General features: G+C 47.1%; 1 protein-coding gene across 1 annotated transcript; it reads left to right on the top strand.

Moving 5' to 3' along the window:
* The first annotated feature begins 21,254 nt into the window (after window positions 1–21,254).
* Window positions 21,255–40,947, top strand: cradd (CASP2 and RIPK1 domain containing adaptor with death domain). The gene is made up of 2 exons (XM_068004661.1): window positions 21,255–21,780; window positions 40,376–40,947. Exons 1-2 carry the CDS (start codon window positions 21,480–21,482, stop codon window positions 40,684–40,686), a joined length of 612 nt encoding a protein of 203 aa, XP_067860762.1. The 5' UTR covers window positions 21,255–21,479; the 3' UTR covers window positions 40,687–40,947.
* The last annotated feature ends 24,466 nt before the right edge of the window (window positions 40,948–65,413 follow it).

The raw sequence follows: 65,413 nt of genomic DNA, 5'->3' as shown, positions 1-65,413 counted from the left end.
TGGTTCCTGGCGTGTTACACTAGTAGGCGTGCTAAGGGAGTGCCCAGCTGCAGGTGGTATGTCTGGAGTAGGCACGGATGAGACTTTTTTAACTCATTCTCAGGATTTGGGCATCGCTGGCAGGGCCGGCATTTATTGCCCATCCCTAGTTGCCCCGAGAAGGTGGTGGTGGGCCTTCTTCTTGAACCGTTGGTAGTAGTATGATACAACTGAGTACCTTGCTAGGCCTCTTCAGAGGGCCGCTAAAAGTCAGCCACATTGATGTGGGACTGGAGTCACGTAGAGGCCAGACCGGGTAAGGACGGCAGGTTTCCTTCCCTAAAGGACATTAGTGAACCAGTTGGGTTTTTTACGACAATCCGACAGCTTCATGGTCACTTTAACTGATACCAGCTTTTTATTCCCAGGTTAATTTAAACTTGAATTAAAATTCTCTGAATTACAAATCCAGTACCGTAACCACGACACCACCGGACCACTGTCCTGTCCACATGTACATAATAAAGTGGTTCAAAGCACCTTCAGCAACACTGTTCTTCACATTTCCCCAACGACTGTCAACGCCCGCCTTTTGCTGTGCTGATAACTTATTATACACAATCGCCGTGACATTCTCAGATATTCTGACCAGGTGCAATCAGCTGACCTCCTTACTGTGTGTGATGTGTGAATGATGTCAGTGGGTTTGACCATGGTATCTTGCTTATTGCTGGTTCATTGTGAATCACACCCAGTCTATTATAGTCCCCACCGCATAAAGCCGATGTGTTGGTGTTAACATGATTTACCTGTTATACACGGTGGCTGGTAAAACCAGTCTCCACTTGTTGTGATCCCTGTGGGCTCGACCGGCCACTGAGATACCGATTGGTGTGGGATGCAGCTTCCACTCAGTTCCCGCTCAGACCGAGAGAAGCACCAACAGAAAATGTGAGTCTGCCAGTGAAGAATGGCAGCACCAACACTTCCTGGAGTCCTCATCGGGGCTAAAAACTGAACATCGCCCATCGGTGAATACTGTACAGGGGATTAATGAGGTGTAAAGAACTGCCCGAAATATTCGACATGCTTAGTACGTTATAAGTGGTGGCCTCAGCTGTTTCACAGGGGCTGGTAGAACTTCACTGCACAGGCGATGTGTGATGGCTGGAATTAGGAAGGCTAGTCCTAGAAGCACCAATTACCTATGAATCATCCAGCACAACAAACCTGGCACACAGCTTAGGCAAGACAGTGCTTGGCATCCTCAAGGCTTGTACAGCGGGTTTGAGCCCGGTGAAGCACCTCCAACACTCCAGTGTCAATCAATTGGTACCAACAACAATTTCTAGGCTCACAAGTCTGGACTGATCGAGGGCAGCTTTTACAGTCCAATCCTCGCATCCCAGGGTTGCCAGAATAATTCTCATCTACTCCATAACTGAGAAGATGCCTCAGCACGTGTCTCAGTGACCAGAGTGGTCAAGCCATGGCTGAGTTGGCTTGGTCCTAACTCAAGTCTCACACAATAGGCTGTGGATGCTGGGGGTCAATTGAAATTTTCTAGACTGAGATCGATAGATTTTTGTTGGGTAAGGGTATCAAGGGAAATGGAGCAAAGGCGGGTAAATGGAGTTGAGATACAGATCGTAGGAACATAAGAACAAGAATAGGCCATTCAGCCCCTCGAGCCTGTTCTGCCATTCAATGAGATCTTGGTTGATCTGTACCCTAACTCCATATACCCGCCTTGGCTCCATATCCCTTAATACCCTTGGCTAGAAAAAATCTATCAGTCTCTAATTTAAGATTATTAATTGAGCTGGCATTTACTGCGTTTTGTGGGAGAGAGTTCCACACTTCTCCCACCCTTTGTGTGAAGAAGTGTTTCCCAACTTCTCTCCAGAATGGCCTGGCTTTGATTTTAAAGTTATGTTCCCTTGTCCTAGACTCACCCACCAGCAGAAAAAGTTTCTCTCTATCTACCCTATCAATTCCTTTCAAAATCCTAAAAACCTCAATCAAATCACCCCTTAACCTTCTATATTCCAGGGAATACAAATCTAGTTTATGAAATCTCTCCTCATAATTTAACCTTTGGAGCCCTGGTAACATTCGGGTGAATCTGCGCTGTACACCTTCCAAGGCCGATATATCCTAAGGTGCGGTGCCCAGAACTCTACACAGTACTCCAGATGTGGTCTAACCAGGGTTTTGTATAGCTGCAGCAAAACCTCCTCCGCTTTATATTCTAGCTTTCTAGTTATAAAGGCTAACATCCCATTAGTTTTTTGATTATTTTTTGCACCTGACGATGACATTTTAGTGATCATATACACAGACCCCTGAATCTCTTTGGACCTCCACCGTTCCTAGCTTTTCACCATTTAAAAAACGCTCAGATTTGTTCTTTTTTGGTCCAAAATGGATGACCTCACACTTACCTGTGTTGAAATCCATTTGCTACAGTTTTGCACACTCACTTAATCTATTAATGTCTGTTTGTAACTTTATGCTTACGCCTACACTACTTATCATGCCACCTATCTTTGTGTCATCTCTATTGTGTTATCTAAGTCATTAATAAATATAGTGAATAGTTGGGTCCCAGCACAGGTCCTTGTGGGACATCACTAGTCACTTCCTTCCAACTTTCTTCACTCAGAGGGTTGTGAATCTTTGGAATTCTCTACCCCAGAGGGCTGTGGATGCTCAGTCGTTGAGTATATTCAAGGCTGAGATAGATTTTTGGACTCTAAGGGAATCAAGGGATATGGGGATCGGGCAAGAAAGAGAAGTTGAGGTTGAAGATCAGAACAGGCTCGAGGGACTGAATGGCCTACTCCTACCCCTATGTTCCTAATGCCACAAATGTCAGCTCAGCCTACTTTTCCAGCAATCAATGTGTTTCTATTTGATAGTTTTCATGAAGAAAATACTCGTAAAGTTACAGAAAGAAAGAACATGTATTTATAAGCATCTTTCACAACCCCAGGACGTCCTAAAGCACTTTGCAACCAATTAAATACTTCTGAAGTGTAGTCACAGTTGTAATGGGGGGAAACGTTACAACATAATGGGAGCCAAATTGGGCCGTGTAGCGCCCGTTGTTTCGGCGCTACACGGCCTCTCTGACATTCAAGATGGTGTCTTGGATGCGCACGCGCGTTTCCAGCGTGACGTGCGCTGGACACCATCTTGGTATGAGAGTTAGCGCAGGCGCAGATAACGAACACTGGAATCATTTAAAGTAGCTATAACTAAATGGCTTCTATCAGTGAGCAGCGCTGATTTAAAGTGATCGACACCATTTTGGGACTTAACGCTCATATCAACGGACAGTCTTAACCCGACCATCTGAATGTGTCTTAGAGTGCCTGGAGGACCCCCCACCAGCGCTATTTAAAGAGACCACGCAGGATTTACAGGTTAGGGGCTGCATTATTGCTTCTGGCTGCCCAGACATTTGTAACTGTTTTTGGAGGTCTCCTAGACTTGAATACTAGGACACGGGGACATAGCCTAACATTTAGAGCCAGGACATGCAGGAGTGAAGTTAGGAAATGCTTCTACACACAAAGGGTGGGAGATGTTTGGAACGCTCTTCTGCAGACGGCAGTTGATGCTAGCTCACTTGCGAATGTTAAATCTGAGATTGATAGATTTCTGTCAACCAAGGGTATTAAGGAATATGGGGCTAAGACGGGTATATGGAGTTAGGTCACAGGTCCACCATGATCTCATTGAATGGTGGAACAGGCTCGAGGGGCTAAATGCCACTGCCACTTGCTGCCTCTTGATATGCATCACCTTTTCCTGCAAGAAAGCGGGACGTGTGTCTGGGTGATGTGCCTGTCATGGTTGAATAGCTGCCAGTGTGTGTGGCCTGTGAGTTGTGGGTGGACGGATTGCAACAGTGGTAATGTGTAAGGGTGAGAGGAAGCCTCTCATTGGAAGAGTTGAGTACTGATGGAAAGAGTTTGTTGGTATGTGGGTGATGGGGGTGTAGTGTGTGGTGCAGTTGGTAGGAGACGCCACTTGACAGTTGACCTCACTCACCTTGACCACTCATGTCAAAGCATTGAACTTCTTCCTGCACTGCATCCATGTTCATGATGCTGTGGGCCTGGCATTGACTTCAACCCCCACTGCCTCCCACTGCCTTTTGGACGGCCTCTTGCCCCCGCCCCCCACTGTGGATATAGGATGTCCCTCCTTCTGTCCACCTCTTGCACCGAAGTCTCTCAGCATCAGCAGAGAACCTTGGTGCATGTACTCTCGCAGGCCTGGTACCAACTCAGATCGGCAGATTGGTGAGGTCTGGCATGCAGATTTGAGGATGTGGGATTTAAGAAATGCACAACCTTTATTCAATGTTTTAACATAACTCATCAGTGTGTAAACATAGGGATGGAACCTGCATCTGTGTTTTACGTGTGTGATGTCTGATCTCTGTTCAGACTCCGTGCAGACAGTAGACTGTTATTTTCAGCAAATAACAGGTACCAGCTACCTTTAAGAGATTTTTAAGAAACATCCTCCCTTTAAGAGATTGAGCTCCCCCTGGTGGTGGAAATAGCAAATTGCATTGATTCCACGTGCAAGGCCCGGAATGGAACACTGGTTACAGGTGAGTCCTGGGGCGGGCCGCAACTGGTGTCCTGCCTGCGCAGGGTCACTGGGCGCGGGGTAATAGCACATCACGCTATCTACGCCCAAAAACGGCCCCTATCTAATTTTTCCCCCAATATATTTAAATTATAAACCTCTGCATTTGGATGGCTGCATTGTTTGCACAGGTACATATTAATTTGATCGCTGTCACCATATTTGGTATTAGTAATAACAGAACTCTGGGTGGGTGTTGAGGTGAGTTTTAAAGTCACCTGATGCTGCAGGAATCAGGTCCAGGCTATTTTAACTCTGGGCCTCAGTAACTTGCTGCTGGTTCAGTTCCAGCTTGGGCCGGAGGGGAAAGTGACCGGCCCCTGGAAAATCGGACGGCCCATGGCTGCCCGTCGGCACTAAGGTAAGTGTGGGGAAAGATCACCCAACTCCCGATCACCCCCCACCCAGACAACCCCCACCCAGACAACTCCCACCCAATCACCCTCCTCCCGATTACCCCCCTCCCCAATCACCCCCTCCCGATCTCTCTCCCATCCAATCACCCCCCTCCTGATCACCGACCACAACTAATCACCCCCTCCTGATCACCCCCTCACCCCCTCCCCAATCATCCCCACTCCCCATCGCCCCCTCCCTCCTGATCACCCCCCTCCCCAATCACCCCCTCTCGATTGTCCCCTCACCCGATCACCCCCTTCCCAATTACCCCCTCATCCCCTCCTGCAAGACCTACCAGAGGCCGTGTCCGGCGACGCAGCAACACAAAATTCCATTGGCCTTTGCCAGCGAGCAATCCGGGGACACCCAGCAGGTCTGATGTAAATGGGGCCTGAGGCCGAATATCGGGTGTGTTTGGGGCCTACCCGTTATGGCGCAGGGATTGATCCCAGTTTACGCCAGGCTGCCAATTTCTAGTCCGATATACCACCCTGATCCTGTGGGTATCATACAGTCTTTGGGGCCATTTTTAACATTTGCCATGAAATGGGCGTTGGGTAAACCCAGCACACCTGCCACCTTCCTGTTGCTGCTCCCCTGAGGCCCCGCCCTCATTTGCGTCGATCCGCGAGTTGCAACCCTCAAACCGGCGGAGTGCTGCGAGCTCGGCCGGCCGGAGGGGGCAACAGTCCGAGCCTGAGGGGGTGTGGGTGTTGGGGGTGGCATTCCTGCCCATACTAGCCCAAAAATAAAAGGTGAGAATGGTTTCCGGCCAGTTTTGGCGCGCTCTCTTGTGGTCCCTTTAAGGACCGCTGGTTAGGCCGCTCAATACCAGTACGAGTGGGCGGAGCGTGTGCATGCCCACTTGTACCTCTGTATGTGACGGAACCCCGATTAGCTTATTAACAGTGGCCTCCCACCTAAATCGGGCAGGTGTTCAGGAAGCTCACCTAAAGGCCCCTACCAAAATGGCGGCGGCCGCACCAACGGCCTGAACGGAGCAGTAAGTGACCCAACACCATTTTCAGGCCGCTACCACCTACACTGGGCAGCCATAGTTAAAATCGGCCCCTTTGCGCAGCTCCTCCCATGCTGTCCACACAACTCTCCCGTTGGACAGATACCCTGAAGTACCGAACAAGGAAAGTCCTGATTTCACCCACTTCCTGAAGTAGTGATTCCAGAACTGTGCCCGTTGGAGTGCCGAGTTCTTGCCTGCCTCTGCCCCATTGTTTGATGATATTTGAGGGCTCTGGACAATTTTTGTTTGCCATAAAACAACTTACGAATTAAATGGCTGCTGCAGCCCTTTAAAGAGCTGCAATGGCACTGAAAATTCTCCCCCCTCTCCCCCACACCACTGATTGAGTGAGCTCTCAGCCCGGGATATCACTGTGCAATGGAAAATCTACCCTAAAACATGCAAATGTTGCTGCTTTGACATCTTAATATTGTGTAGAAAACTCGTGCTGCACAGAGCTGCAAACATTATTGCTTTCTGTAAATAAATGGTTGATTAAGAATGTGTTTGAGCAGGAATTGTGTCCACATTTTAGCTTCACGTTTACCAAGTGCCTGAGCGTTCAGCATGTGAGGTGAAATATTGTGCCATGTTACTGAATGTGTACCAGGCCATTTGGTATAAAACGCACAAAATCCCCCCTTTTAAAATAGGACAAGGCCCATTTGACCTTCTTCTGTAGATCTGTGGAATCTGGCGAGTTTTACTGTCTCCCTCAGGCTGGCTGGATGTTGCTTTAATACCTGACTCTTCAGCTGTCCAGACTTCCTGCTGAGATACTTTGTATGTCTTTTCTGCTTTCATACGTGATTTTGGTAATCACCTTCCAAATCAACGACGTGTATCGAGCAAATTGGCTTCTTGATGTGTTTACTCATTTTCTCCTTCAAAGTAGCACACTGTGATCAGCCGAGCACCACGACCTACAGCAAACTTATTTTCCTGAGGAGACTACTTCACAAACGTTAATTCTTAGAATGACCAACGTTGGCTTCCACATACTGTCTTTCTGACTCCACATGTAAGCATTACGATCAGCACCTCAGGTTACAATGTGATCACTTTATAAATAGAGGCACAGAGTACAAAAGCAAGGAAGTTATGTTGAACCTTTATAAAACACTGGTTAGGCCTCAGCTGGAGTATTGTGTCCAATTCTGGGCATCGCACTTTAGGGAGGATGTGAAGGCCTTAGAGAGGGTGCAGAAGAGATTTACTAGAATGATTCTGGGGATGAGGGACTTTAGTTACGTGGATAGACTGGAGAAGCTGGGGTTGTTCGCCTTAGAGTAGAGAAGGTTAAGAGGAGATTTGATAGAAATGTTCAAAATCATGAAGGGTTTAGATAAAGTAAATAAAGAGAAACTGTTCCCATTGGTGGAAGGGTCAAGAACCAGAGGACATAGATTTAAGGTGACTGGCAAAAGAACCAAAGGCGACATGAGGAAAAACTTTTTTACGCAGTGAGTAGTTATGATCTGGAATGTGCTGCCTGAAAGGGCGGTGGAAGCAGATTCAATCGTGGCTTTCAAAAAGGAATTGGATAAATACTTGAAGGGAAAAAAAATTGCAGGGCTATGGGAAAGAGCAGGGAAATGGGGCTAACTGGATTGCTCTTTCAAAGAGCCGGCACAGGCTCGATGGGCTGAATGGCCTCCTTCTGTGCTGTAACCGTTCTATGATTCTATACAGCTCTCCTCAAATAAAAGGAAACGAGATCAATTTTAAACCTACTCGCCCAAAATAAAATGAGCGGGCAGGCAGTTAAAAAATGAGCAGGCTACTTACCTGCTCAGCAAACACGACTCTTTCCCGATGTCTCCGATTTTAACCCATAGGATGCTGCAGGTGAACGAGGCGGCCGCCTATGGCAGGCTGAATTTATGCTAATCGAGGTCCTATTAGGTCAGCGGGACTCTGATGGCATTTTAACCCGGGGGTGGAGTGGGGCAATGGTCAGGCTGGAGTGGGGCAATGGTCAGGCTGGAGTGGGGCAATGGTCAGGCTGGAGTGGGGCAATGGTCAGGCTGGAGTGGGGCAATGGTCAGGCTGGAGTGGGGCAATGGTCAGGCAGGAGTGAGGAAATGGTCAGGCTGGAGTGGGGCAATGGTCAGGCTGGAGTGGGGCGATGGTCAGGCTGGAGTGGGGCAATGGTCAGGCTGGAGTGGGGCAATGGTCTGGCTGGAGTGGGGAGATGGTCAGGCTGGTGTGTGGCAATGGTCAGGCTGGAGTGGGGCAATGGTCAGACTGGACAGGGGAGATGGTCAGGCTGGAGTGGGGCAATGGTCAGGCTGGAGTGGGGAGATGGTCAGGCTGGAGTGGGGAGATGGTCAGGCTGGAGTGGGGCAATGGTCAGGCTGGTGTGGGGCAATGGTCAGGCTGGAGTGGGGCAATGGTCAGGCTGGAGTGGGGCAATGGTCAGGCTGGAGTGGGGAGATGGTCAGGCTGGTGTGTGGCAATGGTCAGGCTGGTGTGTGGCAATGGTCAGGCTGGTGTGGGGCAATAGTCAGGCTGGAGTGGGGCAATGGTCAGGCTGGAGTGGGGCAATGGTCAGACTGGACAGGGGAGATGGTCAGGCTGGAGTGGGGAGATGGTCAGGCTGGAGTGGGGAGATGGTCAGGCTGGAGTGGGGAGATGGTCAGACTGGACAGGGGAGATGGTCAGGCTGGAGTGGGGCAATGGTCAGGCTGGAGTGGGGAGATGGTCAGGCTGGAGTGGGGCAATGGTCAGGCTGGAGTGGGGAGATGGTCAGGCTGGAGTGGGGAGATGGTCAGGCTGGAGTGGGGAGATGGTCAGGCTGGAGTGGGGAGATGGTCAGGCTGGAGTGGGGAGATGGTCAGACTGGACAGGGGAGATGGTCAGGCTGGAGTGGGGCAATGGTCAGGCTGGAGTGGGGAGATGGTCAGGCTGGAGTGGGGAGATGGTCAGGCTGGAGTGGGGCAATGGTCAGGCTGGAGTGGGGAGATGGTCAGGCTGGAGTGGGGCAATGGTCAGGCTGGAGTGGGGAGATGGTCAGGCTGGAGTGGGGAGATGGTCAGGCTGGAGTGGGGAGATGGTCAGGCTGGAGTGGGGAGATGGTCAGGCTGGAGTGGGGCAATGGTCAGGCTGGAGTGGGGCAATGGTCAGGCTGGAGTGGGGAGATGGTCAGGCTGGTGTGTGGCAATGGTCAGGCTGGTGTGTGGCAATGGTCAGGCTGGTGTGGGGCAATAGTCAGGCTGGAGTGGGGCAATGGTCAGGCTGGAGTGGGGCAATGGTCAGACTGGACAGGGGAGATGGTCAGGCTGGAGTGGGGCAATGGTCAGGCTGGAGTAGGGAGATGGTCAGGCTGGAGTGGGGAGATGGTCAGACTGGACAGGGGAGATGGTCAGGCTGGAGTGGGGCAATGGTCAGGCTGGAGTGGGGAGATGGTCAGGCTGGAGTGGGGAGATGGTCAGGCTGGAGTGGGGCAATGGTCAGGCTGGAGTGGGGAGATGGTCAGGCTGGAGTGGGGAGATGGTCAGGCTGGAGTGGGGAGATGGTCAGGCTGGAGTGGGGCAATGGTCAGGCTGGAGTGGGGAGATGGTCAGGCTGGAGTGGGGAGATGGTCAGGCTGGAGTGGGGCGATGGTCAGGCTGGAGTGGGGCAGCAGCTGGTGGGAAGGGCCATGTGGGACCTCCGATGAAGTCAACAACTTTCCTTTGTGGGACCAGGAGGAGCAGGAGTGCCTCTCCGGGCCCCACAAAGGAATCACGGCCTCCCTAACTACCTCCCCCACCCCAACTCCTGCCACACCCTTGCGAAACCCCCTCCCCGCCACTTACCCGGAAACCGGTGGGTTGCCTGACCTTTGCCCGCCTGCAGCAGCCGCTCTGCGCCCTCTTCACGCACGTTCTGGGAGGGAAGTGGACCGGGCCCGTTTAAACGAGGCCTGGGAGTTAAAATAGCCCACGCCTGAAATTTAGGCCAGCAAGTGCATTCTGGGTTAAAATTGACCCCCATGACTTGGATAGCTTTAGGTTAAGGGGTGATCTAATTGAAGTGTTTAAGATGATTAAAGGATTTGATAGGGTGGATAGAGAGAAACTATTTCCTCTGGTGGGGAAGTCCAGAACAAGGGGGCATAACCTTAAAATTAGAGCCGGGCCGTTCAGGGATGATGTCAGGAAGCACTTCTTCACACAAAGGGGAGTGGGAATCTGGAACTCTCTCCCCAGAAAGCTGTGAATGCTGGGGGTCAATTGAAAATTTCAAAACTGAGATTGATAGATTTTTTATTGGGTAAGGGTATTAAGGGATATGGAGCAATGGCGGGTAGATGGAGTTGAGGTACAGATCAGCCATGATCTAATTGAATGGCGGAACAGGCTTGAGGGGCTGAATGGCCTCCTCCTGTTCCTATGTTCGTAGAAGGGGTAGAGCATGAACTAAAAGAAATTTAGAGAGAAAGAACGAAGACATAGTCAAAAAAGAGGGGGTTTTTAGGAAGCTTTTTGAAGACGGGCTGAAAGGAACCCAGGTGAATTGGTTTTGGAAGACAATCAGACAATCATTGGTGAACCACATACTGAAGAACAATGGGGTGCCCCCCACATTCTCCCTTTACTTCAGGAGGAGGGCAAGTAACATGCCACTAGACCATGGCCCACAGGTGAAGTTAAAATCCAGTTAATATGCTTCTTCATCTTTTATTTTTCAGTGTCTGTTCTCTCCACAAAGGCTGTCTGTCCTGCTGGGTGTTTCCAGGTGGGTTCGTTTTGTTTCAGATTTCCAGTGTTTGCTATACTTTGCTTTTTTATTAGACTCACTTTTTGCCTGATTCCACACTCTCTCTCCGGTGGGACACAGCTGTTCGTAGAATGATGCAGCACTGAAAGAGGCCATTTGGCCCATCGTGCCTGAGCTGGCTCTTTGAAAGATCTATCCAATTAGTTTCACTCCGCTCCCTTTCCCCATAGCCCTGAAAATGTTTCCATTTCAAGTATTTATCCAATTCCCTTTAGAAGTTAATATTGAATCTGCTTCCACCACCCCTTCAGGCAGTGCATTGCCGATCATAACAACTTGCTGTGTAAAAAAAAATTCTCCTCATCTCCCCTCTGGTTCTTTTGCCAATTACCGTAAATCTGTGTCCTCTGGTTACCCCTAAGGTTAGGCCCTGAGTCTTCAGGCTCAAGTTGGCAAAGCCAAGTCTTGAGGACCCCCGGCTATATGCAATGGGACTACTAGAGTTTAGGCAGGTAGAGTGGGCACAGGTAAGCTTCCCGCTGCTTCTTCAACTTTTTCTTATTTCTTCTCGGGATACGGACAATCCTGGCAAGAACGATTTAGTGCCCATCCCTAGTTGCTCTGAGAAGGTGATGGTGAACCTTCCAGGAGCTATTCTTTGTACAACTGAGTGGCTTGCTAGGCCACTTCAGAGGCCATTAGTGTGGACAACAGTCACATGTAGGCTAGACCAGATACTGGTGGCAGGTTTCCTTCCCTGAGGGACATTAGTGAGCCTGTTGGGTATTTATGATCATTTTTCTGGTGCTAGCCCATATACTTAACCAGATTTAATGAATTCCGTTTCACAGCTTGCCATGTGAAATATGAACTCACGTGGATTGTTAAGAAAGAAAGAACTTGCATTTATATAGAGCCTTTCACAAACTCAGGATGTCACAAAACGCTTTACAGCCAATGAAGTACTTTTGAAATGTAGTCACTGTGGGAAATGTGGCATTCAATTTGCCACAAGGTGGGATAATGATCAGATATGATCAGTTTTTACTGGTGTTGGCTGAAGGATAAATATTGGCCAGGATACCGAGGAGAACGTCCCTGCTCTTCTTCTAAACAGTGCCGTGGCACTATTTTTACATCCCCCTGAGAGGGCAGAATGGCCTCGTTTAACGCCTCATTCGAAAGACGGTGTCTCCGACAGTGCTGCACTCCCTCAGTACTGCACTGAGTGGGACTTGAACTCAGAACGCTCTGACTCAGAGGTGAGCGGGCTAGGAACACCCCAGCCATTAATGCTTTGGTTTACAGCATTATCTGGAGCTGGTGACAGATCTACCTTCCAGGTTCCATCAGTGAATCAGACTGATTAGTAAATCATCAGTAGTGGAGTACTGCACATCTGCCTGGTAAATCTACCACATTACTGAGTCAGCCATAGAGGGTTAACCTCTTTCCAATCTTCCACTGCTAGGTGTATCATCTTGGAGCTACCTCAAAGAGACCTTGGTTAACGACCCCTCACCCCTCCCAGCTACCCCACAAGGAGGATAGCCACTAGTTAGACATGACACAAATATCAAGGCAAGGGTTCGAGTCCTCATTGGGAGGACCGCAGGCACCGCGGGCAATATGTGAACAGCACGATGCACTATAACATGTGTGGCTTCATTGTCACCATCCTCTTGACCACGGTATGGTCACACACCGTACCCCACTGAACCGTGGCTTCACCAGCAGATGTTCCCTTCCTGCAACTCAACCATGGTGGGCGCTGGGCCATTATACATGTGAACATGTTCTCATACTTGGCCTCTGGGATATTGCATTCCAACAGCTCCTGTCCCAAATCTCAGAGTTCCCTCATCAGCTCTACAACAGATAGTTGCCTTCAGGAAGGTGGAAGGACCTACACTGGGCAGTCATTCCAATCCATCAGAAAATGGCATTCCCTCTATGGAATGTCCTGTACCTGGCTGTGATGGAGGATGGAGAGGTGGAACGTCAGAGGGAAAGGAGGGGGGTACAGCTGTACCAAAGGCAACTGTTCCCCATCCAGCTGTGCCCAGACATTAAAAGGTGCAAATCCCATTGGTGCCTGACCTAGAAATGGTACATCAGTATACATGGAATCTACAGCACAGAAACAGGCCATTCGGCCCAAATGGTCTATGCCGGTGTTTCTACTTGGATATATACATGAAAGGAAAAATAATTGCAGGGCTATGGGGAAAGAGCAGGGGAATGGGACTAATTGGATAGCTCTTTCAAAGAGCCGGCACAGGTACGATGGGCCGAATGGCCTCCTCCTGTGCTGAACCTACTATACTGATACTATGATACATGAGCCTCCTCCCACTCTAATTACCTCTTTCCACCCTGCTCCTGCATCCCTCTATTCCCTTCTCCCTCATGTATGCATCACATTTCCCCTTAAATGTGTCAATATTATCTGCTTCAAACACTTCATGTGGCAGCAAGTTCCACATTCTCATCACTCCCTGTGTAAAGAAATTCCTCCTAAATTCTTTATTTGATCTGTTAGTGGCTATCTCATATTTATGTCCCCTTGTTCTGGACTCACCCACAAGTGGAGACAGTTTCTCTACCTCCACCCTATCGAACCCTTTCATAATTTTAAAGACCTCTATCGGGTCCTTAGTCTTCTCTTTTCCAGAGAACAGAGCTCCAGCCTGCTCAATCTTTCTTGATAGTTTCATCTTCTCAATTCCGGTAACACCTTGTAAATCTTTTCTGCACCTTCTTCAGTGCTTCAATATCCTTCCTATAATACGGAGGCCAGAACTGCACACAGTACTGCAAGTGTGGTCTGACCAAGGCTCTGTACAAGTTTAACATAACTTCCCTGCTCTTGTATCCCATTCCTCTAGAAATGAACCCCAGTACTTTGGAAGTAATCCAAGAGGTCAGTGACAAGCAGCAAGCAAACCTCAAACCAACCTCCAGAACTCTGACCGCACTCCCTACAGCAGTCAAAGTAACCATGGTCATCAATTTCTTTACACAGAGAGCGGTGACAATGTGGAACTCGAGTGGTTGAAGCAGAATCATTTAAGGGGAGGCTTGATGCACACATGAGGGAGAAGGGAATAGATGGAAATGGCAGCAGGGTGGGAAAAGGCAATTAGAGTAGGAGGAGGCTCATGCGGAGTATAAACACTGTTATAGACCAGTTGGACTGAATGGCCTGTTTCTTTGCTGTAGGCTCCATGTAAGGCACACCGTCCACCTTGATGAAACAGGCATTCAAATCCTGTGCTGCGTACTAAATAAGAACATAAGAAATAGGAGCAGGAGTAGGCCATACGGCCCCTCGAGCCTGCTCCACCATTCAATAAAATCATGGCTGATCTTCGACCTCAACTCCACTTTCCCGCCCGCTCCCCATATCCTTTGACTCCCCTAGAGTTCAAAAATCTATCTATCTCAGCCTTGAATATACTCAGTGACTGAGCATCTACAGCCCTCTGGGGCAGAGAATTCCAAAGATTCACAACCCTCTGAGTGAAGAAATTCCTCCTCATCTCAGTCTTAAATGGCAGACCACTTATCCTGAGACTATGACCCCTAGTTCTGGACTCTCCAGCCATGGGAAACAACCTCTCAGCATCTACCCTGTCAAGCCCCCTCAGAATCTTATATGTTCCAATGAGATCACCTCTCATTCTTCTAAACTCTAGAGTATAGGCCCATTCTACTCAACCTCTCTTCATAGAACAACCCTCTCATCCCAGGAATCAATCTAGCGAACCTTTGTTGCACCGCCTCTAAGGGAAGTGTATCCTTCCTTAGATAAGGAGACCAAAACTGTACACAGTACTCAATGTCAGGTCTCACTAAAGCCCTGTACAATTGTAGTAAGACTTCCTTACTCTTGTACTCCAACCCCCTTGCAATAAAGGCCAACATACCATTTGTCTTCCTAAATGCTTGCTGTACCTGCACGCTAACTTTTTGTGTTTCTTGTACGAGGACATCCAAGTCTCTCTGAACACCAACATTTAATAGTTTCTCATCACTTAAAAAATATTCCATTTTTCTATTCTTCCTACCAAAGTGAATAACCTCATATTTCCCCACATTATACTCCATCATACTCCATCTGCCACCTTCTTGCCCACTCACTTAACCTGTCTATATCCCTTTGCAGACTCTTTGTGTCCTCCTCACTGCTTACTTTCCCACCTAGCTTTGTATCATCAGCAAACTTGGATACATTACACTCGGTCCCTTCATCTAAGTCATTAATATAGATTGTAAATAGCTGAGGCCCAAGCACTGATCCTTGTGGCACCCCACTAGGTACAGCCTGCCAACCTGAAAATGACCCGTTTATCCCTACTCTCTGTTTTCTGTCTGTTGACCAATCCACTATCTATATTAATATATTACCCTCAACCCCATGAGCCCTTATCTTGTGTAACAACCTTTTATGTGGCACCTTATCGAATGCCTTTTGAGAATCCAAAAATGCTACATGCACAGGTTCCACTTTGTCTACTCTGCTAGTTACATCCTCAAAAAACTCTAATAAATTTGTCAAACATGATTTCTCTTTCATAAATCCATGCTGACTCTGCCTAATCATATTATGATTTTCTAGGTGCCCTTTTATCACTTCCTTAATAATGGATTCCAGCATTTTCCAGATGACTGATGTCAGGCTAACTGGCCTGTAGTTCCCTGTTTTTTCTCTCCCTCCTTTCTTGAATAACGGGGTTACATTTGCTACCTTCCAATCTGCTCGGACCATTCTAGAATCTAAGGAATTTTGGAAGATCACAACCAATGCATCCACTATCTCTGCAGCCACCTCTTTTAGAACCCTAGGATGTAGGCCACAGGTCCAGGGGATTTATTGGCTTTTAGTCCCATTAGTTTCTCGAGTTCTTTTTCTCTACTGATAATAATTACTTTTAAGTTTCTCACTCTCATTTACCTCTTGGTGCCCCATTATTTCTGGTATGCATTTTGTGTCTTCTACTGTGAAGACAAATACAAAATATTTGTTTAACATCACTGCAATTTCCTGATTCCCCATTCTAATTTCTCCCGTCTCAGCCTCTAAGGGACCAACATTTACTTTTGCTACTCTCTTCCTTTTTACATATTTGTAGAAGTTCTTACAATCAATTTTTATATTTCTTGCTAGTTTACTTTCATATTCTATTTTCTCCCTTTTTATCAATTTTTTGGTCGTCCTTTGCTGGTTTCTAAAACTCCCAATCCTCAGGCTTACTACTCTTGGCAACATTATAGGCCTCTTCTTTTAATCTAATACTATCCTTAACTTCTTTAGTTAGCCACGGGGGATCACTTTTCCTGTGGAGTTTTTATTTCTCAATGGAATGTATATTTCTTTAAATGTTTACCATTGCTTATCTACCGTCATATCCTTTAATTTAATTTCCCAATCAACCTTTGCCAACTCACCCCTCATACCTATGTAATTGGCTTTGTTTAAGTTTAAGACTCTAGTTTCTGACTTAAGTACGTCACTCTCAAGCTCAATGTGAAATTCTATCATATTATGATCACTCTTCCCCAGGGGATCCTTTACTGTGCGATTACTAATTAACCCTGTCTCACGGTACAAGATCCAAAATAGCCTGTTCCCTGGTTGGTTCCATGACGTATTGTTCTAGGAAACTGTCTCGAATATATTCCATGAACTTGTCCTCCGGATTAGCTTTGCCAATTTGATTTGCCCAGTCTATATGAAGATTAAAGTCCCCCACAATTATTGCATTACCTTTGTTACAAGCTCCTATTATTTCTTGATTAATACTCTGTCCAATGGTATTGCTACTATTAGGGGGCCTATAAACTACTCCCACTGGTGTTTTCTGCCCCTTGTTATTTCTTATTTCCACCCATACTGATTCTACTTCCTGATCTTCCGAGCCAAGATCCTTTCTCACCACTGTCCTTATGTCATCCTTTATTATCAGGGCTATTCGTCTATCTTATTATGAATGCTCCGTGCATTCAGATAAAAAGCCTTTAATTTTAACTTTTTACCATTTCTCCCTGCTTTGACCTTTTTCACTGATGCACTATTACTGTTAAACTCTCTGTCCCTTCCTGCCACACTCTGCTTATCTTTACCCAAATCACTACACTGCCCTCTTGCCTTGACTTTTCTCATTTGATTTCTAAATTTGCCCTCACCTGACCCCTCCCCCCAACCTTTTTAGTTTAAAGCCCTGTCCATAGCCCTAGTTATTCGATTCACCGGGACACTGGTCCCAGCCCGGTTTAAGTAGAGCCTGTCCCAGTGGAACAGCTCCCTCTTTCCCCAGTACTGGTGCCAGTGCCCCATGAATCGAAACCCCTGTCTCCCACACCACTCTTTGAGCCATGCATTTAACTCTCTGATCTGTTTGACCCTATGCCAATTTGCGTGTGGCTCAGGTAGTAACCCAGAGATTATTACCTTTGAAGTTCTGCTTATTAATTTAGACTCTAACTCCTCGAACTGTCTCAGCAGAACCTCCTTCTCAGAACCTATGTTGTTGGTTCCACGACAACTGGATCCTCTCCCTCATGCTCCAAGTTCTTTTTCCAGCCGTGAAGACATGTCCTTAACCCTGGCAGCGGGCAGGCAACAGTCTTCAGGACTCTCGGTTGCGGCTGCAGAGAATAGTATCTATCCCCCTGACTATACTATCCCCCACCACTACCACATTCCTTTTTGCTCCCCCCACTTGAATGGCCTCCTGTACCACAGTGCCGTGGTCAGTTTGCCCATCCTCCCTGCAGTCTACTAACTTACTCATCGCAAGGACAGTTAGACATCTCAACATGCCACAGGTTCTGTAAATGTGTCTGACCCTGGCTCCTTTCAGCTGGCGTTACTGATTTTAAGAATCATCAACGAGGCTTCAGGAGATAACCATTATCACCCAGAACTATCCAGACTTGGATCTATTCCAAATTAAGCTCCTCCTTGAAACCTATGTCCTCGACCAAGCTTTTAGTCACGCCTCGTAATATCGCCGTCTTTGGTGTCAATTTTTGTCTGATCTCCTGTGAAGCGCCTTGGAACTTTTTCCTACATTAAAGGCGTTATTATATCTTTGGTAGCACTCTCGCCTCTGAATCAAAAGATTGTGTGTTCAAGCCCCACTCCAGAGACTTGAGCACATAATCTAGGCTGATACTTCAGTGCTGTACTGAGGGAGTGCTGCCCTGTCGGAGGTGCTGTCTTTCGGATGAGACATTAAACCGAGGTCCCGTCTGCCCTCTCAGGTGGACGTATAAAATCCCATGCCACAATTTAAAGAAGAGCAGGGCAGTTCTCCCTGATGTCCTGGCCAACAATCATCCCTCAACCAACATCACTAAAACAGATGATCTGGTCATTTATTTAATTGCTGTTTGTGGGATCTTGCTGTGCGCAAATCGTCCGCGCGTTTCCCTACATTACAACAGTGACTACGCTTCAAAAGTACTTCATTGGCTGTAAAGCGAGTTGGGACGTCCTGAGGTTGTGAAAGGCCCTGTATATAAACGCGAGTTCTTTCTTTATTTGAACCTAAGTTGTGTTATATTTACTTCACGGTTTGATAATATTTTCGTCAGCGCGCTACCCAATTGATGTCCTCGCCCATCGCAGAAAACAACTTACATCTACTGAAGAAGTGAAAACCCTGCCTGCCTTGCAATCTATTGGTGTAAGGAGTCTTACAACACCAGGTTATAGTCCACATCATGGCAATCTATTGGGGCAAGGAATATGTGGAAACTAGCAGGACTGTAAAGTACACAGCAGCTTGTTAACACTCATTGCTCACTCACAAACACGTGCAGCGATACGATCATCTGAATTGTACAGGAGTACATGATAGATTGGCTAATACCAGTTACATTACCATCAGTCACTGCTCTCTCCTTCTCTATACCCTGCCTTGTGGGCCCTGCTCCACTTCCTTCCTAGCTTGTGCAGCCTTCAAACAAATCCTGAGAAGAAAATGTTCCAAATCAAATGGTTCCTTGTGACATTGGACAGATTGATGGAAACACAGCCCCTTTGGGTAGAGATAATTAAAACTATCGGTAATTGTGTCATTTTTTTCAAGTCCCTAAAATAATACAAGTCTCTCCTCCCTCTACCCAGTTCCTGCTTAGTGTTAAACTCCCTCGGGCAGATTCCTCGCTGCGTTACAAATAATTTTTAAAATTGCGCAGTTGTGCGTTTCATACCCTTAAAAAATGTCCTGTGGCTGTCAGTGAGATAACCCTCTCCGTGTGGGAGAGGACTATTTTCAGCCCAGTCTTGAGGTGTGCGGTGTTTAGTTTAAAGTGGGGATTTTAGTACTGACCAGATGTGCATATAAGGGAGAGATAGCGTAAGTGAACTCGCAGCCAATTTGCGCACAGCAAGATCCAACAAACAGCAATGTGATAATGACCAGACAATCTGTTTTTAGTGATGTTGGTTGGGGGATAAATAATGGCCCGAGGACACCCGGGAGAACTCCCTTGTTTTTCTTCGAATAGTGATGTGGGATCTTTTACATCCACCTGAGAGGACAGGTGGATGTAAAAGTTTAATTCTCCAGTAAAGTAAATTGGAGTGATAAATTCACCCCTTATTTCTCCGGGGTCAAAACATTCGCGGGCATGATGACTCCTGTGCCTGTATTTCGAGACTCCCTTTTACGCACTGTGGGATAATTTACAGCAAAAGTTGAATCCTGCAGTCATTTATGTGCAAGTGAATCGGTTTAAGGATAACAAATGATTCGAAAGCAGCAGACGGGACAATGCTTTGTGTTGGAGCTGCTCATTAACCACTCCTGCCGACCTCCATCCGCTCCATTTGGAGTAGCGTCGCCTCCACCAGCGTTCCCCTGCTCCTGGATTCCCGCTCTGTAGATTTGCGGCTCGTGCGGTGTCAGGGGCGAGCCAGGAACGCACTAGCCCAGGAGCTCGCAAAACGAAGTGAGCGGACGGGGTTTCGGAAAAGTGAGGAGCCCGCTCCCGATACGGACGGTCGGCAGTTACCAGCTCTGCTGCAACAGCGCAGGAGGCCAGAGTGGGATTGGGAGCGGGCGAGATGTCGGAAGCTCAGGGTCACAGAGGAGCAGGAGGAGGCCATTCAGCCCCTCGAGCCTGCTCTGCCATTCAATTAGATCGTGGCTGATCTGTACCTCAAATCCATTTACCCGCCTTTGCTCCGTATCCCGTGATACCCTCACCCAACAAAAATCTATCGATCTCAGTCTTGCAAATTTTCAACTGACCCCCAGCATCCACAGCCTTTTGGGGGAGAGAGTTCCAGATTTCCACTCCCCCTTTGTGTGAAGAAGTGATTTCTGATTTCACTCCTGAATGGCCCGGCTCTAATTTTAAGATTGTGCCCCCACCCCTTGTTCTTGACTCCCCCACCAGAGGAAATATTTACCCTATCGAATCCTTTTATCATTTTAAACACCTCAATTAGATAATTCCAGGCCAATTAACTTTTCTGCTGTCTGCACCCATGATGAGCATCGCCTGCACTTTATGTGGTGTTTTAAAGAAACATATTATTCACATAGTATATTGGGGGGGGGGGTGAGGAGAAAAAGATTTCTCAGTCCCTTCCTTCTTGTGTTGGGGGTTTTGCTGCATCTCAGACCAGGGGAGGGGGCTGACAACCATTTAAAAGAAATGCAAAGAGATGGGAAGGGAGAGCCCCATTGAGTTTGGTTGGAAGGTGTTAGGATGTGGGAGAGTAATAACTCTGTGTGTTGGGAGAGTAATAACTCTGTGTGTTGGGAGAGTAATAACTCTGTGTGTTGGGAGAGTAATAACTCTGTGTGTTGGGAGAGTAATAACTGTGTGTTGGGAGAGTAATAACTCTGTGTGATGGGAGAGTAATAACTCTGTGTGATGGGAGAGTAATAACTCTGTGTGTTGGGAGAGTAATAACTCTGTGTTGGGAGAGTAATAACTCTGTGTGATGGGAGAGTAATAACTCTGTGTGATGGGAGAGTAATAACTCTGTGTGTTGGGAGAGTAATAACTCTGTGTGTTGGGAGAGTAATAACTCTGTGTGTTGGGAGAGTAATAACTCTGTGTGTTGGGAGAGTAATAACTCTGTGTGTTGGGAGAGTAATAACTCTGTGTGTTGGGAGAGTAATAACTCTGTGTGATGGGAGAGTAATAACTCTGTGTGTTGGGAGAGTAATAACTCTGTGTGTTGGGAGAGTAATAACTCTGTGTGTTGGGAGAGTAATAACTCTGTGTGATGGGAGAGTAATAACTCTGTGTGTTGGGAGAGTAATAACTGTGTGTTGGGAGAGTAATAACTGTGTGTGTTGGGAGAGTAATAACTGTGTGTTGGGAGAGTAATAACTGTGTGTTGGGAGAGTAATAACTGTGTGTGTTGGGAGAGTAATAACTGTGTGTTGGGAGAGTAATAACTCTGTGTGTTGGGAGAGTAATAACTGTGTGTGTTGGGAGGGCTGGGACTGATTTCACTGTTGCTCAGATCAGACTGACTTTCCGCTGGAGACAAGGTCCAAGGTCTAGAGTCTGGGTCTGGGTCTGGTCCAGGGTCTGGGTCTGGTCCAGGGTCTGGGTCCTGATGCACTGACCGCCCTCCTCCAGGTGGGACATCCATTGGACCCAATGGCCAGTGCATGACCCACCCTGGGCAGGGCTGCACCGAGGGGCGCAGGAGGCAGCTCAGGGCGGCGCAATGGAGGAGCGGCACCGGCGGGTGTTGCGGAGGCTGCGGATGGAGCTGGCCGCCCGGCTGCGGGTGGACCTGGTGGTCCAGTACCTGTACCAGGAAGGGGTGGTGAGCCCGAGTCTCCTGGAGGAGATCCAGGCGGAGCCGGTCAGTGCCCGCAGGACCCTGAAGCTGCTCGACCACCTGCCCAGCCGCGGACCCCGGGCTTTCGCCGCCTTCGCCGAGTCTCTGCGGGAGGAGTTCCCGTGGCTCCGCCGGCGGCTGGAGGAGGAGGAGGAAAGAGCGGAGGAGACCGCACCGCCGGCAGGTCAGAGCCTAAACCCCCCCCCCTGAACCCCAACACCGGGACCCCCCCCACCGAACCCCAACTTCACCGGGACCCCCCCCCACCGAACCCCAACTTCACCGGGACCCCCCCCCACCGAACCCCAACTTCACCGGGACCCCCCCCCCCACCGAACCCCAACTTCACCGGGACCCCCCCCACCGAACCCCAACTTCACCGGGACCCCCCCACGAACCCCAACTTCACCGGGACCCCCCACCGAACCCCAACTTCACCAGGACCCCCCCCACCGAACCCCAACTTCACCGGGACCCCCCCCACCGAACCCCAACTTCACCGGGACCCCCCCCCACCGAACCCCAACTTCACTGGGACCCCCCCCACCGAACCCCAACTTCACCAGGACCCCCCCCACCGAACCCCAACTTCACCGGGATCCCCCACCAAACCCCAACTTCACCGGGACCCCCCCCCACCGAACCCCAACTTCACCGGGACCCCCCCCACCGAACCCCAACTTCACCAGGACCCCCCCCACCGAACCCCAACTTCACCGGGATCCCCCACCAAACCCCAACTTCACCGGGATCCCCCACCAAACCCCAACTTCACCGGGACACCCCCACCGAACCCCAACTTCACCGGGGCCCCCCCACTGAACCCCAATTTCCCCGTGAGCCCCTGAACCCCAAATTCACCTGAACTCAGGCCTCACCCGAACAGCCCCAATTGCTCCTCACATCAGCCTCAATCTCCCTGAACATCTTACCCGACAGCCCCCTCACCACCGCTTCATCCCCCCTCCCCCCCGAACCTCAGTCTCACCCCTGACCTACCGGCCCCAAACCCAAGCCACAATACCCCTGAACCCCAGCCTCGATCCCCCAGAACCCGAACATCAATGCCCCCGAACGCCAGCCTCACCCCCCCACACGCAGTCACCTCACCCTTCAGAATCCTCCCCCAGCCCCTTTCCTGATTCTCCTATCCTGGATCAGCACCAATTCCGTTCCAGATTGTTAGAAAATTCAACCCTTGTGTCTCCTGGTCAGTCTCCGTAAATGTCAGCTCATCCAAAACTCCACTGCCCGTCTCATATCCCCCTCCGAGTCCCATTCACCCATCACCCCTCTGTTCACTGACCTGCCTTGGTTCCCAAACCTCAACTCCTCCAATTTAAAATTCTCATCATCATGTTTAAATCCTTTCCCATTCTCACCCCTCCCGATCTCTGTAACCTGCTGCAACCCTACAACCCTCCCCTCCACACAAACTCTGCACTCCTCCGACTCCAGCATCTTGTGCATCTCCCCTCGCCCTCGTCCTCGCCCCACCATTGGCGGCCTTGCCTTTAACCGCCCCATGTTCTGGAAATCCCTTGCTAAACCCTTCAACCTCTCCACCTCCCTTTCCTCCTTAAAACCCACCTCTTTGACCAAGCTTTTGGTCACCCCTCCTAATCCCGCCTTCTTTGGCTCCGCTGGTTGGGGATTCTAGGAGTAGGGGGCGCAGTCTAAAAATTAGAGCCAGTCCTTTCAGGAGCGAGATTGGAAAACATTTCTACACACAAAGGGTTGTAGAAGTTTGGAACTCTCTTCCGCAAACGGCAATTGATACTAGCTCAATTGCTAAATTTAAATCTGAGATAGATAGCTTTTTGGCAACCAAAGGTATTAAGGGATATGGGCCAAAGGCAGGTATATGGAGTTAGATCACAGATCAGCCATGATCTTATCAAATGGCGGAGCAGGCACGAGGGGCTGAATGGCCTACTCCTGTTCCTATCAGTTGTTTTGATTACATCTCTGTGAAGGGCATTGGGACCTTTTTATACTTTAAAGGTGCTGTATAAATGTAAGGTGTGTGTGATAACTTTTGTTCTCGAGGCTTTTAGTTGATCACGAGGAAGTCCATTCTGCAAGTAGTTTGCCTTGGAGGGAGCAGTTTGATGAGGTGTGGGAGACGATAACCCTGTCAGGTGTTGCTGTGTGCTTATTAGTGGTTTTCTGGACATGCTGGACCACCTACTAAAACATGTACTATATAATCAAGTGATAAAACTCAGCATTACTTCAGGTTTCCCAAGCTTTTGCTAAAAAAGAAAGACTTGCATTTATATGGCGCCTTTCACGACCTCAGGACGTCCCAAAGTGCTTACAGCCAATGAAGTACTTTTTTTGAAGTGTAGTCACTATTGTAATATAGAAAACGTGGCAGTCAATTTGCGCACAGCAAGATCCCACAAACAGCAAAGAGATAGACATAATAGACTTGTTAGCAAAATTAAAGCCTGTGGGTTTAAAGGGACAGTGGCAGCGTGAATACAAAATTGGCCAAGGGACAGAAAGCAGAGAGTAGTGAACGGCTGGTTTTCAGACTAGAGGGACAGTGATGTTCCTCAGGGGTCAGTATTAGGACCACTGTTCTTTTTGATATATACTAATGACCTGGACTTGGGTATGGAGGGTATAATTTCAAAGTTTGCAGATGACAAAAAACTCAAATGTAGTAAACAATGTGGAGGATAGTAACAGACCTCAGGAGAACATAGACCGACTGGTGAAATGGGCAGACACATACATGGCAGATTAAATTTAATGCAGAGAAGTGTGAAGTATTTTGGTAGGAAGAATGAGGAGAGGCAATATAAATTAAATGGTACAAATTTAAAAGGGGGTACAGGAACAGAGAGACCTGGGGGTGTATGTTCACAAATCTTTGAAGGTGGCAGGACAAGTTGAGAAGGCTGTTAAAGAAGTATATGGGATTCTTAGCTTTATTACTAGAGGCATAGAGTACAAAAGCAAGGAAGTTATGCTAAACCTTTATAAAACAAAGGTTAAGCCTCAGCTGGAGTATTGTGTTCAATTCTGGGCACCACACTTTAGGAAGGATGTCAAGGCCTTAGAGAGGGTGCAGAAGAGATTTACTAGAATGGTGCCAGGGATGAGGGACTTCAGTTATGTGGAGAGACTGGAGAAGCTGGGGTTGTTCTCCTTAGAACGGAGAAGGTTAAGGGGAGATTTGATAGAGGTGTTCAAAATCATGAAGGGTTTTGAAAGAGTAAATAAGGAGAAACTGTTTCCAGTGGCAGAAGGGTTGGTAACTAGAGGATACAGATTTAAGGTGATCGGCAAAAGAACCAGAGGCGACATGAGGAAACATTTTTTTAATGCAGTGAGTTGTTATTGATCTGGAATGCACTGCCTGAAATGGTGGTGGAATCAGATTCAATAGTAACTTTCAAAAGGGAATTGGATAAATATTTGAAGGGAAAAAAATTACAGGGGATAAAGCAGGGGAGTGGGACTAATTGGATAGCACTTTCAAAGAGCCGGCACAGGCACGATGGGCCGAATGGCTGTGTCAAAGAGCCGGCACTGGCACAATGGGCCGAATGGCCTCCTCCCATGCTGTACCTACTATGATACTATGGTAATGACCAGATAATCTGTTTTAGTGATGTTGGTTGAGGGATGAACCAGGACACCAGGGAGAACTCCCCTGCTTTTCTTCCAATAGTGTCGTGGGATCTTTTACATCCACCGGAGGGGGCAGATGGGGCCTCAGTTTAACATCTCTTCTGAAAGACGGCACCTCAGGCAGTGCAGCACTCCCTCAGTACTGCGCTGGAGTGTCAGCCTAGGTTTTGTGCTCAAGTATCATTACAGTGTTGAGTTAAGTCAAAGAGCTGGTTGTAATTGAGTTGTAACTGGTTAGACTCGGACACCCTCCCCATTCCCTCATTTGAGACAAGAAAAGGATGGAAAATTTTTCTGTATTGTTTCACTCAACATCAGCCAGAAATGAACCGTCTCCATCTGTTTGTATTTTTAGTAATAATTTTCCGCTGTTGCCTTTGTTAGGTCTTCGTGGCTTTATTGGAATTAGCCCCAATTTGCCAGACTATTCTGAATTTCTGGAAACACTCAGCAGGTCAGGCAGCTTCTGTGGAGAGAGAAATGTAGGGCTAATGTTTCAGCTCGATAACCTTTCATTAGGTCATCAACCTGAAATGTTAAGCCTACCTTCCTCTCTCTACAGATGTTTCTTGACCTGCTGAGTGTTTCTGGCATTTTCTGCTTTTTATTTCAGATTTCCAATGTCTGCGGAATTTTGTTTTTTGCCATTCTGAATTTATGTTGTGCCTTCAACCTCTCAGCTCAGGAAATGATGGGGTCACCGGTATACTTTATCCTAATGAGCAGTCATCCCAATGAACATTTGTTTTCTTGACGGTCGCTAGTGTTTTATGCCCTGTTCAATCCCAGCTGAGTTTCTAACCCTGGTGACCTCTCCATCACAAAGACTGCCTACTTCCATCTACATGGCATTGCTGGTCTCCTCCCCTACCTCAGCCCATCTGACGCTGTTACCATGCCTTTGTTACCTCCAGACTCAATGACTCCAATGCTGTTCTGGCCGGCCTCCCGTCCTCCACCCTCCATTCATCGACTCCTCCAAAACACTGCTGCCGGCATCTATGCCCACACCAACTCCCATTACCCCTGTCCTGACCTCCATTGGTGGCCAGTTCCCCAAACCTCAAATTAAAAATTCTCATCCCTGCGTTTAAATCCTTTCACGGCCTTGCCTATCCATATCTTTATAACCTCCTCCAGCCCCACAAACCCCCTCCCATTGAACTCTCCACCTTAGCCGCCTTGGGTCCACTCTCTGGAATTCCCTCCCTAAACCTCTCCACCTCCCTACCACCTTTAAGACCCTCCTTAAAACACACCTCTTTGACCAAGGTTTTGGCACCCTTCCTAATCTCTTTTTTGACTCATCCTGTTGTTTTCCTTATGCTCCTGTGAACATCGGAACAGGAGTAGGCCATTTGGCCCCTCGAGCCTGTTCCGCCATTTAATGAGATCATGGCTGATCTGTGACCTAACTCCATATACCTGCCTTAGCCCCATATCCCTTACTACCTTTGGTTAAAAAAAAAATCTATCAATCTCAGGTTTAAAATTAACAATTGAGCTAGTATCAACTACCGTTTGTGGAAGAGAGTTTCAAACTTCTACCACCCTTTGTGTGTAGAAATGTTTTCTAACTTCCTGGCTCTAATTTCTAGGCTATGTCCCCTAGTCCTAGACTCCCCAACCAGCGGAAATAGTTTCTCTCTATCTACCCTATCAGTTCCCCTTAATATCTTGAAAACTTCGATCAAATCACTCCTTAATCTTTTAAATTCCAGGGAATACAACTCTAGTTTGTGTAATCTCTTGTAATTTAATCCTTGAAGTCCAGATATCATTCTAGTAAATCTACGCTGCACTCCCTCCAAAGCCAATATATCCTTCCTAAGGTGCGGTGCCCAGAACTGAACACAGTACTTCAGGGTCTAACCAGGGCTTTGTATAGCTGTAGCATAACTTCTACCCCCTTGTATTCTAGTCCCCTCGATATAAAGGCCAGCATTCCACTAGCCTTTTTGATTATTTTCTGTACCTGTCCATGACATTTTAATGATCTATGTACGTGGACCCCTAAGTCTCTTTCGACCTCCACTGTTTCGAGCTTTTCACCATTTAGAAAGTACTCTGATCTATCCTTTTTGGGTCCAAAGTGGATGACCTCACACTTGCCTACATTGAAATCCATTTGCTATGATTTTGCCCGTTCACTTAATCTATTAATATCTCTCTGTAATTTTATGCTTCCATCTACACTGCTTACAATGCTGCCTAGTGAAGCACCTTGGGATGATTTCTTTTCTACGTTAAAGGCACTATATATATAGAACGTACAGCACAGAAACAGGCCATTCGGCCTAACGGGTCTATGCCAGTGTTTATGCTCCACACGAGCTTCCTCCCTCCTTTAACTAATCCTATCAGTATATCCTTCTATTCCTTTCTCCCTCATGTATTTATCTAGCTTCCCCTTAAATGCATCTATGCTATTTGCCCCAACTACTATATAAATGCAAGTTGTTGTCACTGTTGTTGAATATGAATTTTGACTTTGGGACTTGCAAACTCCAGCTAATGTCTGGCACCAATACATTTTCTCAGTGTAAGAAACAGAGTGTTTTATCATCTTATCATAGTGCTGTTGTGAGAAGTTGCACTGTAGTCGGAATTTGTAAAGAAAGAAAGGACTTGCATTTCTATAGCGCCTTTCACAACCTCAGGACGTCCCAAAGTGCTTTACAGCCAATGAAGTATTTTTGAAGTGACGTCACTGTTGTAATGTAGGAAACGCTCATCTTGCCGTTTGGCCGGACATTTTAGTAACAACATAAAGTCAGGCCTGAAGTGTAAGTGGTTTTAGGAGTTTGGCTATCGCACTTTCTGTCTACTGTGACACCAGGTTCATTCTAAGTAAGATTCCTTGGGGGGTCTAATGGAGGAATAGAACCACATGCCTTCTAGTGATACCTCACATTGTTCTGATATTCCCAGTTGAAATAACATTTGCTTTTATCCAACATACGGGGTATGAGGAAGGCCCAAGGCCTTTCAGAAGTCGGCACAGGCGCATTGAGCTAAATGGCGACCTACTGTGCCCTGAAATTGTATGGTTCTATTTTACTTTCCCACACTATATTTTATTAATCTTATCACAATTGTTGATAAAGAACTCTTTGTTCAAGGTCTGCTTTTAAACTTTTATTTTGTTTTCTTTTCTTGCCCGTGGAAAGCCCGAAGGAAGTTCACTCCCAATGTATGTTTTGAGGTGTAGAAGCTTCTGTTGGAAGCTCTGTCCAATGAGGAATCTTCAAATACACCACTGTTGGAACATCCTAGAGGGATTGGCTTGTTGGTTCCTGTGACCCTGCTGACAGATGGAGTACCAGAATACATCACTCAGTCCTTTCCTCACCATATCCAGCAGCAATTTTAATTTCTGCTGTTTCCTCAAAGGTTTCTGCTTGTAATGTTTAGGGTCACCAACCCTCTAGGATTGCTCTGGAGTCTCCAGGAATTAAAGATTAATCTCCAGGACACTGCCGCGAGCAACGCCCAGGAGAAGAATCATAGGGGCTTCAAAACAAATTGTGCATTTTCTTCATTTTCTTTGAACAGTTTAGTTTCTTAGTTATAAAAATATTGGAGATGGGGTGGGGGAAAGGCTGTTTGTCCATTGGAGGTGGGAGGTCATGTGATGAAACCTCCAGGATTACGTCCAATCAGATTGGCAACCCTAGTACTGTTGCTGGGATCATTATTTTAAGGCCTTCTGTATGTAAACAGTTTAGTGTTTTTCTATGTTCATATTGATTCTTTTGATCATGTTCTCTGGAGAGGTAACGGGAGATAGCAGTAACAGGGTTAGGTTTGCCCAACTGAGCACTCGTAGTATCGGAAAAGCAATATTCATTCTGAAAATAGTAGGAGTTAGTCATCAAGGAGCCCGCACCTGGGGGGGGTGTTAGCGGGATTAATCGGCAGCTCTACTGACCAACCCTTGGTAAAGGAATGAGTCAGGATAAAAGATGACAATACCGTCTGCACAAGATGCCTCAAACAAGACCAAAGGGACACGTGTTCAAGAGTAGCTCGAACAAAGGCCTCGAGAGGCGGTTTAGGCCAAGGCCAGAAATTAAGATATGGCCAGTCAGATTAGAGTGGAGAGTGACCAGATGGCGAACAAAACAAGAGATTATTTTGTCGGCTATCTTGTTTTGTGCATTACAGATTGTGTTATAGAAGAAGTTTAAGAAAAAAAACAACTCTGGAATTACTACCCTCTTCCCTCGTGTGTTCTGCAAAATAAACCAGCTTCTTGATTTGACATTGACCTCGTTCACCAGTGTTGAACAGTTCCACCTACTGGAGGTTTGGGGAAGTGTACGAGTGGACCTGCGTGCAGAACATGCCATCCAGTCTGTATGACAAGGGTGGACTTATTGTTACACCCCCCACCCCGGGTTACCCTATTGTACAACTAGACATTGGGCAGTGAGAGCAAACACTGGAGCGTAAGGGACGCAGAGCCCGCTTACGGGAGGGAACCAGCGCCACTGAACCCGAGAGAGCTCCCACAGCAGACACGGAATTTGTAACAGTCCCTATTTATCTTGTGCTTGTGACTGTCAAACAACTGCGTATGTCAAAGTCTTTGAGCTGTTGGCCACACTGTACTGCACACCCTGTAAAGTCACTAGGGTTTCAGAGCCAAGAGAAATATTTAGAATGAAATAGGAACTCAAGATAAAAGTTATTTACGCTGTCTGCCTTTTCCTCAAAAGCTAGTTTCTCTAGGTTCAGTAAGTCCTCCTACTCCACAATTTTAGGGGGTTGCAGCTTCTTAAAGGCTGTGGGGAGACAGATGAGAACACTTGGTTTTGCTTGTAAAAGTAATAGTGCTCTCTGTTTTGAATTTTTTGTACGTACCCTCCTGTTAAATTGCCCTTAGAGGCTGCTTCGGGAGCAGAATATCTGATTTAGGCCATTGTACCCTTGCTGCTAACCCTTAGCTGTTGGTCTCCCCGAACCATTTTAAGATGGCGTGTTCCATGTGGTATGTGGAAGGTCATTGATGAAAGGTTGCTTTTGGTTGAATAGCCCTTTGATACTGTGAGTCACACAGATTATATCCTTGATCCGTCTTTCAGGTGAGACGTTAAACCGAGGCCCTGTCTGCCCTCTCAGGTGGATGTAAAAGATCCCATGACACTATTTCAAAGAAGAGCAGGGAAGTTCTCCCCGGTGTCCTGGCCAATATTTATCCCTCAACCAACATCACAGATTATCTGGTCATTTATCTGATTGCTGTTTGCGGGATCTTGCTGTGCGCAATTCGGCTGCCACGTTTCCCTACATCACAACAGTGACTACACTTCAGAAGTACTTCATTGGCTGTAAAGTGCTTTGGGACATCCTGAGATCGTGAAAGGCGCTATATAAATGCAAGTTCTTTCTTTTGGTAAACATATTGCAAATCGGCAAAAATAAAGTTGACAATTAGGCCCCGATTGTCTGAGGCTCCGCTGGCACTGGGCGCCGGTTGGAAAATTCGACCTATAACCTCCTGCGTTTGGTCCGTGTTACTTGCAATTTTCTGACGGCCCAGGATCCACTGCTAGCACTCCGCCTGCCAATGAGCACACGGCAGGGAAACCGGCCTAGCCCGCTTTAGAGTCTTCTTAAAGCTCATTTGCTGCTGCTGTTTAACTATTGAAGCCTATTTTGATTCTTGGTTTGGCGGTGAACATCTTGCAAACTTTGTTTCTTCCCGCCCGCCTCCACATTTCTGTCTGTTGGTTGAAGGCTCCATTAGCCAGACCGTTGCAACTAACCAGATTGGGAGGATGGCCATCCCTTTGGCCATCCCCCTGGTGCTGGCATGAATTGGACGAGGAGGACCAATTCATGAGGGCACAAAGTCTTCCGGTCCAAAGACTCTCGGGAGGAGATTGTTCACTGCCGTCAATAACCAAGGACTAGTATTTACCGGCTGTACCACTCCTACCTCAGTATGTCAGATAAAACCTGCCTAATCTGGAGACAAGTGTAGATTTGCTTCTCCTTACTTATGACTTGTATTTCATCCAATCACCCTTCCCCGAACTCGCTCACTACATTCTCCGGGTGCTAATATCTGCACTGGTGCGAGGGGCAGGCGAGGCTCTTGGTGCAACACACTGTGAAGTCGTCTTGGGGGGGGGGTCACGATACCATTTCCTCTGGCCTCCTCATTTAGGGGGAACAGCCTAAAGAAAGTACTTGCATATATATCTATATATATATAGCCTTTCATGACCTGAGGACGTCCCAAAGTGCTTTACAGCCAATGAACTTTTCAAGTGTAGTCACTGTTGCAGTGTAGGAAATGCAGCAGCCAAATTGCACACAGTAAGCTCCCACAAATATTTTACATCCACGGGCAGACAGGCCTTGGTTTAACATCTCATCCCAGTGACAGCACTCCCTCAGTACTGCACTGGGAGTATCAGCCTGGATTATGTGCACAAGTCTCTGGAGTGGGACTCGAACCCACGACCTTCTGGTTCAGAGGACAGAGCGCTACCAACTGAGCCAGGGCTGACCTCACGTACCCCAGTACGGCTAAAGGCTGTGAATGCTGCATCACCTGCCCCTTCATACAAACATGAGTTTCCCGTATCTGATTCATTACCAGATCAAACAAACTGGCCTGCGTCTCCACAGACAGACTGACTCCATTCTCAGCTGATGGTCTTGAGAGAAGAAACCGTGGCCAATTTAAGCTTGGTTAGTTTAAAATCGTTCAACTTCCCTACATGTAATTAAAGTTATGGAAGAAAAATATAATTCCACAATGTTATTATATTCAACAGAATGAGCTGAGTTTCCATCACAGATTCCAGGCCACCACTCAAGTGTTGGGAGTTTCTCTCCATGACTTGGCCAACATTCCTCCCTCAACCAATGCTGCCAAAATTACCAGGCCGAATAGGCTCTGGTTCCAATTAAATAAATACCCGCCATGTTATCAACTGCACACCACAGAGCCACCACCTGGTCAAACTTAGAGAGACCAGAACAACAGGGCTGTAAAACTATAGGTCAGTAGAGGTTACTTACGTTTTACTTCTGCACGTAATATAGAATAGTCTGGTATAATTGGCACTTTAATCTTGAGAAATTGGACCTCGTTTTGCCCGTTTTATGGGCGTAAAACGGGAGCAGCGAGGGGCAAATTCGGGGCCCAATGTCTAAGTGCACCTGAAAGACATCCGACCTGATATTGGGTCGGCCCATTTTTCAGACCCTTAGGCCCCGTACATATGTAAATGAGGGGACGGACGCCTGTTTTAGGCCCCATGCGAAATTGGTCATCGCAGAGGAATCTTTTTTTAATTAAAATTGTTGCTGTGGCGACAGGAGGAGCAGGACTGCTCTTCCGACTCCACAGTATCCCGTTCGCTACCCCTCCCGGGACTTAGCTTCGAGGCACGAAGCAAGCGATTAGATACTCGTTTTCTAAAAGATGGGCGAGCTGCCTGTGGAGACGTGACTGGTGTTGGAATAATATTAATGAGGCCCGAGGCCCAATTTTGGGTGAGCATCGGGCCTTCCGGTTGGGACGCCCATTTCAGATCTCAAAAAGGGCCTGGAGGGATTCCCGCCCTTAGATGTCCCAGTTTCACTTGGCCCCAGTTTACACTCCAGACCTGGTCCCATTGCCACCTTGATTCTGCAGTGGGACATGCTGTAACACTTCGAATTCTAACTAAAGCCTTTGACATAACCTGCCCCAAGCAAGGTGAAGCCCTCCGATCAATTCAGTCTGCATCACCTCGCCAAAGCTGTGTCATCAAATAAAGCTGCCGAGGAATAAAAATCTCTACTGGAAGTGCAAGTTGCAACAAGCAACGGCTGGAGAAACTGAAAACAAGAGCGATTTTGTTTAGCGTGACCTAAATATTTGTACCGCAATAGCTAAGGAGCAGAGGCCCAATGCCTGGGGAATGTACTGTCTTGTCCACAGATGGAAACGATTGGTGTGAGCATTGTAGCAGTCAGTGTGCAAACATTTCATTATAAGTGGCTCGTTATCATTGTTTGTAGATTTTAAAAACTAAGATGAAGATCTTTTAACTTCGAGATTTGACTGCTTTATGCTTTCAAGGAACGGTTGCTGTGGGAGATTTCCTGCTCGGCATGTAACAACCAGTTTAAAAGACTGGTCTTTTTTGGGTGTGGGCCTCAGAAGTGTGGGACGTAGAGGATGGAAAATGTTGCACAACACGGCATTAAAATGGTCTCCTTAACGGGCAGTTGTTTTCGTGATGTGACTCAGCTGATGCCACGAGCCCAGCGCACCGTCTATGATCAAAAACACTGTCGCCTTTTGTTTTTAAAACAACATTTCAAGTGAAATATCCCTGCCAGGGGAGAAAACACACTTCCAATTTTAAACATTTTATTTGTTTGCCAGCTCAGCTTGAGTACAGTGGTGGCAAGCAGCTCGAGCCAAAGTAAACCAACCCTTCTGGATTGTAAACAACTGTAAACAGCCGTCCTAGAAAGTTTTGTTTCTTGGAGTACGATTGGCGATACATAATCAGCCGAGCAAGATGTTTATTGTAAACCGCATGATGCAGTCCTTTCTGTACTTCAGGTATTTTAATGTACTCAAGCCTAACAGCTACTGTTAGCAATGTCGGCAATCAAATGTTTAACTCTTTCGTACAAAATTCCTCTCTCTGCTATCTTAGCGGCGATGTTAACCCATTTAAAATAAACAGCAGGCAGATTAATGCGTTATGCATGCATTCAGCACTGATATTGTCAATAGTAATTTTTAGTCTTAAATATTAGGTAACAAAACATTTGTGACTCTCTTAATTATGCCATGCACATAAGTACTAACATTGGGGAAAGAAAGACTTTCACAACTTCAGGATGTCCCAAAGTGCTTTACAGCCAATGAAATACTTTTGAAGTGTTGTCACTGTTGTAATGAAAGAAACGTGGCAGCCAATTTGCGCACAGCAAGATCCCATAAACAACACTGGGATAATGACCAGTTTTTTTTTATATAGATGTTGCTTGGGGGATAAATATTGGCCAGGACACTGGGGAGAACTCCCCAACTCTTCTTGAGATAGTGCCATGGGATCCTTTACACCCACCTGAGTGGGCAGACAGGGCCTCGGTTTTACGTCTCATCTGAAAGGTGATACCTCCGACAGCGCAGCACTCCCTCGGTATTGCACTGGAGTATCAGCTTAGATTATGTGCTCAAGTCTCTGGAGTGGGGCTTGAACCCACAACTTGTTGACTCAGGCGAGAGTGCGACCCACTGAGCCATGGCTGACACCTTTGGGGAGAAATTGTTTTCCCAGTACTGTTGAATGTACAATGCACCCCCATTCCACACTACTTGGGCTGGTTGGGTTTTCCCAATAAATACTCTACGGATGTTTAGCACAAAAGTAGTCTGTGGTTTTTAACTTTTTATATCACTGAGGTAAAGCAATGAATTGTTTCCAGGGAAGGTGGACTAGATATCTTCCCCCCGCCCATCCCCTCCCGGCTCGCAGTTAAAATTTACCCCATGGTCTCTAAATATTGGTTTGGCATCTAGAGGGGGACTCACATACCACTGGCTAAGGGGTGGAATTCCCACCTTTGAGCCAGAAGGGCTGGGTTCGGGCCCCACTCCAGACAGTCCCGGTGATTGGAGTGTCGACTCTGATTGATGTCCAGCGGGAGGGTACTCGTTTTCGATGGGTGTGGGTGGCCCCCCCTCATCGTAAAGGGTAGGTGAGGCTCTCTAGCTTTGGTCGCAGCCCAATGAGGAGAAGATACTCCAAAGATAGAAACCGTTAGGAAGGCAACAGGGAAGCACCTCAGCCACTCTTCCCTAGAGAGTGGCTCAAGAATCTCATGTGTGAGACTTGAGTTGGGATTTGCCCGAGGGCAGAACATGACGGGTGAATGGACTCTCTTTACTCAGCACAGATTAGCCAGTCAGAAAGGCCTAGTGCATTTATCAAACCTTGACTCCAGACTATTGTGAGATGTATCAGAGTTTTTTTTTGCACCAGCTCTCCAAGGAAGAACCCTACCGCACAATGCTTCCTGTATGAGCTAATTCCTTGGAGAACAAGGAGCAGGAGGGGAAGGGAGATGGGAAAATCCACTGTGGAAAATCGTATTCCTAAGGGGTTATGATGGGCGTGGTGCATGAGTGATTTCAGTGTTCAGTAAGTGAGGTCTCTCAGTAGCTTGGCTGAGCTCAACTGCATTGTGACCTTGAACCCTTTGGGTTGAGGATCCGTTCCGCAGTCTAGCTATTTTCAAAAATGGTAATGTCTGGAAGAAAATACTGTTCTGTCTAGCATTGCAAACACAAGCCGAGTTGAAGAGACTTGTAATTGTGATCGAAACACAATCAGCTGCTTCAAGTAAAAAAAAAAAGTCCCTAACATAATAAAATTCATCTGGATGTTTTAGTAACACTGGCAGGGAATCATCGTGGTGTGGTCTCGAGAAACCCTTTTCCTTGGCAAGTTCAACAGTAAACATAAAACACATTGTTAATTCTGATTCTGCACAGTCCGAGACTTTTATATTTGCGGGGGGGGGGGGGTGGGTGGTGGGGAGGTGGGGAGGAGGGCTGGTGAATTGGGAACAATCCTGGGATAAGCCTTGTCACTCCAGTGAGAACATTTTGGGCCGTACTTCCCTCTCTTCAATAACAGGAGAGAAAGAAATGAGTAAAAAGTGTATGCAGAGAGAAAACACTACCGGTTATTAAACTCTGGTCAGACCCCATCTGGAGATATTGCCTTCAGTTCTGGACCCCCACCTCAGGAAGGATATATTGGCCTTGGAGGGGGTGCATCGCAGATTCACTAGATTGATACCTGGGCTAAAAGGGTTAAATTATGAGTGAGGACAGGTTGCACAGACTAGGTTTGTATCCCCTTCAGTATAGAAGATTAAGGGGTGATCTAATTTTTTTAAAATTATTCGTTCATGGGTTGTGGGCGTCGCTGGCGACGTCAGCATTTATTGCCCATCTCTAATTGCCCTTGAGAAGGTGGTGGTGAGCCGCCTTCTTGAACCGCTGCAGTCCGTGTGGTGACGGTTCTCCCACAGTGCTGTGAGGAAGGGAGTTCCAGGATTTCGACCCAGCGACGATGAAGGAACGGCGATATATTTCCAAGTCAGGGTGGTGTGTGACTTGGAGGGGAACGTGCAGGTGGTGTTGTTCCCATGTGCCTGCTGCTCTTGTCCTTCTAGGTGGTAGAGGTCGTGGGTTTGGGAGGTGCTGTCGAAGAAGCCTTGGCGAGTTGCTGCAGTGCATCCTGTGGATGGTACACACTGCAGCCACAGTGCGCCGGTGGTGAAGGGAGTGAATGTTTAGGGTGGTGGATGGGGTGCCAATCAAGTGGGCTGCTTTGTCCTGGATGGTGTCGAGCTTCTTGAGTCTTGTTGGAGCTGCACTCATCCAGGCAAGTGGAGATTATTCCATCACACTCCTGACTTGTGCCTTGTAGATGGTGGAAAGGCTTTGGGAAGTCAGGAGGTGAGTCACTCGCCGCAGAATACCCAGCCTCTGACCTGCTCTTGTAGCCACAGTATTTATATGGCTGGTCCAGTTAAGTTTCTGGTCAGTGGTGACCCCCAGGATGTTGATGGTGGGGGATTTGGTGATGGTAATGCCATTGAATGTCAAGGGGAAGTGGTTAGACTCTCTCTTGTTGGAGATGGTCATTGCCTGGCACTTGGATGTTACTTGCCACTTATGAGCCCAAGCCTGTAGGGTGTCCAGGTTTTGCTGCATGCGGGCACGGACTACTTCATTATTTGAGGGGTTGCGAATGGAACTGAACGCTGTGCAATCATCAGCGAACGTCTCCATTTCTGACCTTATGATGGAGGTAAGGTCATTGATGAAGCAGCTGAAGATGGTTGGGCCTAGGACACTGCCCTGAGGAACTCCTGCAGCAATGTCCTGGGGCTGAGATGATTGGCCTCCAACAACCACTACCATCTTCCTTTGTGCTAGGTACGACTCCAGCCACTGGAGAGTTTTCCCCCTGATTCCCATTGACTTCAATTGAAGTGTTTAAGATGATTAGAGGATTTGATAGGGCAGATAGAGAGAAACTATTTCCTCTGGTGGGGGAGTACAGAAGGGGGCATAACCTTAAAATTAGAGCTAGGCCGTTCAGGGGTGATGTCAGGAAGCACTTCTTCACACAAAAGGGAGTGGAAATCTGGAACTCTCTCCCCCCAAATAGCTGTTGAGGCTGTGGTCAATTGAAATGTCAAAATTGAGATTGATAGATTTTTGTTAGGTGAGGGTATTAAAGGTTACGGAACCAAAGCGGGTAAATGGAGTTGAGATACAGATCAGCAATGATCTCAAAAGCAAAATACTGCAGATGCTGGAAATTTGAAATAAAAACAGAAAATGCTGGAAATACTTAGCAAGTCAGGCAGCATCTGTGGAGAAAGAAACAGAGTTAACGTTTCAGGTCGATGGTCATGGATAAACAGATTATCTGGTCATTCATTTCCTGATCTAATTGAATGGTGGAACAGGCTTGAGGGGCTGAATGGCCGACTCCTGCTGCTATGCGAGAGCGAAGCCTTTGGTTACCTCCATCGACAATCTCAGTGCTCTTCTTTAGATCCACCTGCCAGGATGTCCACTTTGAGCTGTGTCACAGAAATCCAGCCCTGCCATGTTTTCCTCTCATACTGAGAATCGCTCTTCTACGTACGATGGTTTACTGGTTATAGGATTGCATTAGTAACCAAGAGATCATGAGTTCAAATCACCGCCATGGCAAATTGTGAAATTGAATTTGATAAATCTGGTGAATCGTGGGATGGCACCAGAAAAAAAGACCATGAAAAGCTGCCGGATTGTCACAAAAGCCCAACTGGTTCACTAATGTCCTACAGTGAAAGGAATCTGCCTCCCCTACCCAGTCTGGCTCACACATGGCTCCAGTGCACACTATGGGTTGACCACGGTGTCAGCCTTGGCTCAGTGGTAGCACTCTCCCCTCTCAGAAGGCAGTGGGTTCAAGTCCCACTCCAGAGACTTGAGCCCAAAATCTAGGCTGACACTGTTGGAGGTGCCGTTGTTCGGATGAAACATTAAACCAAAGCCCCGATTGCCCTCTCAGGTGGACGTAGAAGATCCCATGGCACTACGGAGTTCTCCCCGATGTCAATAATTATCCTTCAACCAACATCTCTAAAATAGATTATCTGGCCATTCGTTTCAATGCTGTTTGTGGGACCTTGCTGTGCACAAATTGGCTGCTGCATTTCCTACATTACAAAAGTGATTACACTTCAAAAGTACTTCTTTGGCTGTAAAGCACTTTGGGACGTCCTGAGCTCATGAAAGGCGCGATAGAAATGCAAGTTCCTTTTATCTCTTGATGCCCTCTGAACAGGCTTACCAATAAATGTGGCCCACCCAGTATCACCCGCTTTTTGGATACAAATAAGAAAGGAATGGGGTTGGCCTCGAGTTTTAAATGAAATGCAATACTGCCAAATTACCTTAGTGGTACTGGGATCATGCTAGTTAATTGGATTAAAACGTATGTGAAGAAATTAGATTTTTTTTGGGGTGCATCCTAGGTTGCTGAGGGAGGTAAGGGTGGAAATTGCGGAGGTACTGGTCATAATCTTCCAAACATCCGTAGATATGGGGGTGGTGCCAGAGGACTGGAGAATTGCAAATGTTACACCCTTTTTCAAAAAAGGGTGTAAGGATAAACCCAGCAATTACAGGCCAGTCAGTTTAATCTCGGTGGTGGGAAAACTTTTAGAAACAATAATCCGGAACAGAATTAGCAATCAAGTGGATTGATTAGGGAAAGCCAGCACGGATTTGTTAAAGGAAAATCGTGTTTAACTAACCTGATAGAGTTTTTTGATGAGGTAACAGAGAGGGTCGATGAGGGAAATGCGGCTGATGTGGTGTATATGGACTTTCAAAAGGCGTTTGATAAAGTGCCACATAATAGGCTTGTCATCAAGATTGAAGCCCATGGAATTAAAGGGGGCAGTAGCAGCATGGATACAGAATTAGCTAAGTGACAGGAAACAGAGAGTAGAGGTGAACAGCTGTTTTTCGGACTGGAGGGAGGTGTACAGTGATGTTCCCCAGGGGTTGGTGCTGGGACCACTGCTTTTCTTGATATATATTAATGACTTGGACTTAGATGTACAGGGCACAATTTCCAAATTTGCAGCTGACACAAAACTTGGAAGTATAGTAAACAGTGAGGAGGATAGTGATAGACTTCAAGAGGATATAGACAGGCTGGTGGCATGGGCAGACACATGGCAGATGAAATTTAACGCAGAAAAATGCGAAGTGATACATTTCGGTAGGAAGAATGAGGAGAGGCAATATAAACTAGAGGGCACAACTCTACATGGGATATAGGAAAGAGAGATCTGGGGGTATATGTGCACAAATTGTTGAAGGTGGCAGGGCAGGTTGAGAATGCGGTTAAAAAAGCATACAGGATCCTGGGCTTTATAAATAGAGGCATAGAGTACAAAAGCAAGGAAGTCATGATCAATCTTTATAAAACACTGGTTTGGCCACAACTGGAATATTGTGTCCAGTTCTAGGCACCGCACTTTAGGAAAGATGTGAAGGCCTTAGAGGGGGTGCGGAAGAGATTTACTAGAATGATTCCAGGAATGAGGGACGTTAGTTATGTGGATAGACTGGAGAAGCTGGGGTTGTTCTCCTTGGAACAGAGAGGGTTAAGAGGATTTGATAGAGGTATTCAAAATCATGAAGGGTCTAGACAGAGTACATAGAGAGAAACTGTTCCCATTGGCGGAAGGGTCAAGAACCAGAGGACATAGATTTAAGGTGATTGGCAAAAGAACCAAAGGTGACATGAGGAAAAACCTTTTCACACAGCGAGTGGTTAGGATCTGGAATGCACTGCCCGAGTGGGTGATGGAGGCAGATTCAATCATGGCTTTCAAAAGGGAACTGGATAAATACTTGAAAGGAAAAAATTTGCAGGGCTACGGAGATAGGGCGGGGGAATGGGATTAGCTGGATTGCTCTTGTGTAGAGCTGGCATGGACTCGAAGGGCCGAATGGCCTCCTTCTGTGCTGTAACCTTTCTATGATTCTAATCAACATTTGTTTTTGTCTCTTCCAGATGAGTTGCATTTGGCCATTTCAGACCACATCTTGAATAGTGTACCTGCCGACAAGCAATTAAACCAGCTTTCCAGCCAACTGGGACCAGAATGGGAGAGCGCTGTGGTGGATCTCGGGCTGAAGGAGTCGGATATCTACAGGTGTAAAATGAACCACCAATACAATGTACAGGCACAGATCTTGGCAGCCTTTGTCCTGTGGAAACAGCGACTAGGAAAACGAGCAACTGTGCGGAGCCTACGCGACAGTCTTATTTCAGTAGAGGCCGACTCCTCAGTAATAGGTAAAATATTTCAGCAAAAAGATTGACCATCTGAACCTTCAAAGTCACCAAAACCCGGCCACCATGCAACCTGGTATCCAGTTTGAAATGCATAAAGACTAAGATGAGGACTTCACCTCCTCCTGCCTATCAAACAGAATGAGGAGAGACATTCTTCTGAGAAAGAGAAACAGTTCAGAATTTTTTTAGTGTATTTTAATGCTTTTTTTTGTGTACTCTATCTATTTTAACAGTGATTTGAAACTGTATGAAGTAGCAATAAACAAAGGTATCTTTTAATTTTAAAAGTACTGCATAAATTTCTCCCATGCTCCATTTCAGAAAATATTTCCACTGTGCGCCGGTGGTGAAGGGAGTGAATGTTTAGGGTGGTGGATGGGGTGCCAATCAAGCGGGCTGCTTTGTCCTGGATGGTGTCGAGCTTCTTGAGTGTTGTTGGAGCTGCACTCATCCAGGCAAGTGGAGAGTATTCCATCACACTCCTGACTTGTGCCTTGTAAATGTTTGTGGTTACAAAATGGACAATAGGAATGCAGTGAAGACACAAAATATTTAAGTTAAAATCAAAGACATGAAAGACAAACAGGGAAGATTGGAGTTTTTTTTAAAAGAGTAAAAAGGGATGACAGGAAGAGCAGACATAGTTAATCTTTAACTCATTAAATTGTTTTAGTTTAGTTTTACAGAACGTAAGTATTTAAGTAGCTTTATTATTATTATATTACTGGAATATTGGATGAGATAAACATAGTGAGAGAGGAAGTATTAAGGGGATTAGCATCTTTGAAAATAGATAAATCGCCAGGCCCGGATGAAACGTATCCCAAGCTGCTAAGAGAAGCAAGGGAGGAAATAGCGGAGGCTCTGACCATCATTAACATTGTACCATTGTTTAAAAAGGGAGAAAGAGATAGACAGAGTAATTATAGGCCAGTCAGTCTAACCTCAGTGGTGGGCAAATTATTGGAATCGATTCTGAGGGACAGCATAAATCATCATTTAGAAATTTCCACACCATTCACCTGAGGAAGGAGGAAGCCTCCGAAAGCTTGTGGAATTTAAAATAAATTTGTTGGACTATAACTTGGTGTTGTAAAATTGTTTACAATTGTCAACCCCAGTCCATCACCGGCATCTCCACATCATCATTTAGAAAGGCATGGGTTAATCAAGGACAGTCAGCATGGATGTGTTAAGGGAAGGTCTGACTAACTTGACTGAATTTTTTGAGCAGGTAACAAGGAGGGTCGATGAGGGTAACGCGTTTGATATAGTGTACGTGGATTTTAGCAAGGCTTTTGACAAGGTTCCAGAAAGCAGACTGGTCAAAAAAGTAAAAGCCCATGGGATCCAAGGGAAAGTGGTTAGTTGGATTCAAAATTGGCTCAGTGGCAGGAAGCAAAAGGTAATGGTTGACAGGTGTTTTTGCAACTGGAAGGCTGTTTCCAGTGGGGTTCCGCAAGGCTCAGTACTAGGTCCCTTGCTTTTTGTTGTATATATTAATGATTTGGACTTGAACGTGGGAGACATTTTTTATTATTCGTTCATGGGATGTGGGCGTCGCTGGCAAGGCCAGCATTTATTGCCCATCCCTAATTGCCCGGTTACCTGCTCTCCCTGGCATTGAACACGATGCCGAGAAAGGAGCCCAATGTGAGAGAACTTTAAAATAATTGTGGGGAAGAAATTGGCGCCAGTTGTGTACCTATTTTGGACAAAAAATTAGCATCAGGTAGGGGTTTGGGCCAATTTCCAGCCACAATCACTCGGGCCCGATCTCCTCCTCCGGACGAGCGCCCACTCCCAAATTGGAATCTGGCAACTTCCAAGTGTCCAGAGCGCCCACCTGAAACAGGCATTTAGGCTCCTTTTAATATGAAAATTGGAGTCCTAAAGCCTGTTTTAGGCTCCCACCCCTAACTCCTTTTTCTGGGAATACAGCGGCCTCACTACCGATCCTTGAAGGGGAACGCTGGAGGCTGCCAACACCTCATTCCTTTCCTTTCCATTTTATAACCGGCATTTATCTCGAAAACAGGAGACCGGTGGTAAAGTTCCAACCTGTTCCAATGACCGCCTGTTCTCAGTGGGACTTTTGGAATGGTTCAGTTGCGTGGGACAAGGGAAAGCTGTCTGCTTGATGGAAACAGATGGCTTGGAGAAGCACAGGGGAGGGGTGGTTGTCCATTTGAAAAGCTCTGCGGTAATAAAAGAAAACAGATACAGAGCGATTCAGGTTGTAGACTTGGATGGATTCAAACACTTCATAAACACACAGGCAGGGAAAGAACCAGCCCAGATAGATATGGAAGTCTTTGCCGGGAGATTAAAAAAGGCAGTTTCTCAGTGATGCAAGGGCGCACTTGTGAACTGAGTCTTTTAGCAGTCAGTTCCTCTAATTCTGATTTTGCAATCTCTCCCTCCTACACACAGTCCCTTGAACTGTTGCATGCAAGTTTTTAAATTTTGCTTAACAGAGGGAAAATATGTTTCATGTAACTGGAAGTATGACATCTGTCTTGATTTAGTAGAAGAAAACATTGTCAGGAATTGTGACTCGACTGCCAATAGGAAGAAAGCGGTCAGCGCTCTCTCTCTGTGCGGTGAGGGAGTTGGTATGCGTGACATTGGCTGTGTTTAGACAACAACAGCTGGGAAATTAATTGCGACCAAGGTAGCATAAAGCTAACAATCTGTTCAGAAACCCCGCCCTCAGAGCGGCAGTGCAAATCAAAAATTAAAGAAATAGTTTCTGCAGCAAATGACCTATTGAATGTTTCCAAGAATAGCAGTGACAAGCTCACCAGTTGCTTTCTTGGAAGTCAATGCAAGGCTGGCTGGTCTCCAGATACCTAGAGACATGGGACTGGATTACTGCCTGCAAGCGGATTTGCCATTACACACAGAAATTGGATAACTTGTTAACATCTTCATCGCCCTTTCGCTTTGCTGATTACCTGGAATGCACTAAGTGTAACGAAGGGCAAATGACACAATCTGTTTGTGGATTTCCTATTACACAGGAATTACATAGAATTTACAGCACAGAAACAGGCCATTCGGCCCAACTGGTCTATGCCGGTGTTTATGCTCCACACGAGCCTCCTCACACCCTACTTCATCTCACCCTATCAGTATATCCTCCTATTCCTTTCTCCCTCATGTGTTTATCTAGCTTCCCCTTAAATGCATCTATGCTAGTCACCTCAACCACTCCTTGTGGTAGCGAGTTCCACATTCTAACCACTCTCTGGGTAAAGAAGTTTTAAAAAGTTACACACAAACAACTGGGCAAGCTTGACCAAGCACAGGTCCATTCTTTTTGATCTAACGGATAAACTGCACTAAGCAGGAAACGTCAGTCAGTGATAGAATGCTGAAAATTATTGGGGGAAAAACTGACAAAAGCTTCTTGCCAAGACTCCCAATAATCAAGTGAAATTTTCAAGACTGAGATCAATAGATTTTTGTTGGGTGAGGGTCTCAAGGGGTATGGAGTGAAGACGGGTAAATAGAGTTGTGGTACAGATCAGCCATGATCGAATTGAATGGTGAGTTCAAATGAGAGGCTGAATGTCCCTGGAGAAAGTTCCACACAGATTTCCCAGGACGATAACTTAAATTAGTTTATTAACTAGACTAATAAAACTATAAATAAACAGGGGAAGAATCTGAGTGGCTGGTAGCTGGTGAGCGTTTGTTTATCTGTTGAGTTTTTTTTTATGGCTTAATTTATTTTTGTTAAGTTTCGTAAACAGTCTAATAAATCGAGGCATGGCAGGGCAGCTCACAACCATGGAATGCACGGCCTGCCCCATGTGGGAACTCCAGGACGCTTCCCGTTTCCTGGACAATCACAGGTGCAGGAAGTGTCGTCAGCTGGAGGAGCTCGAGCTCCGGGTTTCGGAGCTTGAGCAACAGCTGGCGTCACTGCAGTGCATCCGCGAGGCTGAGAGCTACGTGGATAGCACGTTTCAGGAGGTGGTCACCCCACAGCTTAAGATAGTGCAGGCAGGAAGAGACTGGGTGACCACCAGACAGACAAGGAGGAGCAAGCAGGTAGTGCAGGAGTCCCGTGAGGGCATCTCACTCTCTAACCAGTATTACTGGTGAGGGAGAGGGTTCCTCTGGGGAGTGCAGCCAGAATCAAGACCACAGCACCATGGATGGCTCAGCTGTACAGGGGGGAGGAGAAAGGTCAGCAGAGCAATAGTGATAGGGGATTCTATAGATAGGGAAGCAGAAAAGGCATTTCTGCGGCCGCAGACGAGATTCCAGGATGATATATTACCTCCCTGGTGCCAGGGCAAGGACGTCGCTGAGCGGCTGCAGAACATTCTGGGCGGGGAGGGTGAAGAGCCAGAGGTCGTGGTCCATATCGGTACCAACGACATAGGTAGAAAGAGGGATGAGGTCCTGCAGGCAGATTTTAAGGAGTTAGGAAAGAGATTAAGAAGCAGGACCTCAAAAGGTAGTAATCTCCTGATTACTCCTGGTGCCACACGCTAGTGAGTGTAGAAATATGAGGATAGAGCAGATGAATGCTTGGCTGGCGAGATGGTGCAGGAGGGAGGGCTTTAGATTCCTGGGGCATTGGGACCAGTTCTGGGGAAGGTGGGACGTGTACAGGCCAGACGGATTGCACCTCAACGGAGCTGGGACCAATGCCCTCGTGGGGAGGTTCGTTAGTGCTGTGGAGGGGAGGGGTTTAAGCTAATTTGGCAGGGGGATGGGCACCAGGATGTAGCATTAGAAAGGAGAAACAAGGGGCACAAAGGATCGGGAGAGACAGAGAGCACTAGAGTAAGTAATAGTACAGTATTAGGTGGGATCAGACTAAGAGAGAGTACAAGAAAGTCTGAGACTGGTTTGCAGTGCATGCGTGTAAATGCACAAAGTGTGGTAAACAAGGTTGGTTGTGCTGCAGGCGCAAATAGCCACATGGGAATATGATGTCGTGGTGATAACGGAGACCTGGCTCAAGAAAGTGGGCCTAGCTGGATACTAGATTGGGTACTAGATATTCCTGGATACAAGATGTTCAGGAAAGATAGGGAAGGAAAGAAAGGAGAGGGGGTGGCAGTATTGATTAAGGAGAATATCGCAGTACTGAAGAGAGAGGATGTCCTTGAGGGGTCAAGGACAGAATCTATTTGGTTAGAGTTAAGAAATAGAAGAGGTGCCATTACACTACTGGGTGAATTCTATTGGCCACCAACTAGTGGGAAGGATATAGAGGAGCAAATTTGCAGGGATATTACAGAGAGGTGCAAAAGCTATAGAGTAGTGATAATGGGGGACTTCAGCTATCCTAATATAGACTGGGATAATAATAATATAAGGGGTAAAGAGGGGGATGAATTTTTGAAATGTGTTCAGGATAACTTTCTTAACCAGTACTTTTCCGGCCCAACGAGGAAGGAGGCAGTGCTGGGGAATGAGGTGGGCCAAGTGGAGCAAGTGTCAGTGGGGGAGCATTAAGGGAGCAGCGATCAAAATTCAAAATCATGAAGGATCTAGACAGAGTAGATAGAGAGAAACTGTTCTCATTGGCGGAAGGGTCAAGAACCAGAGGACATAGATTTAAGGTGATTGGCAAAAGAACCAAAGGTGACATGAGGAAAAACTTTTTTACGCAGTGAGTAGTTAGAATCTGGAAAGCACTGCCTGAGGGGGTGGTGGAGGCAGATTCAATCATGACCTTCAAAAGGGAACTGGATAAGTACTTGAAAGGGAAAAATTTGCAGGGCTACGGGGAAAGGGCGGGAGAGTGGGCCTAGCTGGATTGCTCTTGCATAGAGCTGGAGCAGACTTGATGGACCGAATGGCCTCCTTCCATGCTGTAACCTTTCTATGGTTCTATGTCAGGGAAGAGTCATCTTGAGTTATGATGAAAGGCTGGAGCAATAAGGATGTGTTCTCTCCGACTGAGAAGATTGAGGGGAATTTGATAGAGATGGTCGAAATTATAAAAGGAATAGACGAAGGTAAATAGAGAGAGACTATTTCTATTGGTAGGTAAATCAAAGACACAAGGCCATGATCTCATGATAAATGCCAGATACGGGAAGGGTGAAATTAGAAGAAATGTTTTTGTGAAGAATTATTGGAATGTGGAATGCTATTCTATGTGGTGATTGATGCTAAATCGATTACATCATTCAGTAAGGTTCTGGATAATTACAATAGCTAAAAGGATGTGGGAAGAAAGCAGGAAAATGGGACAGTATAAAATCAGCCCCCGAATGTGGCCCAAATTCAGCTCAAATTCAAATGGCCAAATGCCCCCAACTGTTCGAAAAATGGCTATATTTCTAAATAAAATGCTTGGTAATTGTTAGTCTTTCAAATGCTACAACTCAGTGAGTAAAATATTTAGGTGTCTGATTCCCATTGGTGGACTCTTGCTCCATGGTTACACTAATTTGGCAGGACAGGCATCCTGAAGGGTGTGTGGGCAACAATGGCAATTAAATTGACCTATGACCTTGATGCATCGTACCTGGTCAACCAGTAATAGGTTCTGTTCCAGCACTGCCATCGGGATTTTCTTTCCTGCACTGTGATACCAGGAGTGCCGTACGATTTAAAAAAAAAATTTTTTATTCGTTCATGGGATGTGGGCGTCGCTGGCGAGGCCGGCATTTATTGCCCATCCCTAATTGCCCTCGAGAAGGTGGTGGGGAGCCGCCTTCTTCAACTGCTGCAGTCTGTGTGGTGACGGTTCTCCCACAGTGCTGTTAGGAAGGGAGTTCCAGGATTTTGACCCAGCGACGATGAAGGAACGGCGATATATTTCCAAGTCGGGATGGTGTGTGACTTGGAGGGGAACGTGCAGGTGGTGTTGTTCCCATGCGCCTGCTGCTCTTGTCCTTCTAGGTGGTAGAGGTCGCGGGTTTGGGAGGTGCTGTCGAAGAAGCCTTGGCGAGTTGCTGCAGTGCATCCTGTGGATGGTGCACACTGCAGCCACAGTGCGCCGGTGGTGAAGGGAGTGAATGTTTAGGGTGGTGGATGGGGTGCCAATCAAGCGGGCTGCTTTATCTTGGATGGTGTCGAGCTTCTTGAGTGTTGTTGGAGCTGCACTCATCCAGGCAAGTGGAGAGTATTCCATCACACTCCTGACTTGTGCCTTGTAGATGGTGGAAAGGCTTTGGGAAGTCAGGAGGTGAGTCACTCGCCGCAGAATACCCAGCCTCTGACCTGCTCTCGTAGCCACAGTATTTATATGGCTGGTCCAGTTCAGTTTCTGGTCAATGGTGACCCCCAGGATGTTGATGGTGGGGGATTCGGCGATGGTAATGCCGTTGAATGTCAAGGGGAGGTGGTTAGACTCTCTCTTGTTGGAGATGGTCATTGCCTGGCACTTATCTGGCGCGAATGTTACTTGCCACTTATGAGCCCAAGCCTGGATGTTGTCCAGGTCTTGCTGCATGCGGGCTCGGACTGCTTCATTATTTGAGGGGTTGCGAATGGAACTGAACACTGTGCAGTCATCAACGAACATCCCCATTTCTGACCTTATGATGGAGGGAAGGTCATTGATGAAGCAGCTGAAGATGGTTGGGCCTAGGACACTGCCCTGAGGAACTCCTGCAGCAATGCCTTGGGGCTGAGATGATTGGCCTCCAACAACCACTACCATCTTCCTTTGTGCTAGGTATGACTCCAGCCACTGGAGAGTTTTCCCCCTGATTCCCATTGACTTCAATTTTACTAGGGCTCCTTGGTGCCACACTCGGTCAAATGCTGCCTTGATGTCAAGGGCAGTCAATCTCACCTCACCTCTGGAATTCAGCTCTTTTGTCCATGTTTGGACCAAGGCTGTAATGAGGTCTGGAGCCGAGTGGTCCTGGCGGAACCCAAACTGAGCATCGGTGAGCAGGTTATTGGTGAGTAAGTGCCGCTTGATAGCACTGTCGACAACACCTTCCATTACTTTGCTGATGATTGAGAGTAGACTGATGGGGCGGTAATTGGCCGGATTGGATTTGTCCTGCTTTTTGTGGACTGGACATACCTGGGCAATTTTCCACATTGTCGGGTAGATGCCAGTGTTGTAGCTGTACTGAAACAGCTTGGCTAGAGGCGCAGCTAGTTCTGGAGCACAAGTCTTCAGCACTACAGCCGGGATGTTGTCGGGGCCCATAGCCTTTGCTGTATCCAGTGCACTCAGCCGTTTCTTGATATCACGTGGAGTGAATTGAATTGGCCGAAGACTGGCTTCCGTGATGGTGGGGATATCGGGAGGAGGCTGAGATGGATCATCCACTCGGCACTTCTGGCTGAAGATGGTTGCAAACGCTTCAGCCTTGTCTTTTGCACTCACGTGCTGGACTCCGCCATCATTGAGAATGGGGATGTTTGCAGAACCTCCCGTTAGTTGTTTAATTGTCCACCACCATTCACGACTGGATGTGGCAGGACTGCAGAGCTTTGATCTGATCCGTTGGTTGTGGAATCGCTTAGCTCTGTCTATAGCATGTTGCTTCCGCTGTTTCGCATGCATGTAGTCCTGAGTTGTAGCTTCACCAGGTTGGCACCTCATTTTTCGGTACGCCTGGTGCTGCTCCTGGCATGCTCTTCTACACTCCTCATTGAACCAGGGTTGATCCCCTGGCTTGTTGGTAATGGTAGAGTGAGGAATATGCCGGGCCATAAGGTTACAGATTGTTGGTGGAATACAATTCTGCTGCTGCTGATGGCCCACAGCGCCTCATGGATGCCCAGTTTTGTGCTGCTAGATCTGTTCTGAATCTATCCCATTTAGCACGGTGGTAGTGCCACACAACACGTTGGATGGTGTCCTCAGTGCGAAGACGGGACTTCATCTCCACGAGGACTGTGCGGTGGTCACTCCTACCAATACTGTCATGGACAGATGCATCTGCGACAGGTAGATTGGTGAGGACGAGGTCAAGTAAGTTTTTCCCTCGTGTTGGTTCGCTCACCACCTGCCGCAGGCCCAGTCGAGCAGCTATGTCCTTCAGGACTCGGCCAGCTCGGTCAGTAGTGGTGCTACCGAGCCACTCTTGGTGATGAACATTGAAGTCCCCCACCCAGAGTACATTTTGTGCCCTTGCTACCCTCAGTGCTTCCTCCAAGTGGTGCTCAACATGGAGGAGGACTGATTATCAGCTGAGGGAGGACAGTAGGTGGTAATCAGCAGGAGGTTTCCTTGCCCATGTTTGACCTGATGCCATGAGATTTCATGGGGTCCAGAGTCAATGTTGAGGACTCCCAGGGCCACTCCCTCCTGACTGTATATCACTGTACCGCCACCTCTGGTGGGTCTGTCCTGCCGGTGGGACAGGACATACCCAGGGATGGTGATGGAAGAGTCTGGGACGTTGGCTGAAAGGTATGATTCTGTGAGTATGGCTGTGTCAGGCTGTTGCTTGACTAGTCTGTGGGACAGCTCTCCCAATTTTGGCACAAGTCCCCAGATGTTCGTAAGGAGGACCTCGCAGGGTCGACTGGGCTTGGTGTTTTTTTGCCGTTGTCGTGTCCGGTGCCTCGTGGTCCGTCCGGTTTTATTCTTATTCTGACTTTTCGTAGCGAGATTTTACAACTGAATGGCTTGCTAGGCCATTTCAGAGGGCAATTAAGAATCAACCACATTGCTGTGGGTCTGGAGTCACATGTAGGCCAGACCAGGTAAGGACGGCAGGTTTCCTTCCCTGAAGGACATTAGTGAACCAGATGGGTTTTTACGACAATCCGGTAGTTTCATGGCCACCATTACTGATACTAGTATTTTAATTCCAGATTTTTATTTAATTAATTGAATTTAAATTCGCCAGCTGCCGTGGCGGGATTTGAACTCATGACTCTGGATTTTAGTCCAGGCCTCTGGATTACTAGTTCAGTAACATAACCACTATGCTACCGTACCGTATCTTACGATATTAACAGTGCCCTAGATTACTTGGTCTGCCTTATGATACAAGGAGTGCCCTACAATATTAAGACTGTCTTACGATACTACAAGTGCCTTATCATGTTAGCGGTGCCATACAATATTAGGAGAGTCCTACAATACTATGACTGCCGTACGATATTAGGAGTGCCTTATATTAGGACTACCTTATGATACTAGGACAATCTTACAATATTAGGAATGCTGTATTTTTAAAAATTCGTTCATGGGATGTGGGTGTCGCTGGCGAGGCCGGCTTTTATTGCCCATCCCTAATTGCCCTTCAGAAGATGGTGGTGAGCCGCCTTCTTGAACCACAGCAGTCCGTGTGGTGACGGTTCTCCCACAGTGCTGTTAGGAAGGGAGTTCCAGGATTTTGACCCAGCGACGATGAAGGAACGGCGATATATTTCCAAGTCGGGATGGTGTGTGACTTGGAGGGGAACGTGCAGGTGGTGTTGTTCCCATGTACCTGCTGCTCTTGTCCTTCTAGGTGTTGAAGAAGCCTTGGCGAGTTGCTGCAGTGCATCCTGTGGATGGTACACACTGCAGCCACTGTGCACCGGTTGTGAAGGGAGTGAATGTTTAGGGTGGTGGATGGGGTGCCAATCAAGTGGGCTGCTTTGTCCTGGATGGTGTTGAGCTTCTCGAGTGTTGTTGGAGCTGCACTCATTCAGGCAAGTGGAGAGTATTCCATCACACCCCTGACTTGTGCCTTGTAGATGGTGGAAAGGCTTTGTAGAGTCAGGAGGTGAGTCACTCGCCGCAGAATACCCAGCCTCTGACCTGCTCTTGTAGCCACTGTATTTATATGGCTGGTCCAGTTAAGTTTCTGGTCAATGGTGACCCCCAGGATGTTGATGGTGGGGGATTCGGCGATGGTAATGCCGTTGAATGTCAAGGGGAGGTCGTTAGACTCTCTCTTGTTGGAGATGGTCATTGCCTGGCACTTGTCTAGCACAAATGTTACTTGCCATTTATGAGCCCAAGCCTGGATGTTGTCCAGGTCTTGCTGCATGCGGGCTCGGACTGCTTCATTATTTGAGGGGTTGCGAATGGAACTGAACACTGTGCAGTCATCAGCGAACATCCCCATTTCTGACCTTATGATGGAGGGAAGGTCATTGATGAAGCAGCTGAAGATGGTTGGGCCTAGGACACTGCCCTGAGGAACTCCTGCAGCAATGCCTTGGGGCTGAGATGATTGGCCTCCAACAACCACTACCATCTTCCTTTGTGCTAGGTATGACTCCAGCCACTGGAGAGTTTTCCCCCTGATTCCCATTGACTTCAATTTTACTAGGGCTCCTTGGTGCCACACTCGGTCAAATGCTGCCTTGATGTCAAGGGCAGTCACTCTCACCTCACCTCTGGAATTCAGCTCTTTTGTCCATGTTTGGACCAAGGCTGTAATGAGGTCTGGAGCCGAGTGGTCCTGGCGGAACCCAAACTGAGCATCGGTGAGCAGGTTATTGGTGAGTAAGTGCCGCTTGATAGCACTGTCGACGACACCTTCCATCACTTTGCTGATGATTGAGAGTAGACTGATGGGGCGGTAATTGGCCGGATTGGATTTGTCCTGCTTTTTGTGGACAGGACATACCTGGGCAATTTTCCACATTGTTGGGTAGATGCCAGTGTTGTAGCTGTACTGGAACAGCTTGGTCTTGGTCTTATGACCAAGCTTTAGGTCACCCCACCTAATATCCTTTCCTTTGGCTCAGCGTCCATTTTTTTGACTACACCTCTGTGAAGTTCCTTGGGACATTTTTCTACATTAAAAGCGCCATATAAAGGCAAGTTGTTCCTGAAAATTCCTGACAGCGAACTTTGCTGAGAATTTGGAGTCTCTATATTAAGTATAACAAGTTGGGATTTCTGCAGTTTTAGTGCTCGGGTTAAATGCTTAACCTAGTAAAGTATTTTCTTTGTGATGCAGAATAGTTTAGAGCATTTTTGTTGGAGGCCATTCTGCTTTGTGCAGCCAATCCTAGCAATATTCACACTTGCCTACTGCAGACGGTCGTTTTCCTTTCTGCCAGTTCCTGTAACGTTAGTGAAACGATTATTTTAATGGAATTGTTTAAAGCTGGAGAGGAACTCCTCCTTTCTGAGGTTAAGCCTGAGGCTGGCTGCGACTACCTTCATTTGTACGGTACACCTGCTATGTAATCCATTCCTCCTGACTCATGTGACTCGCCCCTCAATGAAATGTGAAAAAACAGGCATCTATGAATCAGAGGGCAAAGTTTTGGGCGTGCTTGGTGATGAGGAGGCAGTGAAATGAGACATGAGCTGAACAAATTCACACTCCTATTCTAGATATCTCATCCTGTTTGTGAGAATCATGTTAAAGGCGACAAATTATACATAGCGACACTCAGTCATTCCCATCTACAGCTTTAGGAAAAAATACATTCCCAATCATATATTAAACTCTCAGGTGGGCATAAAAGATCCCATGGCACTATTGGAAGAAGAGCAGGGGAATTCTCCCGGTGTGCTGGCCAATATTTATCCCTCAACCCAAGTGCTTTGCGACATCCTAATGTCGTAAAAGGTGCAATATAGATGCAAGCTCTCTCATCTTTCAATACTGGATTGGGACTATTTTGAAGTGTACTTCTCTCGTCTTGTACCACACATTTAACTTTGTGAACTTCTTTTGTAAATGATTAATTCAAAATGTGGAACTTATTACTGGATATTACACATACAGGACAGCAATGGTAATCTTCATTTCAGAATAGAAAGGAAAGAACTTCCATTTAAATAGCGCCTTTCACAACCTCAGGACATTTCAAAGTGCTTTACAGCCAATGAAGGACTTTTGAAGTGTAGCCACTGTTGTAATGTAGGAAACACAGCAGCCAATTCGGGCACAGCAAGGTCCCACAAACAGCAATGAGATAAATGACCAGATCATCCGTTTTTAGGTGTTTGAGGGATAAACGATGGCTAAAATATCAAGAGAACTTTCCTGCTCTTCTTTGAAATAGTGCCATGGGATGTTCTAAAAACCTGAGAGGGCAGATGGGGCCTCGGTTTAATGTCGAATCCGGAAGGCAGCACCTCCGACAGTGCAGCACTGAAGTGACAGCCTAAATTATATGCTTCAGGCTCTAGAATGGGGCTTCTGACTCAGAGGTGAGAGTACTACCACTGAGCCACAGCTGACGCCTGCTTCAACAAATGCAACAAAATTATTTGCATTCATACTCACATGGACATCATTGCTTTGAAAGTAGCAGTTAATGTATTGCACAAATAAATGACTGAAAATGTAATCTCCCTTATGCCCATACCCCCCAAAATACTGGAACTTATACATTAATATTTCCATTGACGATTGATATTGGTTTGAGGATTATGGGTTTAAAGTCATCGAGGCTACTGAGCCCGATTGTCATCTAATCTCTATGTTGTGAATGTTAGCAAGAGAACAACAGGCTTTGGTGAGAGCAAATGTGTCTGCAGGTGTGTGACAGGTGGTCGCGAACCAGGAATTTGGGAGCAGATCCATTTTCTCGGATTGTGTTGCGTATAAATTTCCGGCTGGACTTTTCGGCTATTGTCACCCGCTCCTGCTCATAATGAGCGAGGGGATCATTTCAGTGATCGATTACATTAGGGTGAGGGCAAGGGGTGTACGCACACAGCCCATAAACAGTGAGAGCAAAAATCAGAGACATTCAGGCCTTGTTAGTAGTGAAGTCTTAAAGGGGAGCTGAGTATTTTTGGTTGCTGCAACAAAAAATGGGTATTGCAATTGCTTCAGCTTTTCAGAAGTGGATAAAGAAGGGATGTGAGGGAGGTATACCGACATCCGAGGTGGACTGACCGTACTCACCATTGCCCACACATCCACCTTTACAGACCCAGGCATGCTTATTTGAAGAAGATCCCCTTTTGCAGGCTGACGTTTTCCCAGAGAGGCAGTTAGTGTTGCCAACTCTGGTTGGATATATTCCTGGAGGTTTCATAGAATCATAGAATCATAAAATGGTTATAATACAGAAGGAGGCCATTTGGCCCATCAAGCTCGTGCCGGCTCTTTGTAAGAGCAATCCAGTTCGTCCCAATCCCCTGCTCTTTCCCCGTGGCCCTGCAAATCTTTTTCCCTTCAAGTATTTATCGAATTCCTTTTTGAAAGCCGCGATTGAATCTGCCTCCACCGCCCTTTTGGGAAGTGCATTCCAGATCACTGCGTAAAAAAGTTTTTCCTCATGTCTCCTTTGGTTCTTTTGCCAATCACCCTAAACCTGTGTCCTCTGGTTCTGGACCCGTCCGCCAATGGGAACAGTTTCTCTTTAATTATTTTATCCAAACTACTTCATGATTTTTAACACTTCTATCAAATCTCCTCTTACCTTTCTCAGCTCTAAGAAGAACAACCCCAGCTTCTCCAGTCAATCTACGTAACTGAAGTCCCTCATCCCTGGAACCATTCTAGTAAATCTTTTCTGCACCCTCTCTAAGGCCTTCACATCTTTCCTAAAGTGTGGTGCCCAGAATTGGACCCAATATTTCGATTGTGGCCGAACCAGTGTTTTATAAAGGTTCAACATAACTTCCTTGCTTTTGTACTCTAGGCCTCTATTTATAAAGCCCAGGATCCTGTATGCTTTCTGAACCGCTTTCTCAACCTGTTCTGCCACCTTCAAAGATTTGTGCATATATACCCCCAGGTCTCTCTTTTCCTGCACCCTTTAGAATTGTACCATTTAGTTTATATTGCCTCTCCTCGTTCTTCCTGCCAAAATGTATCACTTCGCACTTCTCTGCATTAAATTTCACCTGCCATGTGTCCGCCCATTCCATCAGCCTGTCTATGTGCTCTTGAAATCTATCACTATCCTCCTCGCTATTTACTACACTTCCAGGTTTTGTGTCATCTGCAAATTTCGAAATTATGCCCTGTACACCCAAGTCCAAGTCACTAAAAAATATCAAGAAAAGCAGTGGTCCCAGCACTGACCCCTGGGGAACATCACTGTATACCTCCCTCCAGTCTGAAAAACAACCGTCTGTTTCCTGTCACTTAGCCAATTTCGTATTCCTGCTGCCCTTACATTACATGATGTCCCGCCTTCCACTGCCCTGCCCCCACACTCCCGCTATTGGCCGGCCAACATGTCCATCCTCATTGCACACCGCCTTCCCACGCCAATTAGAAAGCGAACAGACTCTTTGTGACTCAATTGGATGATTGACTCTCAGTCAATCATCCTTTTCCTCAATTCCTATATTTTTATAACTAATAAACCAAAGTTCAAAGAAATGAAAAAAAAAACACAAAATTGTTTTTTTAACATCCCCGATGGTTTTTCTCTCACAGCAGTGTGCAGGAGATTAATCTTCAATTCCTGGAGACTCCAGGACAATCCTGCAGGGCTGGTGACCCATGGGGCAGTGCAAGGACAGAGTTGTGCCTCAAGCTGATCGCCCGACACAGGAACAGCACAGCCGGAGACAGTCATGGTTATCACCGCCCCCAATTTTTATAACTTTCCAATCTTTACAGTCATCGAGATTGTTGAGGTCTGAAAACTGGACCTGGCTGTGAGTGTTAGCAAATTCTGCTAAAGGTGAAGGAGTGATGTATAGACCTGGTCATTGTGTGCTCACATGTTAGAACCTGCATTGTGAATGACATATGAGATTGAACACAAAGCTCTTTAGCTAATATGCAACAGCTGGTTGAAATGATCCAAATGTCAAAAGATTCAAGGATATTATAAATAAAAATATATCAAAGTTACAACACGGGTACGGTAGTCTAGTGGTGATGTTACTGGACTAATAATCTAGAGAACGGGAGTTCAAATCCCACCATGGCAGTTGGAGAATTTTAATTAATCTGGAAATAAAAGCCAGTATTGGTAAAAGTGACCATGAAGCTGTCGGATTGTTATAAAAACCCAACTGGTTCACTGATGTACTTTAGGGAAGGAAACCTGCCATCCTTACCCGGTCTGGGCCTATATGTGACTCCAGTTCCTCACCAATATGGTTGACTCTTGACTATCCTCTGAAGCCCCTGTTAAATCACACAGAAGAAGGCCCACCACCACCTTCTCAGGGCAACTAGGGATGGGCAATAAATACCGGCCTTGCCAGTGACACCCACATCCCGAGAATCAGCAATTCGGCCCAATCAGTCCATGTCAGCATTTACCCACCCTGTTCCCATATCCCTTCAACCACCTTCTCCTTCATCCACCTATCCAATATAAACTTGACAGAGGCCTAGAAATTCACATGTGCCTGAATGGATAGGCTAGAGGCGCATGTGACATTGGACCTTGGGCCTCATTATCATCGAGCCGGCGAGCTGCGGACACCTAATGGGGTCCCCAGGCAGCTCACCGGAGAGGAGGACTCAAAGATTGGGCTGCTCCAGGTAAGTGGTTAAAGAGGATCAGGTCCAGAGGGTAGCAGTGGCTTGGGGGGAGGGTGATGGTGGCTGGGAGGGAGGACGATGGTGGCTGGGAGGGAGGGCGATGGTGGCTAGGAGGGAGGGTGATGGTGGCTGGGAGGGAGGGCGATGGTGGCTGGGAGGAGGGTGATGGTGGCTGGGAGGGAGGGAGAGCGATGGTGGCTGGGAGGGCGATGGTGGCTGGGAGGGAGGGAGGGCGATGGTGGCTGGGAGGGAGGGCGATGGTGGCTTGGGGGGAGGGCAATGGTGGCTGGGAGGGAGGGCGATGATGGCTGGGAGGGAGGGCGATGGTGGCTGGGAGGGCGATGGTGGCTGGGAGGGAGGGCGATGGTGGCTGGGAGGGAGGGAGGGCGATGGTGGCTGGGAGGGAGGGAGGGCGATGGTGGCTGGGAGGGAGGGAGGGAGGGCGATGGTGGCTGGGAGGGAGGGAGGGAGGGCGATGGTGGCTGGGAGAGAGGGAGGGTGATGGTGGCTGGGAGGGCGATGGTGGCTGGGAGGGAGGGCGATGGTGGCTGGGAGGGAGGGAGGGTGATGGTGGCTGGGAGGGAGGGCGATGGTGGCTGGGAGGGAGGGAGGGTGATGGTGGCTGGGAGGGAGGGCGATGGTGGCTGGGAGGGAGGGAGGGTGATGGTGGCTGGGAGGGAGGGCGATGGTGGCTGGCTCGTAATTAGCATGCCCTTCCCACCATATTGGCCCTTGAAAAACAGGCGCAGTGAAATCAAATTTCTCGGTCAGAGTTTCTGCCTCAACCATTACCCCTGGAATTGAATTCCACAGTCTCACGATTCTCAGTGTGAAGAAGTTTCTCCTGCTTTCTAAGTCTTTGAGGTTTCACTTTGTATCTATGCTCCCTTGCTCTTGATTATATTATAACCTTCACAGCCACAATACCGGCAGTTCAATTCAGAGAGGACATCTTTAAGTCATTAGCTAACTTTTCACAAACTCCTGTAACTGTCTCCCGATTGTTGTCATGGTAATTACAGATATTTCTGAGCTGGTATCGAATGATCCAAACCCATGTCATTAACTGTAAAACTGATCAACCTTGTTGTGAAACGTAGCTTGTGTACTCCCCGGCCTCAATAGGTCATCTGCAATATAACCAACACCCAGAAATTAGCCCCAGAAGGACATATTAATTAATAGTTGTTTAAGTGATATTATCACTAATTGATGCCAGGGCCATTTAAGAGATATTTGTGACGTGTTTTGTGGAATAATAGGCTGGAACAACTATGAGAATTCTAACATGTAGGAAAAGTGTCTCAGCTAAAGTTAGCACAGTATTTATCAACAGTACACTATTTCCCTACAACAGTAACTACATTTTAAAAGTACTTCATGGGCTGTACAGTGCTTTGGGACGTCCTGAGGTTGTGAAAGGCGCTATAGAAATGCAAGTCTTATTAATTTAATGAATGTTTGAAAGGGCCCTAGCAATAAAACATCAATAACACTTTATTGACCCTCTCACATTGAAAATGAATAAGAACACTCATGAATATAAATGGGTGTGGAGTGAAATATTTGTTACATTAGCCAGGAGTTGACAAGCAACAGGCCAAAGGACCTTTGATCCTTGAACATAATCACTCCCTAATGTGCAAAAGGTATAAAATTCTCCACCCCATGTTTGTCTGATGGCTGAGAGATTCAAGCTTTTGCGTCAGAGTTACCTACACCACTATAAAACTGTAAACAATTTTACAACACCAAGTTATAGTCCAGCAATTTTATTTTAAATTCACAAGCTCTCCGAAAGCTTGTGAATTTAAAATAAAATTGCTGGACTATAACTTGGTGTTGTAAAATTGTTTACAGTTGTCAACCCCAGTCCATCACCGGCATCTCCACATCATGACTATAAAACTGGGAGGAGGTTTAGGCAGTTAATATGACTTTATTTATGACCCTGATGAATATGACCATTGACATGTTTTCACCTTGAGTGAAAAATCAACAATGATTGTCATAGTCAATAAAAATAAAAAGGCAGGTTCTAATCAGTCTACTAGAGGTCACCAGTGATCTGGAAGGTAAATGATTTGCTTCATGCTCTCTCCCCCGACATTTGAAGCAATGAACTCCAGCAAATCAAAGATTTTCGACAATTGTGATGTTTGAATTTCGGAATAGACATTTTTCAGAAGTCCAGCTTGGTGTTGCTATTCGCAGGAACACAACGGCAGGTTGGGCCTGTGTGGTGACAGCAGATCAGACTAACCACATCACTAAAGACACATCAATTAGAATAAAATAGAAAAGCAACACGACCTCTCCCGGTCATACACAGCGTACTTTCTCACCAAGTGTCAGATAAAAGTGAGTCAACATTCCAATTCTTTACACACTCAACCTAAAGCATTGTCACAAAGTGATCAAAGTACCTCCACTTAAAAACCTCTCTCTACACGCCCAGTAATTAGAGTTCAGTGGGGTTGATTTTGTCTGCCTCCGCCTGATAACGGTCACCAACCCTCCAGGATTATCCTGGAGTCTCCAGGAATTAAAGATTAATCTCCTGGAAGCTGCTGCGAACAACACCCGGGAGAAAAATCATAGAGGGCCATTTTTAAAAAAAACTGTGTGTTTTTATCATTTTCTTTGAACGCTTTTGTTTATTAGTTATAAAAATATTGGAGATGGGGGAAATAGGCTGTTCAACCGGGCGGGGCAGTTGGAGACAGGAGGCCATGTGAGAAACCTCCAGGGATACGTCGAACCAGAGTTGGTAATCCTACCGCCTGATGTTACCGGGGGTAACGGCCTCAGGATGGGACCGATGACCTTACCCTCCGTTAACACCGGCGATGAGGCCGGCACCATTTTGAAAGGGGCCTATCGTCGCCGGGTGTCCGAAGCGCCGCCTGTTTCAGGCGATCAGCCCCTTTTAATATGGAAATTGGGGTCCTGTGGTATATCTAGGACCTGGATCGCCGTTTTAAGTCGCAGCCTGCGTCGTGCTTTATCCAAGCAGCTCCGTGGGCGATGGAACTGAAGAGGCCCGGCTAAAGGTAAATGTTCAATTATATCATCGAGAGCCATTTAAAAAAATGGACTGGACAGCGTAGATGCGGAGTGGCTGTTTCCCCTGGCTGGAGAGTCTAGAACTAGGGGGCATAGTCTCAAAATAAGGGGTCGGCCATTTAGGACTGAGATGAGGAAAAGTTTCTTCACTCAGAGGGTTGTGAATCTTTAGAATTCTCTACCCCAGAGGGCTGTGGTTGCTGAGTCATTGAATATATCCAATTGTAAACAATTTTACAACACCAAGTTATAGTCCAACGATTTTATTTTTAATCCCACAAGCTTTCGGGGGCTTTCCCCTTCCTCAGGCAGTGTGGAAAAGACAATTTTGAATCCTTTGCATTTTAAGATCACAGAACAAAGCCTGGTGATTATTGCCCGTTGCCAAGGCAATCACAGTGAGCAGACAGAAAGGTGTCATCTAAAAGGCCACTGAATATACAAACCCCCCCAAAAAAAAGAGAGAGAGAGAGAGATAAGGAAGACAGTCAATGACCCGTTATATTGAAAACAGAGAACCCTCCTGTTTGGGGAAACCCTCCTGTTTCTCTCCCAGTCGGGGAACACTTCAGCAGTCAGGGACATTCAGCCACCGACCTTCGGGTAAGCGTACTCCAAGGCGGCCTTCGAGACACACGACAACGCAAAATCGTCGAGCAGAAATTAATAGCCAAGTTCCGCACCCATGAGGACGGCCTCAACCGGGATCTTGGGTTCATGTCACACTACACGTAACCCCACCAGCGAACAAATGTTATCTGTTTTTAATATAACGGGTCATTGACTGTCTTCCTTATCTCTCTCTCTCTCTTTTTTTTTGGGGGTTGTATATTCAGTGGCCTTTTAGGTGACACCTTTCTGTCTGCTCACTGTGATTGCCTTGGCAACGGGCAGTAATCACCAGGCTTTGTTCTGTGATCTTAAAATGCAAAGGATTCGAAATTGTCTTTTCCACACTGCCTGAGGAAGGGGAAAGCCCCCGAAAGCTTGTGGGATTAAAAATAAAATCGTTGGACTATAACTTGGTGTTGTAAAATTGTTTACAATTGTTAACCCCAGTCCATCAACGGCATCTCCACATCATGAGTATATCCAAGACTGAGATTGATGGATTTTTAGACTGTAAGGGAATCAAGGTACATGGGGATCAGGTGGGAAAGTGTAGTAGAGGTTGAAGGTCAACCATGATCTTATTGAATGGCGGAGCAGGCTCGAGGGGCCGTATGGCCTACTCCTGCTCCTATTTCTTATGTTCTTATATTTGTGGGCTCCAGGGGGGAGCAGGAGCGGTGCCACAAAAATACTTTGGGTCACTGCTGCCCTGGGATCCCCACCCTCCACGATCATGATCCCTCCTCTAGATTTACCTCCTGGCGAGTGCTCCGGCCTGGTTTCCTGTGCCGGATCTGACAAGTTGGCGACGATAACCATTCGGCTCCCCGCAGCTCTCCTGGAGAATATAAACGAGGATGGGGCCTCAAAATCAGGCCCGGGCCTCTTCACCTCCCGACTGAGCGGCCGACCAGGTGTCAAAATATACCCCTTTACATCTGAAATTATTAGATTAGTCATCTTTTATTTATTTTTTGAATGAGGGCAGAAGGAGATTAAATCAATGGACCATCGTCAACAGTTGCGGGAACTCAAAGCCGTATTTTGGGTGGACGCTCTACATGGTTCAACATGGGATAATACTTATTAATTGGAGGAACATGTCAGCCACACTGTCCCAGGGAAACAGTTACAACAGCTGTCAGCGAATCTAAGACAAGCAGTTAACAGATCCCTTGGTTCCCTTACTCTCTGTTGAACTGGTGATGGTTTTACCCTATGTGAACGAGGCAGGTGACATTTCGTACACACCCCACTCCTGACTGGCAGTAAACAGGGTCAGATATCAACTGTTGGAGGTTATTTGCCACTTTTGGTTTAATTATATTCACACCGCTCTCTCTGCTGATCTGATCCTTTGGCTCAGTGGTAGCATGGCCACCTTCTGAGTCAGAAGGTGCAGGATTCCAACCCCACTCTAGACAGTCCTGGTGAGTGGAGACCAGAGCTCTAGCTCTGAATTCTGGGTTAACATCCAGTGGGATACTTGTGGGAGTGGGGAGTTCTCAATATATTGTACATAATAAAATACTGATTCCCAGATTAGATACTATACTATTTTTTTTAGCCAAGTTCAACTAGAGTAGTCCTGGGGATACAATAAATGGTTCTAGTGCCCCCAGGATAGAGGGGTAAACAGTCAGTGTTTCCTACTGATCACTGTGCAATGATCCCAGCTGGAAACACACATGTAGATGCTGGGGATGATGATAATTCACAACCGTAGCACTGGAAGATTTCCATTTGATCTCCTGTGAGGAATAATTGTCAGTCATGGCTCAGTGGGTAGCACTCTGGCCTCTGAAGGGTGTGGGTTTAAATCCTACTCCAGAGACTTGAGCACATAATCCAGGCTGACACTCCAGTGCAGTAGTCAGGGAGTGCAGCACTGAGACATTAAACCGAGGCCCCATCTGCCCTCTCAGGTGGACGTAAAAAGGCACTATTTCGAAGAGCAGGAGAGTTCTCCCCGGCGTCCTGGCCAATATTTATCCCTCAACCAACATCACTAAAGCAGATTCTCAGGTCATTATCACGTTACCGTTTGTGGGACCTCACTGCGCACAAATTGACTGCCATGTTTCCCACATTACAACAGTGACTACACTTCACTGGTGTAAAGCACTTTGGGACATTCTGAGGGTCAGCCCCAGCACCCCCAGACCACACTACCCACTCACTCACCAACAACAGATACACACCCACCGAGAATTACATGGCAGGGTGAGGCACTGAGCACTGGTGATGAACACACCCCTAACCAGATTGGGGGAGATTTTCACTGTCACCACTGGATTGAAACAGAGTGGTAGCAGACATAAAATGGTGGGGAAAGAGTTGTGGCCCCGTTCCCGCTACCGACCCGCCCAACACCATCTTCAGAAGGGCGCGTTGCTGGGCGGGACAAGCCCTCGCCCGATTCAGCCACTCGGCCCTTTTACTATGATGCACTTTGGACCTCGATCGCCATTTTGGGTCACAGCTGTGCGCCATGATCGCTCCGCGCTGTTTCACCCAGTGGTCAGGGGAGTCAAACAGTTCTTAATTATTAATTGCTCTTCTGGGCTCCACCAAAATATTGTGAGTCGCTGTCGCACTGGGTGCCACTCCCCTTCCACAAACCCACCCCACCGCCTCCAGACCGACCTTGGTGCAGAGCCAGAGGCTAACTGGGCCGCCCGATATTGTGCCGGCCTGGCGCTGGTGAACTGCCACCTGGCAGCCTTTTGGTGCCTGCAGCCCGCCGGCTGTATGGTAATGAGGCCGGCCCTTATGATGGACCGGGCATTCTATCGGCAATATCGGTTAGCCAGTCGGCATGGAGTTAAAATCACTGAAGGTAGCAGGACAGGTAGATAAGGTGGTTAAAAAGGCATACGGGATACTTTCCTTTATTAGCCAAGGCACAGAATATAGGAGCAGGGAGATAATGCTCGAACTGTATAAAACATTAGTTAGGCCACAGCTTGAGTACTGTGTACAGTTCTGGTCACCACATCACAGGAAAGATGTGATTGCACTAGAGAGGGTATAGAGGAGATTTACGAGGATGTTGCCAGGACTGGAGAATTTTAGCTATGAGAAAAGATTGTATTGGCTGGGGTTGTTTTCATCGGAACAGAGGAGGCTGAGGGGTGATTTAACTGAGATATATAAAATTATGAGGGGCCAAGATAGAGTGGATAGGGAGGACCTATTTCCCTTAGCAGAGGGGTCAGTCACCAGGGGGCATTGATTTAAAGCAATTGGTAGAAGGATTAGAGGGGAGCTGACGAGAATTTTTTTCACCCAGAGGGTGGTGGGGGTCTGGAACTCACTGCCTGAGAGAGTGGGAGAGGCAGAAACCCTCAACTCATTTAAAAAGTACCTGGATGTGCACCTGAAGTGCCGTAAACTACAAGGCTACGGACCAAGAACTGGAAAATGGGATTAAGCTGGATAACTCTTCTTCGGCCGGCACAGACACGATGGGCCGAATGGCCTCCTTCTGTGCCATATCTTTCTATGATTGTATAAAATCTACCCCCATCAGGCCCAGTGTTTACCCAGCAGGCCAGGTATTTGCCAGGAGGGGGAAACCATGGCTAATTTTACCTTGCTAATCCAGTGGCGGAGCCAGTGTGGGGAACATGGTGGGGGGGGGGGGGGGGGGAAGAACGGGGGTCATGACCCCTCCCCCCAATTATTTTGAGATCGGCCAACATGGCTTTGGAGGACCCAACTTAATTTCGCTCCCATGAACCTCTGTCGCTCGTCTACAGCTTCCAGATTCGGGCAGCAAGCCTGAAAGGTTCCCAGGCTCCCGGCTCGACCTACAGACTAGGTAAGTCGACATTCCCCAGTTCCCAGCTCAGACCCCTTCCCGCCCAGTCAGCCAAATCTCGCTCCACCACTGTCCCTAACCCAAGGTGCAAAGATCATTGGTCCCACTTCACTGCAGCTCGGGCTGAGCTCAGCCCAGGACCTGCGAGGACCCGCTCTGTGTGGCCCCCAGAGGAGCTCCTGTTCTTCTTAAATTTGTAGCCCGACCTCTGACCCATGCTGGAGTCTAGCGAGGGTCAGGGTCAGCAACGGAGCCTCACAACTTCTTCCCTCATATGTTAGGCTGAACATCAGATGATGCACTTTGGCACCTCTGGCACTGCCGCCCTCGCGGGAACCAACTGTTGGAGGGATGCATGTCAGGGGATTTCATAGGATCAAAGAATAGTTACAGCACGGAAGGAGGCCATTCGGCCCATCGAGTCCGTGCCGGCTCTATGCAAGAGCAATCCAGCTAGTCCCACTCTCCCGCCCTATCCTCGTAGCCCTGCAAATTTTTTCCTTTCAAGTACATATCCAGTTTCCTTTTGAAAGCCATGATTGAATCTGCCTCCACCACCCCCTCGGACAGTGCATTCCAGATCCTAACCACTCGCTGTGTAAAAAAGTTTTTCCTCATGTCACCTTTGGTTCTTTTGCCAATCACCTTAAATCTATGTCCTCTGGTTCTTTACCCTTCCACCAATGGGAACAGTTTCTCTCTATCTACTCTGTCTAGACCCTTCATGATTTTGAATACCTCTATCAAATCTCCTCTCAACCATCTCTGTTCCAAGGAGAACAACCCCAGCTTCTCCAGCCTATCTATGTAACTGAAGTCCCCCATCCCTGGAATCATTCCAGTAAATCTCTTCTGCACCCTTTCTAAGGCCTTCACATCCCTCCTGAAGTGTGGTGCCCAGAAGTTGTGGCCGAACCAGTGTTTTATAAAAGT

Source organism: Heptranchias perlo, chromosome 24 (assembly GCF_035084215.1).
Source record: "Heptranchias perlo isolate sHepPer1 chromosome 24, sHepPer1.hap1, whole genome shotgun sequence".
Classification (NCBI taxonomy): domain Eukaryota; kingdom Metazoa; phylum Chordata; class Chondrichthyes; order Hexanchiformes; family Hexanchidae; genus Heptranchias; species Heptranchias perlo.
The sequence above is the reverse complement of the archived record's forward strand: the minus strand, read 5'-3'. Positions and strand labels throughout refer to the sequence as shown.

Coding starts and splice junctions, on each gene's coding strand:
- cradd (XM_068004661.1), top strand. CDS start 21,480: ATGGAGGAGCGGCACCGGCGGGTGTTGCGGAGGCTGCGGATGGAGCTG. Junction 21,781..40,375: donor GGAGACCGCACCGCCGGCAG/GTCAGAGCCTAA, acceptor TGTCTCTTCCAG/ATGAGTTGCATTTGGCCATT.